Source organism: Portunus trituberculatus, chromosome 44 (genome assembly GCF_017591435.1).
Source record: "Portunus trituberculatus isolate SZX2019 chromosome 44, ASM1759143v1, whole genome shotgun sequence".
Taxonomy (NCBI): Eukaryota; Metazoa; Arthropoda; class Malacostraca; order Decapoda; family Portunidae; genus Portunus; species Portunus trituberculatus.
In genome coordinates, this window is record NC_059298.1 from 14949592 (window position 1) to 15021680 (window position 72089).

General features: G+C 37.8%; 4 protein-coding genes across 11 annotated transcripts in view; 1 reads left to right on the plus strand and 3 right to left on the minus strand.

Annotated features, from left to right (window-relative positions):
• Positions 1-6631: 6631 nt before the first annotated feature.
• Positions 6632-25112, plus strand: LOC123519036 (protein KRI1 homolog). Of its 4 annotated transcripts, none has more exons than XM_045280167.1 (13): positions 6632-6671; positions 7805-8013; positions 9682-9746; positions 9974-10184; positions 13871-14043; positions 14182-14336; positions 17884-18012; positions 19914-20151; positions 20550-20691; positions 21000-21094; positions 21922-22188; positions 23228-23391; positions 24194-25112. In XM_045280167.1, the coding sequence occupies exons 2-13, from the start codon at positions 7890-7892 to the stop codon at positions 24855-24857; spliced, it is 2427 nt and encodes an 808-aa protein (XP_045136102.1). In that variant the 5' UTR covers positions 6632-6671; positions 7805-7889; the 3' UTR covers positions 24858-25112. The 4 variants fall into 4 exon arrangements, with proteins under 4 accessions (XP_045136102.1, XP_045136103.1, XP_045136104.1 ...); XM_045280168.1 differs by having other exon boundaries at positions 6645-6720; XM_045280169.1 differs by lacking the exon at positions 6632-6671 and adding an exon at positions 6702-6720 and having other exon boundaries at positions 7825-8013.
• A 205-nt stretch (positions 25113-25317) lies between these two features.
• LOC123518727 (GTP-binding protein 128up-like) lies at positions 25318-32160 on the minus strand. Its single transcript, XM_045279728.1, has 8 exons — positions 32027-32160; positions 31032-31197; positions 30121-30251; positions 29645-29824; positions 29015-29110; positions 28507-28595; positions 25929-26072; positions 25318-25628 (listed from the first exon to the last, which is right to left on the minus strand). Exons 1-8 carry the CDS (start codon positions 32063-32065, stop codon positions 25526-25528), a joined length of 948 nt encoding a protein of 315 aa, XP_045135663.1. The 5' UTR covers positions 32066-32160; the 3' UTR covers positions 25318-25525.
• A 4992-nt stretch (positions 32161-37152) lies between these two features.
• On the minus strand, positions 37153-54414 carry LOC123519037 (LIM domain and actin-binding protein 1-like). Its single transcript, XM_045280171.1, has 5 exons — positions 54255-54414; positions 46622-46754; positions 44518-45191; positions 40388-40512; positions 37153-39877 (listed from the first exon to the last, which is right to left on the minus strand). The coding sequence occupies exons 2-5, from the start codon at positions 46650-46652 to the stop codon at positions 39736-39738; spliced, it is 972 nt and encodes a 323-aa protein (XP_045136106.1). The 5' UTR covers positions 46653-46754; positions 54255-54414; the 3' UTR covers positions 37153-39735.
• Positions 54415-66266: 11852 nt separating this feature from the next.
• Positions 66267-72089, minus strand: part of LOC123519038 (ADP-ribosylation factor GTPase-activating protein 1-like) — a 56487-nt gene continuing 50664 nt past the window's right edge. For 3 of the 5 annotated variants that reach the window (XM_045280175.1, XM_045280173.1, XM_045280172.1), the window contains 4 exons: positions 70540-70700; positions 69784-69876; positions 69415-69586; positions 66267-67037 (listed from right to left, as the gene is read on the minus strand). In XM_045280175.1, the coding sequence (XP_045136110.1) occupies positions 66921-67037; positions 69415-69586; positions 69784-69876; positions 70540-70700 (543 nt within the window). In that variant the 3' untranslated portion in view covers positions 66267-66920. The remainder of the gene's footprint in view (positions 67038-69414; positions 69587-69783; positions 69877-70539; positions 70701-72089) is intronic. The other 2 variants (XM_045280176.1, XM_045280174.1) reach the window with 1 other exon arrangement.

Genomic DNA, 72089 nt, shown 5'->3' on the forward strand with positions numbered 1-72089 from the left:
GGATCGAACCCGTTACGTAACTTTGTGTCATATTTTGACACGCAACGGTGAAGCACTATCCTGTCAACACTGCTACGCAACGGTGATCCGATACACGCCTTAATTAAAACACAAACAATATTCATACACAGTGTTAACACCCGCAACCCCAACCACCGCCCCTCCACCGCTCGTCTGGTCCCGCGGCACGCAGGGTGGCCAGCCAGACAGCCGAGGTGACTCTGGGCAGCGGACTAACCTTCCTTCAATACGTGTTTGTGTCCGTGGTGGAGGAATGAACTGATGGTGGTGGTGGTGGTGGAGGACAGGATTCAGGCAGGAGAGTGAGAGAGTGCGTGAGTGAGTGAGTAAGTGAGTGAGTGAATAAGTGAGAGAGAGGACAGGAAAGAATAGAAGAAAGAGGAAAAATAAGAATATCTTATCAGAACACAACATTTTCTCTCCCTCTCCCCCCACCCCAGGTCTCGTGTCTGGTGATGAAATGGACGTCTGGTCGGTGGTGATGGTGGTGGTGGTGGTGGTGGTCAGTTGCCAAATGAAAATATTCTACGTCACCAGCTCCACCTTGAAAAGTCGCTAAAAGGTCGCAAAATCATTGTTGTATATGCTACAAATGTGCCTAGACGAAGTAAGTGGCTTGACTAACACCCGCATCACACCAGAGCCTGTCCTTACTACGTCCTGCAAAAATCTCCAGGACGTGCTGAGGACGGGCATGGACCCGGCAAGGACCGGCTTGGACGCAATGAGGACCGCGAGGACGGCATGGACGTGGAGGAATTTTGATACTGCTCAAAATTTACGTAGAAAGAGCGTAGAAGACTGAGGATGTGTAATGGACCATCTGCTGACCTAGTGCATACCGGCTTGACGTATTACTGACGCAGCGATAACTTGGTTGACGCATTACTGACGCAGCAAGGATTTCGTTGATTGGGTGGCGGGAACAGGGAGGAGCTACACCTGCTCATGAGTTATTACCGCTCTCACTTTGGCTCCTGAGCATCATGAGTCAACAACTCCTGCACCAGATGGTCCTGCTCCATGGACAACTAACTGGCTGTGCTGGATGCTGATGTTGCTGCTGTTGTGCTGGCTAAGAAAAGATGGAGAAAAAGAAGAAGTAAAGACAGAACATGCTGGGTCATTACCACAGACTGATGGAAAGTTTGAAGTTAATTTGGGCAGCATGACGTTATGAGGATAATAAATATAATGATGTAAGAGCTGGAGAACCACTGATGAGAGAAGAGAGACGAGAATTGAAATGACAGGAAGCAGCACTTCCTGCTTCCTGCGTATTGCGCGCTGGTTGGGCACGTGGTAAGAACCCAGTGAGCATGGCAGGAACTTAGTGAGCGTGGCGGGAGCCTGATCACATGCGTGTTATGCCCGTAGTTAAACCCGATTGGACACAGTGATATCGTAGGGATATCAAGGGACATACGCAGTAAAGGCTTGGTAGATACGTAGCAGTGGAGGGATTTCGCAATTCCACCACGTCTCCACTACGTCCTCAAAAATTTTATGAACGTGTTGAGAACCTGCTGCGCGTAGTAAGGACCGCCTCTGGTGTGATGGGGCCTTAACACGGAGAGTTTATCCCTGTCAGTGACGCACAGCAAACTTGTCTCAGGGAGCCTCCCTCGTCTCCTCTCTACCTCCCCCTCCCCCGCTGTTCCCCACACTCTCATCACTCGCCTTTTAAATCTCATTGATGTTTAATTGATTGATTGATAAGTTTATTGTTGTAGCAGTGTATACACCATCGAACTGTTGTCCATTTACGTATGAACCTATCAAATTACCAGCTTATGTATCTGTCTATCTACACACCAGCATGTAAATATCTTCTCCAGCACCGCCAACACCCACACCTAACCACCTTCGCCATCATGGACGGGAGTGTGTCAGTTTGTGGCATCATATCATCTCAGACGCTGTGGTGCCATGCAACAAATTGTTGACTAATTTCGCTTCACTTGCAAACCATATATTGTTTTGCATCTCTTTCAACTGATAGGAAAACAGGTCGATACATTATGCATTTTATTATATGAAGAGATATTGTGTTACCATTAGAAATATATAGGAGTATCATTCACAAGATATCGTCATATCAATGGGTATGAAAAATAAATACAAGTAACAAAACTGCACCACGTTACAAGACATTGGCCAGACACTTAAATTAAGTATTGCATTGAAAGACTCACAAAACATCATCTTGGGAAACACGTAACAATACCTTTGTGCTTCACAACAGAAAACAAAAAAGACATTTTTGGGATCTTTCTTCGAGACACACAAGAAGGAACAGTTTGTTGTGATCACTACAGACACAGCCACGTCTACATCACACCTTGCAATACTGTGAGTGAGAAGCACTCCACTACTACTACTACTACTACTACTACCCTTAACAACTACTACTTGGTACTAATTTACTGTCATGGCTTGGCAGCAAGACACACCGCGACGCACAGCTGGTGATGTGTGACTAGCCAGCATGCTCGCTACACTCTTTCACTAAGAAGATGACGTCTCTTAACAAGGAACGTTATCTTCATTCACTAAGTGTTTCTCCATGCATGGTGAATTCCAGCATGGAGTGAACACGTTGGTCATTTGCTCCTTAAGGCATAAACGATCATGATAGGTGACAGGAATGATGAGTGATGAGCAGAGGACTCGTGTCCCGAGGTTTTTTTTTTTCATGTAGGAAGAGCGCCAGCCAAGGTCAAGAAACAAAGAAAAGATAAGAAAAAAAAGACCCACTTTAGTGCTGGCTCTCTAAAAAGTGGAAAAGTGTCAGCCAAAACTAGGGAGCAAATGCCTCGATATTTCTCTTCAAAGAAGACAAGTCGTAGGAATTCGGAAATACAGATGCAGGTAGGGAGTTCCTGATTTTACCAATGAAAAGGGTGAATGATTGAGAGTACTGGTTAACTCTTGCGTTGGAAAGTTGGACAGAATAGGGATGAGAAGAAGAAGAAAGCCTTGTACAACGAGACCGCAGGACGAGGGGAGGCATGAAGATAGCAAGATCTGTAGAACAGTTAGCATGAAAATAGCGATAAAAGAGAGAAGGAGAGGAGATTCAACATTTCGGCGGTGAAAAAGAGGCTGAAGACAGTTAGTCAGAGGAGGGAAGTTGATGAGACGAAAAGCTTTTAATTCCACCCTATCTAGTAAAACTGTGTAACTGAAACATCCCCAAACATGCGAAGAGTTCTCCATAGATGTGCAGATAAGGCCCTTATACAGAGTAAGTAATTGGAGGGGCAAGAAAAACTGGCGGAGATGCCTCAGAACGCGTAACTTTAAAGAAGCTGTTTTAGTAAGAGATGAGATGTAAAGTTTCCAGTTAAAATTATGAGTAAAGAACAGACCAAGGATATTCATTGTGGAAGAAGGAGACAGTTGAGTGTCACTGAAGAAGAGGGGGATACCTGTACCTGTCTGAAAGATTGTATCGAGTTGATAGATGGAGGAATTGAGTTTTTGAGGCATTGAAAACTACTAGATTTTCTTTGCCCCAATCGGAAATCTTAGAAAGATCGGAAGTCAGGCGTTCTTTGGCGTCCCTGCGTGATCAGTTGACTTCCTGACGGGTTGGTCGTCTCTGAAAGGACGTGGAAAGATGTAGGGTGGTATCATCAGCGTAGGAATAGATAGGACAACAAGTTTGGTTGATTAATGAATAATAGAAAGAGAGAGGGTGACAAGACAGAACCCTGAGGAACTCCATTATTAATAAATTTAGGAGAAGAACAGTGGCCGTCTACCACAACAGCAATAGAACAGTCAGAATGGTTCAAACTTAAGATAAAGTTGCAGAGAAAAGTATAGAAGCCGTAGGAGGGCAGTTTGGAAATCAAAGCTTTATGCCAGACTCTATCAAAAGCCTTTGATATGTCTAACGCTACAGCAAAACTTTCACTGAAATCTCTAAAAGAGGTTACTTTCCTCTCTTGGTCTACACTCTCCTCTTTTAAATTCTCTATGCATATGTACACGGTATATTCCTATCACAATGCTTCTATCACAACTTCTACATATCACGGTTTTCTGCTGGTGTAGATAAGGCATGGCAAAAAACCTTACCCACTTCACATCTACAACTGTCTACAAAATCTACAAATTTATCCACCCAATATACAAATGATCAATGAAATACACTACACCAGTAATGAAGATTTGTGGCCAACCTTCAGAACTTCATTGGTACGTCTCCAAGAATCACTCTCTTGTTCCTCTTCTTCTTCCTCCTCCTCCTCCTCTGCCTCCTCTTGTTCCTTTGGCTACACCGGCAGTAGCAGTCTGGTGTCTGTTGTACGTCTTGCACGCTCGATCCAAACACTTCCCTCACTTCTTTGGCGTTAGTAGTGCTGATTCCTGGAACAAGAGATGTAACAACATTGAAATGGCGTCAACATTAATAAGACCTGAAAAAAATAACAAGAAAGTACAAAACCTTTTAAAATGAGACACGAGGAGATAAAAGTGTAATGTACAAACCACAATACTCACATCATGGTCACTCAACACTTTATTCTGGGTTTGCTTCAGTGTAGTCATACAACTGTGGGAAGAATGTAATACCGTCCCGTTCAATAGTGCATGCAGCCGCTCGCTCCCTCCTCAATGCCTGTCAGCCAGCCGTCTCCCTGACACACACACACACACATACGCACAGGTTGTACTACGTCACAGCAGGCTGCGGCAAGGCGGGGCAGCTGCCTTCACACCTTGTGATGCCCAATAAATAAAGACGGGTGGAGACGTTACCCACAATAGAAAAACACACACACGAGAGAGAGAGAGAGAGAGAGAGAGAGATGGAGGCTGGAGGTGACGGACAGGATCTCTCTCTCTCTCTCTCTCTCTCTCTCTCTCTCTCTCTCTCTCTCTCATCAATGGAGAGATTGTAAAAAAAGTGAAGGAGCGAAAAGGAGGCAAGTCTATTTTATTGGTCGAAGTGGAATAAAACAGGGTCAAGTAATATGACATGACCATTAGGAAAGGGAGATGGAGGGAAGGGGGGGAGTGAAAGAGAGAGAGAGGAGAGAGAAGGAGAGAAAGGAATGAGAGGGAAGTGGATGGAGGTAAGAAGTTATAGGGAGAAGAGAGGAGAAATAAGGAGGTAGAGGCAGGGAGGGTGGAGACACGTGACGCTGAGCCCCGCAATGATAAGCTTCTGGCATTCTATATCCATTATACTATTATTTTTCTCTATTTTAGTTATATCAAGAAAGAAATTATATGCTAATGTCAACTATAAGTGCATGCACATAATTCACATTCTCATATCATTATAATATTGAACGTCAAGTGAAATATGGTCTCATGATATACGGCCTACCTTGTACTGAAGAAGTTAAAAACCTCAGTCTAACTACATCAAGAGATTAGTTTTCTTGCACAATTCTCTCCCTTACTATATTCTAACTTTTTTTTTTTTTTTTTTTTTTTTGTCTCCGCTCAGGTTACGTTAAGTTAGATTAGGGAAAAGTAATCATTTCGAACTCGGTTTACTCGGTTTCACAATGTAATCAATACCGAAATACTCGGTTTGCAGAAAGTACTCGGTTCGCCCATCACTAGAAGAGCGTGGCTGTTCCGAGCATCATGTATGGTATGGATGTGATTGCATGGAATGAGAGTGAACTAGAAAAGTTAGAAATAGGGCAGAATAGAGTTGCAAGAATGGCACTTAATGCACCTAGATATGCAGCAGTAGAGGCCCTTAGGGGAGACATGGGTTGGAGCACTTTTAGAGAAAAGTATGTAAAAGCGACCCTACGGTATAAGGCTAGGTTAGAGCGAATGAATGATGCTAGACTAGGGAGAAAAGTGTTTCTGTGGAATGTCAGGAGTAGCAAGTGGGGGAAAAAGTGTCAGGATGGTGGTGAAAAGTGGCCTAATAGCTAGTTGGGCTTTTCACCAGGTAGAAGGAAGGCACTTAGAGAATGACTGGAGTATGATTGTTAGAAATGGAGAGGGTAGAGATTGGGGTGCAAGGAAGTGGAGGAGTGAGATAGACAGAGTAGTGAAAGGTGTGGGACTGAGTGACTGGAGGAATAGGATTGAGCAAAAGGGTACCTTGGAATGGTATAGAGAGAAAGAGGCCCCAATGTATGAAAAGTGGTATGATGGAAGCCTGGGTGGGGATCTTCTCTTCCGAGCTAGGGCACAGTGCATGGATGTGAATGCAAGGAATTATAGATGGTCTGAGTCCGCAGCAAAGTGTGCCAGTTGTGTGACATGGGAGAGGATGAGACGGTAGAGCATGTGGTGCTGGAGTGTGTGAAGTATGCCAGAGACAGGTATGACATGATGCAAGTGGTGCTGAGGGGGCTGGGGCATGACAGAGTGGAGATGACAGGAAGGGAATGGATGGTGGTGGTGCTGGGACTCTGTGGGGAGACGAATGGAAGGATGATTAAGGCTGTGAAAGAGTTCCTGGAGAGAATGTGGCGTGCTAGATGCAGGCACTAGTGGTGTGAAAGATGGTGGTTGTCCTCTTTGTTGTTTGCGTTTTTCTTATTTTCCCTACAGGCGCTGCCGATACAAAGGCCAGACTCAGAAGAAATTCTGCGTCACCTGTAACATCAAGATCACGATCAAGCAGCGGCGGCAGCGCAGCAGTGTGTTGTGTGTTTGGCAATGTGAGTGGTTGAGTGCACGCTTCATAAGATTCATAAAATGTGGTTCCAAGTTAGTCATTCTTTAATTAAGCCATCATTGGTATTTCATTTAGCTTTATGGTGACAACAGCTGGCTTAGGGCAGCTGGACGAGTCGCTGATAGTGTGAGGGTAGGGTAAATACTAAGTACAGAGCGAGGTCAAGTCGGGTAAACACGGCCCTGCAGCTGGTGGTGAACGGTAACCTGTCGCCAGACAAAAATGTACAAACAAAGGATGCAGAAAAACATGCATTGCTATGTTGAGGGAGTCCTGTCATTGGTGTGTGGACATCAAATCTAAGATTTTCTTTTATTAAGATTCATAGTTTATAAATACATACTTTGTATGATGCAATTTTTTTTAAACACCATTACCATAATTCTTTGACACAATTAGATTTTAAAGTTAATTAATGTGGAGAACTGGAAAAATAACATATTTACCAACTAATAAACCGTCTTATTATGTGGCTCTCAATTTATTTGCTTGTCTGTTGTAATTGCTTATTTTCAGAGCTGGACACGACTTGAATTTTCAGGTGAAACTTTGACTGTGATTTTGCTGTTGGAACTGGTGTGACTGTTACTTTGTAACTTTTTTGGCCCCTCCAGTGTGACTGTGACTTTTTCCCCAGTGCAACTCTACTAAATACAAAGTTAACTTTAGTGTGATAACAGAAACATGCCTTTTATAACAGAGAAACACATTTATTACTGTAGAAAAAATTTTGGGATGGGGGGGGTAGTCTTAAATTAATATCTACAGATCCTCCTCCTCCACAATGCCTTCTTATCCCATCTTCTCCAGTCACACTAATTTCTTTAGAAAAAAAAATTGTGTTTGTTCCTGTTCATAGTCACAGAATATTGGCTGTGCAACTTTGTTTAGTCCTTTTTTTTTCGAAACTTTTGTCATTTTCAACTTTGCAACTTTGAAATTTGTCCCCACGGCAAAGTCACAATTAATTACCATAACACCCAGCTCTGCTTATTTTGATATTGACAAATCTTAAAGAACTTTATAACTCTCTCTCTCTCTCTCTCTCTCTCTCTCTCTCTCTCTCTCTCTCTCTCTCTCTCTCTCTCTCTCTCTCTCTCTCTCTTATATTTGCAGATAACAACTTCACTTAACAGGAAAACAACATTTTCCTTGAGAATAATAGTTTCAGATGTTCACTTAAGATAATTTAATATACAAGATGTCAAAACAGAAGAAAGTCCTATTTGATGACTCGGAAAATGAAGAAGATGGTGAGCTACACATCAACAAAGCATATGCCAACAAATACCAAGAATGGAGACTTTCTGAGGAACTCCAAAAATGTATGTATTATTCTTTCTATTGCCTACCGAGATTAATGATTGGGCATTTGTGTTAATGGATAGTGTCTCTCTTTCTGTGTTAACTTATCTGAGAGTTACACTTGCATCAGCAGCCCTGGTCTAGGTTGTATACTAGCTGTCACACAACTACAATTTATTCATGATATCAAAGTATTTGCTGTAAGAATAATATGTTTATGTATATTAAATATTGTTTGAAAACTTTTGAAGTGAACAGATGAGATGAATGTTGGCCAAGCAATTGATGTGGCATTCAGTGTGCCAAGAGCTCACTCACCCTCATCTTTATTTTTGACTTACATTTCAAAGCAAAAATTTGTCCAAGTGACAATTTGCATTGTCAAGGTCATATATATATATATATATATATATATATATATATATATATATATATATATATATATATATATATATATATATATATATATATATGTGTGTGTGTGTGTGTGTGTATATATATATATATATATATATATATATATATATATATATATATATATATATATATATATATATATATATATATAAATATATATATATATATATATATATATATATATATATATATATATATGTATATATATATTTACCTATTTACCTATTTGTGTATTACAGGGCCCTAGCTAGCTCTGTCCAGTATGTCAATCTTGTTCACCAATTTATACATAGTTATCATGTCTCTTCTTGTTTTTCTCTCTTCTAATGTGGTCAGCCCCAGCTTCCTCAGTCATATGTGACCAGACACAAGCTACTCCTAAAGGTACATAATATCTTCTTCATCATTCCTTCATCTATATATATATATATATTTTGAAGCATGTTGTATGTTTTCAAAAATCTTGTCTTTCTCCTCATTAGTCTCTTTAATTTTCTCATCACCCAGCCTGTAATCCCAGTTTGGTCTGTATCTACTTCTTCCCATTTTCATAACATGGGTCTTGTCTAGGCTATATTAAATTCCATCTGCCACTCCTTACTCCACTCATATATTTTATCAAGATCTTCCTGTAACTTGTTACAATCTTCCACATTCCTTACTCTCCTCATAATTTTAGTATCGTCCGTAAACATGTTCATATAACTGTCAATTCCTACTGGCATATCATTAACATAAATCAAAAACATGATGGGACCAAGCACTGACCCTTGAGGAACTCCACTGGTTACCTTCTTCCACCCGGACTTCCTTCCTCTCACCACTGTGTGTGTGTGTGTGTGTGTGTGTGTGTGTGTGTGTGTGTGTGTGTGTGTATATATATATATATATATATATATATATATATATATATATATATATATATATATATATATATATATATATATATATATATATATATATATATATATATATATATATATATATATATATATATATATATAGATAGATATATATATATTCATTTATTTATTCCTGTCATTTCATGATTTCTAGGGAAGCATACCTCTTGACTGTGCTTTATTAGACCTTAAGTAATTTTTTTTTTATCTTTACTAGATGTACCACTGCATGGTAGCTTTCTTAGACACAACCTTTATCAGCTTGATCTACTAAACACTTGTCCATATGTATTACCATTGATTAGCACCATACATGAAGAAAAAGATTGTTGAATTATCGCCCTTTTTATTTATTTATTTTTTTTCCAGATAAAGATCGTTTTGGGGATGAAGACTCAACATCTGAGAGCTCCTCAGATGAAGATTTTGCTGAGGTAACATTGGAGAACATGGTTGTTTTGATATGGAGATGCCACGGGCATAGAGAAAGTACTACAGTAGACTTAAGATTTTTTTTTTTTTTTTTTTTTTTTTTTTACAGTTTTGTTCTACATCATAGACATGCTTAGGAAAAATTAACTACATGAGATTTATGTGTATTTAAGATACTTTGTATGTCATTTTAGCCAGCCACTCAGATTTAAACAGTCAATTATTTCAGGCAGACAACCCTGAATTTGACCGAGAGTTCCTGCGAACAATGGGAGCACTGCATAAGAAAACTGACCACAAGCTTGAGGGTGTAAAGTTCTTCACAGGCAATTACAGCAAGAAGAAAGAGAAAGAAAAGGAAGAGCAAGCCATGACTGTCAAGGACTATGAACGTTTATTGATAACAGATCATGGCGGAGAGCTGGATGAAGAAGAGGAAGGTGGGTTTCCTGTGGAATTCAGTGTTATGTGAACTGTGTATATTATTGTTTGTGTCCAGTTTATCCAGCAAGTTTGGATGCTGAGCAGACATGCCGATGACACTGTGTATATCCCTTGGGTAAGCTGACCACTGGAGTGGCCCTAGGCTGGGCTGGTTATCTGGTATGATAAGCTGGCATTTGTGTCATTTGGCTCCCTTCATCCCATAGCAACACTTCCCAACTCAGTAACAACACAGCATCCCTTTTTTTTTTTTTTTTTTTTTTTTTTTTTTTTTTTTTTTTTTTTTTTGGTGAGTGCAACACAGTAAAATATACTTCAATTTGATGTACCTTATTATTCATATTATAGTACGTTAGTGAAGTAGCGTACCACTGAAGATTTACAGTAAAAAACATGAAAAAACAAAGGCATTTTAAAATATACGTGTTACTGAATGCATCACCATATAAACCAATCTTCAGTCAATTGATATGGTGCTATTCCGATCATCTTATAAGCCAAGTTTTCTGATTAACCGGCATTCTTCTTCCCCAATTAGTTCTGTTTATTGAAAGTTTACCGTACTGGGAACTTGCATTGAAAATGAGACTTTTTTGGTTCAGTACATAACTAGTGAGACTTGGATATTTAGCTTTACAGCACTTAGGCCATCACTTAAGTTTAAAGACATTTGGTAGAAACAACTACAGTGGTACTTCGACATACGAATTTAATTCATTCCGTGACGATCATTATATATCACAAAAATCGTATATCAAATAAATTTTTCCCATAGAAATTAATGGAAATAGAATTAATTCATTCTAGTGATACGAATTTACCCACCCAAAAAATTAACATGCTTTAAATACCAACCAAATATAAATTTGATATAAGATAAATACAATGTTTATTGTATGCATGATATAAATGTACTATATTGTCCAAAATAACAACTTAACCCGCAAATCTCAGGACACGTCGATAGACGTTCATCACGCAAGACTCGGGGCATGTTGATAGAGTTTTTGTGCTATGTTTTGGCTGTTTTCTTCACGTCGTCTTTGCCTGTGAGCTGGCAACATTCATCAGGAGTAAACACATACTATACGTCACTGTGTCACCAACTCCCATGATAGATGGTGGTAGCGACAGTGATTTCACAGTGTCCGATTCCGCCACCTCTCCCATGCACCTTACTTCTATGCCTCAGGTTTCTTGCCATGTAGTGGGGAGACAACATTTGAATGAGAGTGGTATCAGAACAGGTGACAGGAGAGAGAGAGAGAGAGAGAGAGAGAGAGATACAGGAGGGCCTGTTTTCTATCGCTCTAGCCAAGGCCGCTAAACCCGATCGGACACAAGGCTACGAACACTGATGATACTACCTCATTCAACCTGTGATATTTTGGTAACCATAGTATCTAGAGACTTCTGTGTTTTTACATTGCAAAGAGGAAGAGTTGCTCGTGGGCAGAACACCATTTGTACTCATTCATTTATTGAATTTCCAAGAGTAATCAGTATGTGAATACAGGCTGTTTTGTGTGTCTTGCCAAACCTGCCAAGTTAGTGCGAGCGAAAACTCCCAACTTGCATTCGTACTTACCGACGCTGTGATAGAACTTTGTACAGTGGTACCTTGGAGTACGAACAATTTGGATTACGAACAAAAAAATTGTGGTTTTTTTTGCATTGGAGGACGAACAATAACAAACGCGGTCAACAGATTGCGCACAGCACTGTGTGATCAGCTGACTACATGCTGGGGCACCATGCTGCCTCAGTGCCTCAGGAGTGTTGTTTGCAGTTGTTTGGTTGTTGTTTTGTAGTGCCGCGGATTATGATATTAAGTTTTTTTAGTTATCAAGATCACTGCCTAGCGTAGCAGCACACATGGTCATGAGACATACAGACAGACATATGGAAGATTCTAGAAGATCCGAGGGGAAGAGAGAGTATCCAGCTCCTGAATTAAAAGCCTTAACCCTTATAACCCATCAGGCACGATAGTGGCTCTTACGTTAGAGCCCATCAGGCATGATCATGGCGCTTTTCAGAAGCCTTGCTCCCATGGTCCAGATATATCTTGTATCTGGACTGTGCGCGCTCCTTTATGCCGCACAGTTTGTTTATGCTTGAGGCTATCTCACATATATCGAGGCCTGTCATTGGCCCATTGTTTTCAAGATGGTGGACACTTTGCCAATCATGTATCAGCTTTTACAAGGATATGTTTGTGGAAGTGTGAGGGCACCAAGCGTGAGGATGATGAGACCACTTATGTCAGTATGCTGTATTTTATCATTTTTTATGTATTTCTTGGTGAGATATAAGATATACATGTATTTCCATTGATAAGTAAGCAGTTCAGAAACATATTATGATGCATGACAATATTGGAATTGTTATTTTATCTCGTTATTGGTTTAAATAAGAGTGCGTAGTGCTGGCTTGATGGAGTCGGCTGAGGAGGATGTGTTGACGCTTGTTTCTGACCGCAAAGAAGTTGAATTTTCATGTAACAATTTGCTTACTTTCCTGCTTTATTTTCCATAATGAATGCAGTATATCAAAGAAAAACTTATCGGCTTATATAAGAGTGTGTGGTGCTGGCTTGATGGAGTCACATGAGGAGGATGTGGTGACGCTTGTTTCTGAGCACGAGAAGTTGAATTTTCATTATATTACATTTTGCTTACCTCCCTGCTTTGTTTTCCTATCTTCTATAGTTATAGCGTAATAGTAGTAGTAGTAGTATATATAGTAATAGTATGCAAAAAGTAAGAAATTAGGTGGAAAATACAATTTTTTGGGGTCTTGGGAGGTGGTTTGGAATGAATTATAATTTCTTCCATAAGAATACATGTATTTTGATGCTTTAGACTTTAGAGTAAGAGCAAAATTTTGAACAGATAAAGTTTGTATTCCAAGGCACCACTGTATATGTAGTATGGAGGAGGAATTGGCGAGTTACCCATGCCTTACTATTGGCACGCCACATGACCTGAAGTTTGTCTTTTAACACCTTATGTGTTTTAAAGGCCCTGGGATTCTCAGAATGATACACCAACAATGGTTTGACTTTACAGTTACTACTAGCGTTAGCGCACAGGGCCAAGTCACAGATACGCACACCATGTTCATATTTTGCAATTATCTTGTGTTTCATATCCATTGCGAGACTCTTCCAAGTTTCTTCATTTCAGCCTTCTTATTTTTACTTTTGGAACCCATGATCACGAGGTCTTGAGTTCACAAAACTTAAGAAAAAATACACACTGCCGAGAATCACAGACACATAAATGCACAAAGGATGAACAACAATACACAATACGAACTGAATGTTCGGGTGGACACATGTAGCCGAGTGATTGCTGCGCCACCTACCGATGGCTATTCGTATCTTAGAAATATCTTCGTATTTTGACGCGTAGATTATATGAAATTTTTCATAGTATATCAAAAAAATTGTATGTTGGAGTGTTCGTATCTTGAAGTATTACTGTACTTGTAATACCTCAGATTGTATCATGAAAGATGATGGTACTTAATTTAGAAACACTTGTTATCTAAAACCATATCTGAAGATTTTTCAGTCCTTATTTGATAAAGTTCAATGCTTGTTGCTGTTTTTTGTTAGGAACATGAACTTTAGCACAGAAGGTTGCTTTCCACATCAATTGAATATATTTATTCACAGGTCCAAGATCAAAGAAAGATTTAGAAAAGCTTCCAAAGAACAAAAGAATGAGTGGCTTTGAGGATGGTTTGAGCAGTGGTGAAGATGATAGCGGTGATGAACTATTCACTTCGGGGCTTTTCAAAGTCAAGGAGTCTGACAAGTCAGCAAAGGAGGAAAAGACACAGCCTGAGGTATTTTATATGCTCTAAGAAATTGAAACTTGATTGTAGTGCCTTTCATATTCCAGTTACCTATATGTATTTCATGACTTATCTGAAAGATTATGATTCTCAATTATAATAGAATAATCATTATTAATTTTCTTACAGAAGCAAGAGGATACACTAGCCTTTATTAGAGGAGAATGTTCATCACTCAGAAATGAGGACGATAGAGGGCTGCTGGAGAGTCTGAAAGAAGCTTGGAATGATCCCAAAAAGTCTACAGATGAAAAGTGGCTGATTGACTTCTTTGTGAATGAAAGGTTTGTCAGTACTTTCTTTATTCTTATGTAGTAGTATTAGTATGGATGAATAACGAAATATATATTTAAAATATGCATGAAGCAATTCTTTCGTTTGCAGATGCATAGGATAGACATCTACTATCTACTGTCTTTGCATAATCCATTCCCATCTTCCCCTCCTTCATACTCAGACTCTGCAGGTTCTCATTTGATTGGGAACCTTCCCCCCCCCCCCATTTTTTTTTTTTTTTTCTAATGTAATTCTTATAAATGTATCTTTATGAAAATTTTCACATTTGGAGAAGGTAATAGACACCTACCAAACTATAATTTACTCCCAGCGAGGTCTAATAGCACTAGTTCAGGGGTGCTGTGAACTTTCTATTACAGCTTGTTGTGATCTCGCTGAATGTCTCCCTTTGTGTCACACAACTCACGGGGGTAGTCACAGCCTGCCTTCTAAAGATAACTCTCCTTCTTTTCACCAAACTACATGCACTTACCACACACACACCCTTCACTTAAAATTCAAAATAAAAAAATGGCAACTCGAAATCCAGCCTCGGAGTCCTCTTCTGAGGAGAGGACTAGAAATGTCCCCAGATTGGACTGCTGTCTCGTTGGTAACCCAAAATGTCTTGACACCTCCCTCAACTTTTTCTTCATTAACTTCTGCAATGTGGTCTTAGATCTAATATTCAATCTGTAGAACATCACCTCTCCTCTACTAAACCTCATCTTCTTTTCCTCACTGAAACACAGCTGTCTGAGGGAACTGACAGTAGCCGCTTTTCTGTTCCCTCCTACTTTCTCTATTCATTTTTGTTTCAAAGCTGGATGTTGCGTCTATGTGCGCAACAACTTAACTTGCTCTCGTGCCCACGCTCTTGAATCTTCCAAGTTTTCCACCATCTGGCTGAAACTCAACAGTCACTCTGTAACTAAATTTATCTGTGCTGTCTATCTCTCCCCCTAACTCCTCTGACTATAGTAAATTCTTTGATTATTTTATTTCCAAAGTAGAGCACATTCTGTCCCTCTACCCTTTCGTGGAGCTTTCAATCCTTGGAGATATCAATGTTCACCACCAGCATTAGCTTTCCTCTCTCTTTTCACTGACCATTCAGGTGAACTAGCCTTCAACTTTACTATCCTCCACGACCTAGAGCAACTGGTGCAACACCCTACTCATATCCCTATCTGTCTTGGAGACATGCCCAACATTCTTGATCTTTTCTTCACCTCTAATCCTTCAGCTTATGCTATTACCTTATCTTCACCGTTGGGCTCCTCCAATCACAATCGCATTTCTGTATCTTGTCCTATTTCTCCAATCCCTCCTCAGGATCCCCCAAAGCGAAGGTGCCTTTGGCGTTTTGCCTCTGCCAGATGGGAGGGACCTGAGGAGGTATTATGTTGATTTTCCTGGAATGATTACTGTTCCCATGTCAGAGACCCATCTCTATATGCTGAATGCATAACAGAGGTGATAGTATCTGGCATGGAGGCATACATTCCTCATTCTTTTTGTCAACCTAAACCTTCTATTTTTCTTGGGTCAACACAGCCTGTTCTCATGATATACATGATAGAGAGGTTGCCCACAAAAGGTATTTGAGCTTCCCATCTCCTGAATCTCATGCACTTTATATTTCTGCCCAGAATCATGCCAAGTCTGTTCTTCAACTTGCCAAACACTCCTGCATAAATTCAAAATATTAAAATCTTTGAAACTCTAACTCCCCTCATGTCTTCTGGCATCTGGCCAAAAATATCTCCAATAACTTTACTTCTTCATCTTTCCCTCCTTTATTTCATCCTGATGGTACCACTGCCATCTCATTCGTCTCTAATGCTGAACTCTTCTCTCTAACCTTTGCTAAAACTCCACCTTGGATGATTCTGGGCTTGTCCCTCCCTCTCCTCCTCCTTATGACTATTCATGTTTTCAATCAAAATTATTCGTAATAATTTTTTCCATGTCCTCTGGCCTAAAACATCAGAAGGCTTATGGACTTGATGGGGTTCCTCCTGTTGTTCTCAAAAAATGTGCTCCCGTGCTTGCACCTTGCCTGGCTAAACTCTTTCAAGTATGCCAATTGACTTCTACCTTTCCTTCTTGCTCGAAGTTTGCCTACAATCAGCCTATCCCTAAAAAGGGTGACCATTCTAATCTCTCAAACTACTGTTCTATAGCTTTAATGTCTTGCTTGTCTTAAACATCTGTTACTTCACAATCTTCTATCTGATCACCAGTACTGAGTCTTGGTCATCCTCTTTGAGAGATTTCAGTGAAACTTTTGCTGTTGCATTAGACACATCGAAAGGTTTTGATAAAGTCTGGCACAAAGCTTTGATCTCAAAACTGCCCTCATACAGTTTCTATACTTCTTTCTACAACTTTATCTCAAGTTTCCTTTTTGACCGTTCTATTGCAGCTGTGGTAGACGGCCACTGTTCTTCTAAATCTATTAACAGTAGTGTTCCTCATGGTTCTGTTCTATCACCCACTCTCTTTCTATTATTCATTAATGACCTTCTTAACCAAACTTCTTGCCCTGTCCACTCCTATGCTAATGATACCATCCTACATATTTCCATGCCCTTTCAGAGACGACCAACCCTTCAGGAAGTCAACAGATCATGCAGGGACACCACAGATTGCCTGACTTCTGATTGTTCTAAGGTTTCTGCTGGTGGCAGAGAAAACTTCGTAGTGTTCAATGCCTCAAAAGCTCAATTCCTCTCTCTATCAACTCTACACAACCTTCCAGACAACTATCCCCCTCTTCTTCAATGACACTCAACCGTCTCTCTCTTCCACATTGAATATTCTCAGTCTGTCTTTTACTAATAATCTTAACTGGAGACTTCACATCTCATCTCTTGCTAAAACAGCTTCTATGAAGTTAGGCGTTCTGCGGTGTCTCTGCCAGTTTTTCTCGTCCCTCCAGCTGCTAACTTTGTACTTGTAAGGCGTACTCTATGCATGGTTGGGGGGTTCCACTCATATGGCTTTGTTAGATAGGGTGGAATCAAAAGCTTTTTGTCTCATCAACTCCTTTCCTCTTACTGACTGTCTTCAGCCTTTTTTTTTCACAGAGAAAATGTTGCATCTCTTTCTATCTTTTATTGCTATTTTCGTGCTAATGTCTCTATTGATCTTGCTAACTGCATGTCTCCACTCCTCCTGCAGCCTCGCTGCATAATGCTTTCTTCTTTCTTTCATCCCTATTCTGTCCAACCCTCCAATACAAGAGTTAACCAATATTCTCAGTCATTCATACTGGTAAAATCTGGAACTCCCTACCAGCTTCTGTATTTCCATTTTCCTACGGCTTGATTTCTTTTAAGAGGGAAGTTTCAAAACATTTGTCCCTGACTTTTGGCTAATTCTTTCAAATCTTTTAGGGAACCTGCAGTTCCACTGGGCCTTTTTTTTTTTTTTTTCTAATATTTTGTTGTCCTTGGCAGATTTCCCTTTTGCATAAAAAAAATTAATAACTTTCCATCCACAATATATCTCACATTCTAAATATTGTAAATTGTGATATTTAATCACCAGGTACAATGAAGAAGAAGATGATTCAAAATTACGTCCTTACAACGGTGTGGTGATAGACGAAGAATCAATATCAGAGGATGAGAAAACACTGGAAGCCATGGAAACATTTGAAACAAAATACCGATTCAGGTTTGCTAACTTATATTTCAGTTTTAAGAAAGAGATATCTGTAAAGATACTTTTGAGACAGTTTCTTTTTCTTAAAGAATAGAAATTTTAGATAAAAAAAAGTAGGGATGAAATAATAGCTTTGGCATGCTGATAGAACCATTAAGGCAGCTTCTGTAGTGCATTGATAAATAGGTATAGTTTAGTCAGGTAGTGGAAAATCAATTTAACACTCTCAGCATCAAGATTGTGTGATTTTATTCCTCCATGGTGACTGCCCAAGGAAGCCTTTGGTCCTCAAAGAAGAGGCCTTGCTCCCTGGAGGAGTGAGTGAATGAGTCCTCAGAGGAGGAGGGAAGGCTTTAAGTAGTAGAATAGTAGATGTATATATATGTCCCTTGGGTTCAGAGGGTTAAAGGAACACAAAAAGTAACTATAAAAACTTTTATTCATATCAAATACAGTTAACTCTCGATTAACACGAGGCTAGCGTTCATGGAGGTGTCATGTTATTTAAAATCACATTACTCAAAACATAATTTTCCCGTAGAAAACAATGGTAATAAGGGGGTTACATTCCTGGCCACTGGGAAAGTCTGTCTATTTTTGGGGATTATGGTATGCAAACCTTAAAGAAAAATACTAATACATCACTGGGTCAGGGAAACTTGATTTCTTGGAATCACTTTTCTGTAAGGGATGCTTGGATGCCATAGTTTAGGACACAAGGGAAAAACACAGAAAAATTATGCACTCACAGTTAGTGTAGGGATGTAACAATTACTGGTAGTAATGCCAAATCTCTGTAAAAATGTCTGAGTTAGTATTACTGTTTCAAATTTAATTATCATTAAACCATGTTTCATTACCATACTTTGAGAAACTCAGAGTGATACTGCTTGCTCAAAAAAGCAGCAGCTGAGTTGTCCCTCAGACACAGGCATGCATGTGCAGTATGCACAATATAGTCTTTAATTGTAAACATGGTGAAAGGCACTAGTGCAGAGGAGAGCACTTCAGATATTTTTTTGCCATTAGTCCAAAGTCAGGGCGTATTTTGGATTGTTTTAAGGATACTGATGAGAAATTAGTTGAGGATAGTAACCTTGTCTGCAGAAAATGTCAAATAAAACTCTGCAAAGAATGGAAACACTTTCAGTTTGATGACCCATCTCCGTGATTATCACCTATGACTATACCATGATAATAATGATAACCATGATAATTTTGGTCACAATAATCATGATATGAAATTTTCATACCGTTACATCGCTAAGTGCAGGTTAGTTTCAGACTGAGGAGTGAGGACTGAGAAGGAACAGCTGAGTGTTTCTGAAATATCACTGTGCCAAGGAGTCAAGGGGATCCTCATGGCATGATCATGTATGAATACAAAGATATTATATCCATTATACCAGGCAATAGAGAGGTGGGAACACATTGTAGTGAAAGCAGTACACAAGCTAAAGGGGGTCACAAGAAGAAGAAGCAGCTGCTGCCGATTGGTTGCTGCTTCTTCTTGTGACCCCTTTTAGCTTGTGTGTTGCTTTCATCACAATATTTGTGTTTTCACCCTCTCTTGCCTGCTATAATGGATATCACATCTTTGTATTCATATAGTACAATCATGCCATGAGGATCACCTTGACTCCATGACACTGAGTGATAGTTCAGAGACCAGAAGCACCGTAGGTGTGTGTGATGTCATTGAGTTGAGTTAAGCCATGTTAAATTGAATAAATTGCGTTATTTAATCATACCTCCTTAAATATTAAGTTGCGTTATTCAAACTTGTGGTAGTCGAGTCGACTGTAGATATGTAGAGATGACAGCATTTAATTAACAAATTCCATTAATATTTATACTCAAAATAACATCTGAGTATGATGAATTGTGAATGTTCAGCATACATATATTCACAGATTTGAAGAACCTGATGAAGAGTTTATCAAGAAGTACCCTCGCATCATCCAAGACTCCATGCGAGCAAAAGATGAACGCAGAAAACAGAAGCGCATTGCCCTGAAAGAGCGTAAGCAGAAAGAAAAGGAAGTGAAACGGCAGGAGATTGAAAGATTAAAGGCTTTGAAGTATAAGGAGATTGAAGCCAAAATTGACAAGATTAAAGAAGCATCAGGGAACCAGGATATAGATTTAGGGGTAAGTTTATATTTGTATATTTAGTAATAAATCAATCTTTACAGAGACAGATTTCTTTTCTCTTCCATTCTAACCACAGGACCTAATTCACCTTCATACTTCTTGATTTGCTATCTCCAAGTATGCTATCTTTGATACCTCCTTCACTTTATTATACAGTAAATCCTTTCTAATTCAAACTAATTTGCAGAGACTTGAATGAAGTTAGCTGAAAAGCCTGAATTATCCATTGGTGTTGCATCATGTTTAAAATGCCATGGTGCAGGAATAAGGGAGTTAAGGAGGTGGGCTGGATGCCTGACTTGCTACAGGACCAATATTCTCAGTATTGGACAAGTAGAGGATACTTTTTTTTTTTTTTTTTTTTTTTTTTTCCTCACCAAAAATTATTTGCACAGGAAAAACTCTTTGAAGAAGACTTTGATGAGGAGCAACATGACCAAGTAATGTCCGAAATGTTTGGTGAAGACTATTATGCAGTTGATGATGGCAATGATGAGAAACCTGTGTTTGACAACGATGAAGATATTGATGTTATTCGTAAGTTTTTAGGAGTGATTATTAACTTTTATTGCAATATTTAGTTTTGCTTTATTGATTCCCTTGAAGTAATTGGCTTCAGACACTTACACAGTATTGTGTCTCAGGGTTTTGGTATTTCCTTATATTCTCTTCATCTAATTTTTACAATGATTACTCTCTCTCTCTCTCTCTCTCTCTCTCTCTCTCTCTCTCTCTCTCTCTCTCTCTCTCTCTCTCTCTCTCTCTCTCTCTCTCTCTCAGTGAATGCATTCAATATTTTGTAGTTATTTTGAATGAAGTTCTATATGATTACTGTAATATTTCAGAAGATTATGATCACTGGTTAGAGAAGCAGGATGCCAACATATATGATGGTGAAGAAACTGGGGACTGGGAAGAGGAGGACCATGGTGCTTATTCTGTAAGTTAAGTTATATTGTTTAGCATGTATCAGATACACATATTTCTCTTTAATATGGCTGCTCTAACATCATTGCACCCATCCTTACAAAATAATTAAATTTCCACTGACGCTAAGAACTTGTGGTAATTTTTCAAAGAATGTTACCAGGTCTGGTTTTAGGGACAAGTAGTGCAGGTAAATGCTGCATCTGAAGATGTACAGTTGATATTGTTGTTTGTGATGACTACTTACTTTATCTTCTTTTCAGGAATGTAGTGAAAAGTTATTCTAAATAGATTCAAAAAATTATTTCACTAGCTTATCGTTGTCTTATATGTAAATTTTATTAACATTGCCAATGTAATTGCAATGCTTTTATGAACTGCTTCTGGAAAAACTGCAGGTAAAAGTACATTTAAGAGCCCAAAAATAAAATCATGCTAATGCAATTCAGAGTGCTGCTGGTTTCTGCTTCTGTACAAGTTTTTTTTTTTTTGTGTAAGGTAATAGATAACTTTTAATCAGTCTGTGATAAAAAAAAAACAATATAGCTTATTTTATGTCAGTTATTGAGACATTTTATATTGCTGTCTATCATCATGAAACTTTTGTATACTTTTTTTTTTACCTTTAGACAAAATTTCACCTATTTTATATTCTTTTGATCATTAACACCAAGGTTACATGTTCATGAATACCTACCATGCACTGCACTCAAATCTTTATTTCCATTGTTAACAGTACTGCAGCAGATTCCTCTCTCCCCATACTTGATTGACCTCATGTCCCTGTTGCTGACTTATAAATCAGTCTTTCATTACTTACTTTATTATGACAACCAACAGATGGGTGATGGCCACAACAGGACTGAAGCTAGGTCTCTGCAACAAGAAATGATTGAGGCATCTTCAAAAAAGAAGGGTAGGAGGAAGTCAAAGTTTGCAAAAGCCATAAAGCAAAAGAAGCCTGTGTTTGATCCCAGGGAAAAGGATTTTGAGTCTTACTTTGATGAATATTACCAACTGGACTTTGAAGATATCATAAGTGGCATGCCTTGTAGATTCAAGTACCGGAAAGTGGAGCCTAACAACTTTGGACTTTCAACAGAAGAGGCAAGTTCTAATATCATTATTATTTATTATACTTCTTACTATTACATTTCTTTTATAGGAAGATCCATGTTCTAATGTCATTATTATTAAAGTTATTATATTTTTTACTAAATGTAAGACACTTCCAATCATGTAATGTTCTTTACTATAGGTCAGTGTTATTTCATTGTTTGTTGAATGTTATAGCAGAGCAAGGAATTAATCTGAAACCAGATTTCCTTCATATTAGCTTGAGATCTTGAAACATTATCAGAAAACTGGTCATTGCTCCCAAGCTGACTAACCTTTCTCTTATTTACAATTACTGCCTGCATAGAGGCTTTTTACCGAGTCCAAGGAAAAAGAAGCAATAAATTTTATTTCCTTGTAAAATAATGATACTCTTTAGATACAAGTCTTACTGCCTAATTAGTTTCAGATCACATAAAAACCAGCCAGCTGAACTGCATTCGGAATGGCTAGACTATCCTAACTACCTCTGCATAGTAGTTTGATACAGTATTTCATTAAGACTTTTTTTGTTACTAATTAATATTATCCTCACCGGCTGGAAGTCATTTCCCATACTTTTCCCACCAATTTGTTGTCATGTTTTGTAAAAAAAAAAAAAAAAACATTCAGAGCAGGTCAGGCCATTGTTTTGTGTTTTCACAGCCCCTTGTCCTTTAGCTTCCTTCTTTATGTCTTTTGTCATCTTGAGCTGTAAGCCCAATCAGGTCTCCTGTAATGCTTACCTTTGCATTTTTAACCTTACTTCTAGTGACACATTCACATATACCTCATTACCATTATTTGTGTCACTTTACTTTTCAGAATTCCATAATAGTATTCATAGTAATGGTAGTACTGATACAATGTTATGATAAATTCATTCTTGCCCATAAACTATGAATGATTGGAGAGGATTTTACTCTTTCCATTCAGTCTCTCTCCCTCTCTCACACACGCACAAAAAAAAAAATAATAATAATAAATAAATAAATAAAAAATATAATAATAATAATAATAATGAATCACTAAGCAAACAAATTACTTACAGATTTTGTCAGCCCAGGATAAGGAGCTGAATAAGTGGATTTCATTAAAAAAGATATTGCGGTATCAGAGAGACGAAAAGGAAGAATCAAAAGACAAAAAAGTATACCATCACCGTTCATCACAGCCTCACGTCAAGCAGAAGATCCTTCCCAGCCTGTTTGTTGAGTAAGTTGAGATGTTCTTGTAATTCTGTTAGAATAATAGACTTCATTTTCAGTAGGGTGTGATGGAATCCAGATACAAATTCAAAAGAGATGAGAAGCTGGTTCCTTTTCAAATATTTACAACTCTTACTTTCCATTGGCTTGGGTAACCCTTGTAGATGTCTATGAATTAACTCCAAAAATGTCACTTTTAGACATTAGCACTTTACGATGAAGTGGAACAGGTTGGTGGGTTGGTGGTGTAAGGAAACTCAGGAGTCGCAGGAATACTTTATTTCTCCAACATTGCCTACAAGGCTTCTTCATAGAGAATGAAACGGAGAAATTGAGTACTCCTGCAACTCCCGAGAGTTTCCTTGCACCACCAACCCACCACTTAGCACTTTAGTTCATCACATTTCTGACCAGCCTTCCATTCAAAATAACCCCAATATGTGTTCAGACTGGCTAGAAGAAAATAACTGAATCTGGTTGTCATTGAAACTCTGTTAAAAATAAGTATGTATGGCAGGCTTTAAAGAAAATCAATATACAATACAAGTCAAGTCAAGAAGTTATGACATGTTTGAGTGAAATATACTCAGTAATGAAATTGTTTGTGCCAATTCATTTGGGAGCTATAAGAGACAACAAATTTATGGATGAGAATAGGTAGGTGTTTCATACAGGAATTGCCACATGTAAGCCTGACAGCTTGCAGCTTTCCTTATTTCTTACCAGAAAATGTGATGTAAGTTGAAATGAAGTCCATGAAATTAATTGTTATCTTAAAAAAAAATAACTTAAAAATTTTGCAATTACAGAGATCCAGTACAACACCATGTCTCTGAAGAAGAGAAGAAACGATTAAAAAATCTCAAGAAAAAGTTGCGAAGACAACAGAAACTTTTGGGTACTATGGGAGAAAATCCAGACTCCACTCCAACAGTGAACCCTGTGAACTCTGATTACAGACACAATGAATGTGATGCTACCCCACAATGTGATGATGGAGGACACTCCAAGAAAGCAAAGAAAAGGAAGTACAAAAATTCTATCCTAGATGCTGAAGACAACTGCATATCTATTGATGAAGCTATAAAGCAACCAAAAAAGAAGAAAAAGAAGCACACAGGATATGAATCCCAAGAAGACAAATCAAGTATTGAAATAAATCCCTCAGGATATAAAGAGGAGCTTCAGCCCAGCAACACCATTAAAGAGAAAGACAAAAGTGTGATGGAGACCCAGAACAAATTTAATAATTCTGGAGCCTCAGACACAACAGCAGCAAGGTCTCAGAAAAAGAAAAAGAAAAGAAACACAAAATCTACTGTAGACATGATACAAGAATCAAAAAATAAGAAAAAATTGGCAACTAGGGATGATTCCTTTTTCCTGGGTATAAGTGACAATAGATTGGCAGCATATGGAGAAAACCCTAAGAAAATAAAAAACAAAGTCAAGTATAGGAAACAAGAATTCTGATAAAATGCATAATGCAGTTTCATTACAAAGTCGGACAATGTTTAAAGAACAGGACAAAGCAGATCCTCTCCACTGCCCTACAGTTTTGCTTACAATAGGTATGTGCAGTTAATATTACACAACTGCAATTCCATGTACAGAAAGCCATTCTGCCTTATTGGAGAATGTTTTTGTAAATGAAACTTGGACTGTTTTAAATATTGCTGTGAGCCATGTAAGTGTAATAAAGTTTTTATCTAAAAAGATACATATTTATTAGATGTTGCTTATTGAGCCTGAACATACGCTGCAGCAGGGATACAAGAAAAAAATAAATTAGCAGAAGTGTTAACTTCTGACTGGAGAAGTAAAGGACAGCAAACTTTTCAATAACATCCCCTTTACCAAATGAGACAGTGAGCCTCAGCCAAGCCTCTACAAGAAATATTATTAGAATATTATAAATAATAAAACCACAACATTTAAAATAATTTTATGTCAAGTTTTCAACTTTCATAAACTGTTATAAAGCCTAGGAAAGGTCACATTAAACATGTGAGTGTATGATGTTAGAGAAGATGGGTGCATCCAAAATGTGGAGGCTATCACAAAGCAACAATGGAGCAAAATATAAACAATTCACCCTGAAGCTTACCCAAATTATGTAGAGCTTAACCATTAAATTAATCCTAGACTTTTTTGCAAATCTGGACCACATCTTCATCATTGAGAACATGCTCTTTCCCCACTTTCTGTGGCTGGTGCTTGACGGAGCTTCCCCAAACCAGGGCGCTGAAAGACACAACAAATTATATAGCCACACCTATGGCTTCACGAACAAGGAATAACATTTTTTCATATAATAAATAAATGTTGCCACACTCATTCAAACATGAAATACAACATCCTAAATGGTCAAACAAATATTTCTAAATCTGGTTCTCCATTCCTTTTGCTGTGTGCTTCACCATCTGCTATGAAGATGAAGGATGTAAAGTCTTGGGATATAAAGACTTGACCATCCTTCACTAATATTTCAGCTTTTGCAACTCAAGATCTGAAGTCTATCACTACTTCCAGCAACAGACTTACTATTTGAATTCTCGAATAATGGATCGATGAATCTTGTTGCAAAAGTCTTCAATAGTTCTTCTCTCAGCATGCAAGACAACAGGGGCACTGTAGTCTGGAAGTTGTCCTTTTGGTTTGGTGTAGCTGGCAAATGAAGGGAGAAGAGAAACATGAAGGATACATTAATTTAAGGTACAATAACTAGAGGATTGCATAAAGTTGCTTATTGGAGGTCAACAACTTTACATAATCTCAACAAAAAGGAAAAGGAAAATGTCTATAAAGCAGCATGAGACACCAAGCTGTATGATTATAGTTATCAAGATCACTTAGTATACAAGTAATATCTTTTATGAGGCATTGAAGTTTTGTTTTTTACTTTTGTTTGACCAAATTTAGGATTAACTTAATTATGTTTAAACAATGAGTAGTAATCACAAAAGCTTGGATAAACTATTTTGATATTGTTTAATTTACTTGCATTTTGAGCTATGGATGTCCAGAATCAACTTAACCCCTTCAATACGGTGACACCTATGTAGGCGTCATGAAGCCCCAGTAGACGTCATATTTCTTTTCTGAGCTTTCTTCAGTTCAGTTGTCCCGTATAGTGTGTTGGATACCAACTACACACGCCGTATGCTGTCCTTAAATCCTAGTGCTCCTCCCACCATCCTTGTCTCCACCAATCACTAAAGATAAGCTACATGCATCCCTGCCTTGTGTCTAAAATTACCCAATGACATAGACTGTTCCCATCTCTCTCTCTCTCTCACACACATACAAAACAACAAATTTTCTAATCTCTCTCTCTCTCTCTCTCCTCCCTTCGTTTCCCTCTCCCTTCCCTCTCTTCCTCTCGAAAGATAAGCTACATGCATCCCGCTTGTGTCTAAAATATTAGCAAATGTCACACTCTTTCTCTCTCTCTCTCTCTCTCTCTCTCTCTCTCCGAAGAGAGAAGCGTCCACTTTCCTCTTCGAAGGCGATATAGTGACTAAAAATAGCAGCATAATACACAAAGGCGACAAGTATGACAAGCTTGCACGAGTTTCCAGCTCAGGCGCATGGCACTACCACCGTATATCATACAGTTAGTGTCGACCAGGGTAATTTGGACCAGGTTTTGACAAACTTTGATACTGTTCCCACATTTATTAAGATAAACTTACAAAAATTTTATGAAAACATAAGCAAGTTATTGCCTTTAAATCACTAACAAAAAAAAAAAATCATTCATAGCAGATTCTTCAGCTTTGAAGTAATAAGTGTGGTTCACAGTTATCAAAAAAATGGGGTAATGTGAACCCCCCACCGGAGTAAACTGAACCACCCATGGGGTAATTTGAACCACCCTTTGTAAATGCAAAAAAATATATATATATATATATATATATATATATATATATATATATATATATAAATGGATATAATTCCTCAAAAAAATAAAAAGTTTTATTTCATAAACATTGAGCCTTTCACATTCAAAATAACAAAATCAATGGCAAGAAACAGTGTAGAACAAAAAACTGTTACTCATAGACTACATAACCTAGGCTCATTTACTCTATGGCTACTTTAGCCAATGTTTTGGTGTAACACTTGAAGTTATTGTATTCAGTAAGAAGATTATTTATTCTGAATGTGAAAGGTACTTTTATAAGGTCCCTATGAAGTGATACATAAGCATATAATAAGCAGATTATATGCATATATATTACTAATGGGCACTCTAGCAGACGAAAGAGGATCAGCTGAGTAAAAACAGGGTATAGGCTCAGGGTGTCAAAAGACTGGTCACGTTAATTTTCCTTCCCACTCTGCAGGCTAGCGAGCAACAGGGAGCTGATTTTTTGTATAAAAATACTGCTCATTGGTTTCCACATTCATTTTTCTATAGATTATTGAGCTCGCTATCGCTCGCTAGCCTGTAGAATGAGTGTGAGCGGACAATTCCTAGCTTTTTGAAGTCCTTTATAGGCTTATAGTCTTCATTAAAAATTTCCCTAAATTACCCTAATTATCCTAATAATCATTATTGGGTATATAATGAGTCTAAGCAATCCCCTTTATAAGCCAAAGATGGCACAGGGCAAAATATTAATGCATATTCTCAAAATATAAACAATTGCGCACTAAAAACTACCGGTTCGATTTCCCCGGCCGCATTTTCCTTACCGGGTAAATTAAACCAAAAAGTGAGCGTTAATTGTGAGAAAACGAAGCTAAATAAAGTATTGCTGATGAAATCATGTTAAAGTAGAGGTAAAACACACTATAATCATCAATTTGGAAGAGGATAGTTAGCCGCGTCTGACCGCCACAACAAAGTTCACCTAAACTGCTGATTTGGTAAACAAACTTTGCTGCACTTTTTTTTGGGCTACGATTCAGTGCTTTCAGTCATATAATTGTAATTTCTTTCCTGTATCGATTTTTTTTTATCAAACCTGCACAAGAAATGTGAAAATAGTTACTTTCTATCGTGAAATGCTCAAAACTTCAAAAAGAAATTTACATATGAATTTATTGTAAATAAGAATGAGGCGGTCCGAATTGTACCGGTTCGTTGGACGGTCCGATTTTCCCTGGTCGACACTATCCAATCACATCAATGAGGTCGTCAGCGGTGGCATCATACTTGAGCACAATGTCAGCATTGTGGATGCGGTACTCAGCAAGGATGGTCTGCAGGAAACAAGACATAACGTCAAGTTGTCCTGGCATGGTATTACACACTACATGATCAAAAACAAACTATACTAAAGGTGACTAACTCAATATCTTTAACACTGCTTTTTTTCATAATTTACTTTTAATGTTAGCTATCTACCTAAATACCATGCTGGTATTTACATAGATAGCTAAACAAAGTACTACACACTTTTCCTAGTGCTGGTTCCTGGTGGAAAGTGAACCTCCCTACTACAACCAAGAATCTTAGGCACAATAGAAATGGCCCATATTTCCCAACCAAGACCCAATAACATACAACCTCTTAATATTATAGAAATAGAGAACATACATCAATACATTTTCTCTAGTGTTCTAATACATCTAAATATTACACAAGTATGGCATTTTCAAAGCACATTGTAAGTTCTCACCTTTACCAACTCCAGATCCAACTCATTCTGTTGCACCGCACACTGCAAATTTACACCACCCTTCTCTTTCTTTCGGAATGTAATCTGTGGTGGTTCCTGCACAAAAGCAAAGGTTAAAAGATCAGAAGTAAATATAATCCAACTCTTATTAAATCTCAGACCAGAACATGTGTGATATCAAAGAATGACATCAAATCTACTTTTTCTTAAGTAGATTTTATTAGTCTTATGGACAGATACTTGTTGTGATAGGGAGGAGGATGTCATGATAAAGCACTTAACACTACACTAATAAACAAGAGATATACTTAAAATTTAGGATCATCTATTTTCAACTCTATAATAGGATACACTTCTTCAAAGTCTAACTAAAGTAAAAGTTTCTTCTACTGTATCATCAACACACACACTTATTCATAATAAGGTAATTTGCCAAACATTATTTCAAGACATGAGAGCAAAATATAGGCTGCCAAGTTTAAAAATAACCTTCATATCATATGATATAAACTGCAGTTCATCATATAATGTATATTGCAGTTTGTGGGTTAAGAGTGACTGGTGATCAAGTTTTTATAAATCACACATGACAACACAAAACCATAATTTCAACAAAATACAAGTAAAAACCTTATTCAATCTGATGCCAAATCCTTCAAGTTCCTTTTCAATGAGCTTCTTGTGGGCAATGGGCTTGAGCACATCCAGAACAATAAAGATGAGAGAGCAGGTGCGTGCCACAGCAATGACCTGCTTCCCTCGACCCTTACCATCCTTAGCTCCTTCAATGATTCCAGGCAAGTCAAGTAACTGTTGGTGTGTGATAAGATCAGGACAATGGAACCTACAGCATTAATTTTTTTAATAATAATATCAAAGACAGAGACATCCAACACTTCTCAAAAAGCTTTGATAAAACATTAAAAAATTGTATTTTCATATTATACATAATCTTTAATTCAAATTCTTCATAGGGGAGCCCATGGCCCTATACAAGACATGGTCCTCCTAATAACCTGTAAATTTATATGTATGCATAGCAAACGTGGAAATCAGGAACGACTACATATATTACAATAAAAAAGACAGCAACCAGCATAACTCACCTGAATCTTGGCTCCCTTGTACTTGATGCAGCCTGGTACAGTGGTGAGCGTGGTGAACTCATATGCTGCAACCTCTGAGTACACCCCGGCCAAGTTACTAAGGAGGGTGGACTTGCCAACTGAAGGGAAGCCTGCAAGAAAGCATGAGGCAATAAGTAGGAGCACCACTGCTGCATACAAGTACTTCCTAACCAAGCCACATGGAAGGAGATAATGTCTAGCACAGGAGATAGACTTCAGCTTGCATCTCAGTTTTTCATTTTTACAAAGGAGTTGTTAGGCATTACAGATATAAAGTAAGGTCTATGACAACGGAAATAATTTGTTACAATGCAGTGTTCATTATTACAAATGTGCATATTTGAAATTGAAGAACATAAGAGAAAAATTAATTGGTTCCAGACAACCCAAGAAGTATTTAAAGAAAACAGAATATTGATATAAGAATTACATATCACTTCATAAGTGAGTTTTTAAGGATTTTTACTTTATTTCAAAGTACAAAAAAAAGTTTATTAGCTATGCTGCATTCTTAAGAGCTCTAAAATAGTTAATAAGGGTTCTAATTTAGATAAGGAACAAGTTTCAATAATCAAACAAAAACATATAAAAACAAAAAATTTTATATTTTCAACACAAGTCTGGATCTGTATAAAAAAATGAAAAATTTTGGTGATAAAAGATTTTCCTCTAGTTTATAGACAATTCAAGATTATGTATCACTTGAAAGGAACACTTTTTTTAATTACATAGTTCATAAAGTCTTATTATTTACACATTTTTTTCATATTTCATACTACATATCTCTCATTACTATACTAAAAATAAATCTAATATGAAATGCTCTTACATGTAAAGCATTGGGGATATATAAATCAAATAACATACACACACTCATGGCAACGACTCACCCACAAAACCAATGCGGGCATCTCCAGTCTTAGCTACATCGAAGCCTTCACCTGCTGTCGCTCCTCCACCTTTGGGAGTGATCAGTTCTCGCTTCAGTTTGGCCAACTTGGCCTTGAGAAGACCCAAATGGCCCATGGTGGCTTTGTTTTTCTGGGTCCGGGCCATCTGGAATCAACACATATATCAGTAGCTCAAAGCCAACAAACTTGAATCCATTCTGTATACAAACCCATTCCCTCTAAAATATCCTGTCAGTGGTTATTGGGGACCAGGAAGCCCACCAGGTATTAAGTCAAGAATTGTGTGAAGGATGTATAATAAGGACAGAAACAGATACTCAGTTGGGGTACGACTTAGTATAGGGTGCATCAACTCAGTCACTTAAACTTAAGATGCAGTAACACAGGGATGCATCACCTGTAACCCCTCAGCACTGTCTTAATATAGACATCCCTCTAGCTGACCTTATTTCTTGGTTCCTTTGCAGCTTTTTTACTCAGCTGAAGGGACATGGGAATGAAAATATGATAACCAAAACTAACCTAACCCTAACTTTAACTTAACCAAGCTATTAGTTAGGTTCTGAGAAGACACAACAGCAGTGTGTCACCTCCACTAGGTTACGTTAATTTTTATAATCATATTTCATTTTCACGTCCCATCAGTTGAGTGGAAGAGTTGTGTAGGGGGCACTGTCCTAATACAAGTATTAGGGCAATGCCGACCTCTCCCCTCCACCAACACACATACACACACCTGTGTACCAGCAGGTGTGGGCAACAGGTGAAAGGAAGCATTACTACATGGCAATACTGTATCCTAATACCACTTCCTTCTCTCATTAACAACAACTGTGTTTATGTAAGACTGGAAGGAAAAAATACACGTGCTTATTAAGTCTTTACGTGTGGGCGAGTGTCATGCCTGGTCTACTCCACATCCCCACACGGCACACACATAAGCACAAACAAACTCACTCAACTGGCGACCTCACCTCGGCCTCGATGTCTGCAATCTTCTGTAATATACTCATGGTTGCAGGTTATCTGGTGCCTGTAAAAGAAAGTAATGTGCGGAGCCTCATAGGCTACAGCCCCGCACGCCGTCTTATCCACGGTGTTGCTGATAGTGACATTGATGGTTGTCTTTCTATCGGTCCTATCATGGGACATTTTACTATATCACATTCAGTTTTCTTGTCTTTTCTCGTTGAGTTTTATGCTTATTCTCCTTTTTATCCTCTTTTTGTGACTGAATGGAATAGTTTGTTATATGATATCTAAGTCGTTATTTTTTTTTTTTTTGTTGTTTCATGTTCGGTTCATTTATTAGAGCAAAATAGTTTTATTTCTTTTATCCATCTTAAGTAATTACTTTATGTATCTTCAATTTAGTCCCTACAATGTTTCTTCCCCCTACTTTTTCAACAATAGTTCACCCATAGTTTTCTTTCCCTTTTTTTTTCAGCAGTCTCTGAAATAACAAAAAAAATTCCCATGTGATTCTGCTGTTGGACATGTGTCAGAGCTACCTAAAAGGAAAGAGACGTGGCTTGAAATTTTCTTGAACGAGTTCAAGAAAAAATCAAGACCCCCTACTAATGTTACCGTTAATCATATCTGCTACTCCTTTACTGCTATTTGTCAGTATCACCAATGGTTCACTGCTATTACTATCTAGCTGCTATTATTACTATCGTGTAACAATTACTATTGTTCTTGGTGTTAATCCTACTTTTGGAATTAGCATTATAGTTCTACTTCTGTTGAAGCTTAAACATTTGGTTGGCTTAGTGAGATCATAAATAAATCCTTTCCCTAACTCTAGTACTCTATTTTCCATACTTCAGCTCATTGTACTTCACTCTCTTTACTGTTTCTTATATAATAAAAACTTATTTAGTTCCAGTATCCCAATAAAAAGGTTATATGATACTCTACGTAATTTTTTTTTTTTTTTTTTTTACGTAGGGAGGAGGGCCAGCCGAGGGCAAAAAAAATAAGAAAGTTAGAAAAAAGCCCACTTGAGCGCTGGCTCTCCAAAAAGTACAAAGTGCCAAAACCGTCAGCCAGAATTAGGGGAGCAAATGCCTCGATACCTCCCTCTTAAAAGAAGACAAGTTGTAGGAATTTGGAAATACAGATGCAGGGAGTGAGTTCCAGAGTTTACCAATGAAAGGGATGAATGATTGAGCGTACTGGTTAACTCTTGCATTAGAGAGTTGGACAGAATAGGGATGAGAGGAAGAAGAAAGCCTCGTGCAGCGTGGCCGCAGGAGGAGGGGAGGCATGCAGTTAACAAGATCAGTAGAACAGTTACCATGAAAATAGCGATAAAATATAGAAAGGGATGCAACATTTCGGCGGTGAGAAAGAGACTGAAGACAGTTAGTCAGAGGAGAGGAGTTGATGAGACGAAGAGCTTTCGATTCCACCCTATCAAGCAAAGCTGTGTGACTGGAACCCCCAAACATGCGAACAGTACTCCATACAGGGACGGATAAGGCCCTTATACAGAGTAAGCAGTTGGAGGGGCGAGAAAAACTGGCGGAGACGCCTCAGAACACCTAACTTCATAGAAGCTGTTTTAGCAAGAGATGAGATGTGAAGTTTCCAGTTAAGATTATGAGCAAAGGACAGACCGAGGATATTCATTGTGGAAGAGGAAGACAGTTGAGTGTCATTGAAGAAGAGGGGATAGTTGTCTGGAAGGTTGTGTCGAGTTGATAGATGGAGGAATTGAGTTTTTGAGGCATTGAAAACTACTAGATTTTCTCTGCCCCAATCGGAAATTTTAGAAAGATCGGAAGTCAGGCGTTCCGTGGCATCCCCGCGTGATCTGTTAATTTCCTGAAGGGTTGGACGTCTCTGAAAGAACGTGGAAAGATGTAGGGTGGTATCATCAGCGTAGGAGTGGATAGGGCAAGAAGTTTGGTTAAGGTCATTAATGAATAATAGAAAGAGAGTGGGTGACAGGACAGAACCCTGAGGAACACCACTATTAATAGCTTTAAGAGAAGAACAGTAGCCGTCTACCACAGCAGCAATAGAGCGGTCGGAAAGGAAACATGAGATAAAGTTGCAGAGAGAAGGATAGAAGCCGTAAGAGGGCAGTTTTGAAATCAAAGCTTTATGCCAGACTATCAAAAGCTTTTGATGTCTAAGGCCGGCCCTAGACGTAACTGTTTATCTGAACGATAAAACTGATCAGATGTATCGTTACGATAAAACTGACGTGTAGGGGGAAATTTGCGCAGATTTTGATCGTTTCAGATGAACTGATCGAGCGACATGAACAGTTGAATCATTCAAACTTTTTATCTGAACGATCTAACGATTTTTTTCCTTTCAGATGAAAATCTCACGTGTAGGGGGAAAACTGTACAGATTATCAGTCTATTTGTGACTTAAATAAAGTGTGCACGCCTTTTCCAGCTTTTCACAAATTCTTCATTATGAATCGTTATTGCACATCTCATGACTGTGTCTTCTTTCTCTATGAAAGGTGTTACTAATGATAAAAGGTTCAAGTACATTTCCTCGTTCATCCTTAAATAATTTTTCCAATCCTTAGGCACCGCTCTCAACTCCGCCAACAAGTTTGTATGAGTATAAGTTTTTCTTTTCAGTAGCCATTCTCTACTCCACTTGCGACCTCGCTTAGATCCAGACGCACTTTTGGCCCTTTTTACACATAATGCCACAGCTAAACCTGCTAGAGCCAGAGATTCCTCCTCCTCGGATGACATTACGGAAACTGTGGAAGCGATGCAAATTGTAACGATATATCGGAATGGTGTAGGGGCAGCGACGTCAGATGGCTTGCAACGATTTTTATCTGATCAGTTTTATCGTTCAGATAAACAGTTACGTCTAGGGCCGGCCTAACGCAACAGCAAAAGTTTCACCGAAATCTCTAAAAGAGGATGACCAAGACTCAGTAAGGAAAGCCAGAAGATCACCAGTAGAGCGACCTTGACAGAAGCCATACTGGCGATCAGACAGAAGATTGTGAAGTGACAGATGTTTGAGAATCTTCCTATTCAGGATAGATTCAAAAACTTTAGACAAGCAAGAGATTAAAGCTATAGGACGGTAGTTTGAGGGGTTAAAACGGTCACCCTTTTTAGGAACAGGCTGAATGTAGGCGAACTTCCAGCAGGAAGGAAAGGTAGAAGTCGATAGACAAAGTTGGAAGAGTTTGGCCAGGCAAGGTGCAAGCACAGAAGCACAGTTTTGAGAACAATAGGAGGGACCCCATCAGGTCCATAAGCCTTCCGAGGGTTTAGGCCAGCAAGGGCATGGAAAACATCATTACGAAGAATTTTGATTGTAGACATGAAATAGTCAGAGGGAGGAGGAGAGGAGGACAAGCCCAGAATCGTCCAAGGTGGAGTTGTGAGCAAAGGTTTGAGAAAAGAGTTCAGCTTTAGAGACAGAAGAGATGGCAGTGGTGCCATCAGGATGAAATAAAGGAGGAAAGATGAAGAAGTGAAGTTATTTGAGATGTTTTTGGCTAGATGCCAGAAGTCACGAGGAGAGTTTGAGTTTGAAAGATTTTGACATTTCCTATTTATGAAAGAGTGTTTGGCAAGTTGAAGAACAGACTTGGCATGATTCCGGCAGAGATATAAAGTGCATGAGATTCAGGAGATGGAAGGCTCAAGTACCTTTTGTGGGCAACCTCTCTATCATGTATAGCACGAGAACAGGCTGAGTTAAACCAAGGTTTAGAAGGTTTAGGTTGAGAAAAGAATGAGGAATGTACGCCTCCATGCCAGATACTAACACCTCTGTTATGCGTTCAGCACAAAGAGATGGGTCTCTGACACGGAAGCAATAATCATTCCAGGAAAATCAGCATAATACCTCCTCAGGTCCCCCAACTGGCAGAGGCAAAACGCCAGAGGCACCTTCGCTTTGGGGATCCTGCGGAGGATTGGAAAAATAGGACAAGATACAGAAATGAGATTGTGATCGGAGGAGCCCAACGGAGATGAAAGGGTGACAGCATAAGCAGAAGGGTTAGAGGTGAGGAAGAGATCAAGAATGTTGGGCGTGTCTCCAAGACGGTCAGGAATACGAGTAGGGTGTTGCACCAGTTGCTCTAGGTCATGGAGGATAGCAAAGTTGAAGGCTAGTTCACCAGGGTGGTCAGTGAAGGAGAGGAAAGCCAAAGCTGGTGGTGAACATTGAAATCTCCAAGAATGGAAATCTCAGCGAAAGGGTAGAGGGACAGAATGTGCTCCACTTTAGAAGTTAAGTAGTCGAAGAAATTACTATAGTCAGAAGAGTTAGGGGAGAGATAAACAGCACAGATGAATTTAGTTTGAGAGTGACTGTTAAGTCGTAGCCAGATGGTGGAAAATTCGGAAGACTCAAGAGCGTGGGCACGAGAGCAAGTTAAGTCATTGCGTACATAGACGCAACATCCAGCTTTGGAATGAAAATGAGAATAGAGAAAGTAGGAGGGAAAAGAGAAGGGCTACTGTCAGTTGCCTCAGACAGCTGTGTTTCGGTGAGGAAAAGAAGATGAGGTTTAGTAGAGGAGAGGTGGTGTTCCACAGATTGAAAATTAGATCTAAGACCGCGAATGTTGCAGAAGTTAATGTAGAAAAAGTTGAGGGAGGTGTCAAGGGATTTGTGGTCTTCAACAGGAGAGGTGTCCGACCTGGGGACATTTTTGGTCCCCTCCCCAGAGGGGGACTCCAAGGCGTTGTTTATTTTGGGTCCCATTTTTCTTTTAAATTTTAATTTGAGTGAAGGGTGTATGTGTGGTAAGTGCATGTAGTTTTGTGTGAAGAAGGAGAGCTGTCTTTAGAGGGTAGGCTGTGACTACCCCTTTGAGTTGTGAGACACAAAGGGAAACATTCAATGAGATCACAACTAGCTTTAATGGAAGGTTCACAGCACCTCCTGAACTAGTGCTTTTAGATCTCACTGGGAGTAAGTTATTGTTTTGGTAGGTGTCTACTACCTTATGATAAGCCTATTACACTTTTTCATAACCACTGAGTCAGGAATGAGCTCACAAACTCTAGTCCACGATTGGAACAAAGCACTAACAACTTACTGTAACAATTTTTGTTACAGTGAGTTTTGGAAAAAAGAGAAGCAATTGTACCCTTTTGTATTTTCTTTATTATAATGCATACATCATACAAATAATGGCTGAAACTGGACAGCTCAGACTAGCAACCAAGAATAATTAATGGTGAGGAGGCCAAAGGGAGGGTTACCTACAGACTTGCATTCATAGGATCACAAACCTGCTCCCCTCAGCTATATCCTCAAGGCCACACATATCCCTCTCCCCCCAATCTACACCTGCAGGCTTACATCAATAGTCTGTCACTGTCTGGCATTGGTGTATTATTTATTTACTCAGAATCTCACAGAATTAAGACTGATGAACAAGGCAAGTTAGTTAGTAGTAAAGAAAATTACAAATAAAATCCTTCACTCCAGCACAAAGTGATGCAAGCTGGCTCACCATTGTTATTTTAAGGGCACATTTTGTTCTTATTTCTTTCAATATCATGCTGACTTCTTTCTATTGATTTTATGAGAAAAATATATCACCCTTCCTCTGATCTGCTGCTTCTTATGTACATTATGAAATGTGAAAAAGAAGGTAATCACATCTTAAGCTGAAAATTTATCATAAAAAATATTTGTTGATGATTAGTTGCCAATGATGGTACAGCACAGGACACCATCCAACAAACACCAGATTATATTAGTAATGAGTCTTGGATATTCATGTAGGGTTCATGAGTACATAAGTTGATAAGTGATCTTTAAGTAAGGCAAGAAAACCAGGAATAGCAGCTGGAGTATTCCTTCACCCTGAGATGATTCTGCTATGGAGCCAGACAAAGATAGTACACCCATCATACATATGAAAATATATATCACAGACAAGGGAAATATATCATCGCTATGTATGAAAATATTATTGGTCAGCTATAACAAAACCAAACCTCTACATGACTATTATGGCAGCTAGAAACAGGACATCTGGTGACATGTAGTTATCATACTACTTGGAGGTGTGTATTTCACCATCTTCCAATTCTTTTTTTAATAATTCACATTGGACTTTAAATTAATTAGCAAGTGGTAGATGGACGTTAAAAACTTCCTTTGATTAAATAAATGCTGACCACTATTCTCTAATCACATAAATTCAATAACCTACTGGTATGTCACAGATCATTAGCAATATATCTTAATTAGCTTGAATTGTAAAAGAGCAGTAGTTATAGTCAACTGAAGGCAAAGAGAATGGCAGGAAGACACCTATGTACAATCATGCATAAAAAAAAAAAAAAAAAAAAAAAATCTTAAAAAGTAATCAGATATTCTAAATATTACCACCAAAATAAGATCCAGCAATAATGAGATTTTGTCACCCTCAAGCACAATGAGTGTTCATCCATTCAACAATTCCTTTCAAACTAAAAAGATGTCAAGAGATCGCACATTTTTAAAAGAGCAGACTAGAATTTATGGAACAGGGGAAAAAAATCCTGTATGCATTATGAACTTATCAGACATTATACTGAACATTCTTAACATACAATTGCAAACAATTTGTGTTTTAATGGATTTGAACAATATATATAATCTAGATTCTGAGGGATAACACTGCAATGTGTCCAAAGCCATAAAGGCAGTGTAAGCAAAGCACAACCTGGCACAATCTTCAGCAGCTGTCCCAAGTTACACTCCCTTTAATCACAGTGAGTTTTCAAGTTATCAATACCATACTTGGATCTCTTTATGAATCACATTCTCCAAGATTTATACCATCAAAAAATACAGATCTGTACATATAAATACCTCACAGTTGAAGAAAAAAATGGCCCCCTGCACAAGTTGTTCTGAAGCAGCCTAAAGATGGACTTGGGACATACTAAGCTTCATTTCACACTGAAAACACAGACATTTTCTCCTGTGGGAAGACATAAGGCAGACCAAGTTGTAGCTAATTTCAAAGAGTATGAAGACTATAACACTGTCAAGAAAACTATGGTATGTATAATTTTCGATTTACAAATATACAAAGTACAAGATCTTTAATGCTATTATGAAACAGTTCTTTCTCACTGAATACATTTTGGACTTCAAAAAGCATGCTTATTTTCATCTTGATATGTCCCCAAAAACAGCATAGATACCTGCCCCAATACTGACAGGATTACTTTGTACTGTTATATCATGTAAGAAAACTATGCAGTTCTCCTCAAACAGCATTGATACTAAAGTGAACTTGCAATGTCTAGATTAAGAGTATTATACATGAAGAAAGGAGAACAAAAATAATAATTACAGTGACAGGTCTCACGCCAGTAAACCTGACCAGGGATAAGCACATTTACTGGTGATGGTGTTGATCTGAACAAACCTGTCTATGGAAAAACACTTACTTCACAACTACAAGAAATTAAGCTTTACCATAAAGCAAACACAAAAGTGGGAGGATATTTTTCATAGGACTTGAGGTGTGTTATTTACAAAGGCATAGTTTGGCAGTAACAATCCAGCAGAGCTGTGATTCTTAGAGATTGTTCTCTATCTTGAGTTAAGTACTGAATAGCAATAACAAGAAAATCTCAGGAATAGCAATAAGTAAAAGATGCAAGAAATGAAGTGATGTAGCTCTTCCACCCTGGTCCCAAAGGCTCCCAAAAGCTGGCCATCACTCAGCAGGCTTGGACTGCCACTTGCCCTTGATAGGGTTGTCTGGAGTGAACACATCATAGGTTCCCTTCTCTCTGAATGCTTGCTTGTAGTGAGTCATGCAGTACAGCTCCCCACCACCCACTGAGAATCTCCCAACACTGAAAAAAAATAAGGAAAACATTATGACATGTTTCTCGATCCTCATAAACAGTCATTGTTTACATGTTGGAGGAGAACCTAATCATAATTCATATGTATGTTGAGCAATTATGTGTATATTTTCTACTTAGCAAGTTCCACTTTCTACGACAATGAAATATGGCTGTCTACAATATCTAGATAACATTATTTCATTATTCATTACTACATCACAAAAGAGAAAAGTATTAAAACTTCAAAGCTAGCAGAAAACAGAAGTCAACCAACTAATTAACTTGCATGGTGGCCAGCAGCCAATGAGCTAGTTTACCTGCAACTTTCCCATGAGTACTGAAGGATGAAAATGAAAGTTACATGGTGAAAGGAAGCTGAATGAAATACAAAAAAAATAAAAATAAAATAAAATAAATGTCATAATGGTTACAGATTATCACTCATTTTGAGGCTGAATCCAGTCAGTAACTAAGCATCATGGAACCAGAATCCTGTGTGATCAACAGACTGCTCACCTGAGAGGAGAGTTGCACTTGCAGCATCTGAAGCAAGTCTTGTGCATCAGCCGGCCTGCCACCTCCAGCCTCTCCATGGCATACACTGTCTTTTGGCACTGGTTGCATTTCTCAGCAGTGCCACCCTGCAAAGCAACTGAGTGTTAGGCTACCCATTAATAACCTAATTATGTTTACTAATACATGCCTACATTGGTGTCATATCATTATCAAAATTTTCATCTTCCTTCTTTTTCTACATATGTATTTGTAATATTGTAATTTCGTACATTAAAATCTAAAGCATGATATTTTAGGGTATAATGGATATATATATACCATGGTGGTATTTATTGTATAACTTTGATCATCTTATTTGAATAATGATTGATACATTTCATCTCATATCTTCTAAAACAAAGATATAAGAATAAGAGGACTTGATCTCTTCTCTACAGCATGACAATTCACTACATGATCAGACATCAACATGTACCACAGTACTTCTTATAACCAAACCTATTAACCTATTCTAACTCACTTCTATTCAGTTTTACAGGGCCTGGGCTTTATGCTTGTGTGGCCCCGTCTCCATATCTACACTTATCCAATCTTACTTTAAAAATATGCACACTCGTTGCAGACACAACTTCTTCATTCAAACTGTTCCACGTCTCAATACATCTTTGCGGGAAGCTATACTTTTTAATCTCTTACATATCTTCCCTTCCTCAGCTTACTATGCGATCTTGTGCTTCGACTGGCATATTCTTCTCTCAGGATCAGATACTCATTGTCCACTTGGTCCATTCCATTTATCAATTTATATACTTGTATGAGATCCCCTCTCTCCCTTCTCTGCTCCAATGTTAGAAGATCCATAGCCTTAAGTCTCTCCTCATATGTCATCCCTTCAAGTTCTGGGACCATTCTTGTAGCCATTTTTTGTAGTCTCTCCAGCTTTTTTATGTGTTTCTTTTTGTGAGGGGTCCACACTACTCCTGCATATTCCAATCTGGGTCTTATTATAGTACTTATCAGTTTCTTCATCATTTCTTTGTCCATGTAGTGAAATGCTATTCCAATATTCCTTAGCAAATTGTATGTCTCTCTGAAAACTCTATCAATATGGCTTGCCAGTTGATTATTTTCTTCCATTGTCACTCCCAAATCCTGTGTGTGTGTGTGTGTGTGTGTGTATTTACCTAGTTGTATTTTACGGGAGGGGAACCTATGCTCGTGTTGTCCCGTCTCTGTATCTCACAGTGTCTAATTTTCTCTTAAAGTCGTGTATAGACTTTGCACACACCACCTCTCTGTCCAGTTCTTTCCATACATCTATCACTCTATAGGAGAAACTGTTTTTCTTGAAGTCTCTTCTATCGTTGTCTTTTCTGAGTTTTAGTCTTGTGTCCCTTCTGTCCCTCTTCAGCAGGTCGATCCTATCAGGAAACTCCATATTATTCATTATTCTGTAGATGGTCAACAGGTCGCCTCTTTCTCTTCTCTGCTCCAGTGTTGGTAATTCCAGTCTCTCCAGTCTCTTTTCATACATAAGAGCTAACAAGATTGGGGCCAGTTTGGTGGCCGCTCTTTGTATCCTTTCAATTTTCCTGATATTCTTCCTCGTATTAGGTGACCACAGTACTGCTGCATACTCCAGTCGTGGTCTGATCACCAATAACTTTTTCACCGTATCTTCTAATTCTAATATTTCACAGTAAGTTGTAGGTCTCACCAACAATTTTATTTATATGTTTATTGGGGGGACATTTCTTTTGTTATGAGAACTCCCAGGTCCTTTTCACTTTCCACCTTCTTAATCTTCTCTTCTCCAAGTTTATATTGTCTTGTTATCCTATTTTTGCTCTTCCCAAATTCCATTATGCTACATTTCTTAATGTGTGTGTGTGTGTGTGTGTGTGTGTGTGTGTGTGTGTGTGTGTGTGTGTGTGTGTGTGTGTGTTCACCTAGTTGTATGTTACAGGGTTCGAGTGGGGCTCATAGTGACCTGTCTCCATATCTACATTTATCTAACTTCTCCTTAAATTTGCACACACTTTCTGCTGTTACAATCTCTTCCCTTAATCCATTCCATATGTCTACTGTCCTATGTGGAAAACTGAACTTTTGATATTCCTATGACACTGACTTTTCATGATTTTCTTGGAATGTCCTCTTGTTTGTCTGTCTCCCTTCTCCATCAGTGTTACCAGGTCTTGTCTATCTATCTTCTCCATACGGTTTATTATACATCGTTATCAGATCTCCTCTTTCCGTCTATTCTTCAAAGTTGGTAGCTCCATCTCCTTCAGTCTTTCAGTAAGGAAGATCTTTTATTTCAGGGACCATCTTTGTAGCACCCCTTTGTATCCTTTCTAGTTTCTTGATATCTTTCTGTCTATATGGCAACCATACCACTGCTGCATATTCTAGTCTAGGTCTTATCATAGTGGTTAATATCTTTTTCATCATACTTTTATCCATGTAATTGAATGCTACTCTGATGTTTGTTAGTGTCTTGTATGTTGAAGCAAATAATCCATTAATAAGTGTGTGTGTGTGTGTGTGTGTGTGTGTGTGTGTGTGTGTGTGTGTGTGTGTGTGTGTGTGTGTGTGTGTGTGTGTGTGTGTGTGTGTGTGTGTGTGTGTGTGTGTGTGTGTGTGTGTGTGTGTGTGTGTGTGTGTGTGTGTGTGTGTGTGTAATTCACCTCGGTCATCTGCTGGTCATCCAGCCAGTCTTCCCCATTACGGAGCGAGCTCAGAGCTCATAGACCAATCTTCGGGTAGGACTGGGACCACAACACACTCCACACACCAGCAAAGCAAGGCCACAACCCGTCGAGTTACATCCCATACCTATTTACTGCTAGGTGAACAGGGGCCACACATTAAGAGGCTTGCCCATTTGCCTCGCCGTTCCCAGGACTCAAATCCAGCCCTCTCAATTGTGAGTCGAGCGTGCTAACCACTACACTACATGGTGTGTGTGTGTGTGTGTGTGTGTGTGTGTGTACAAGTAAATATCATCTTCTAAATGTCACCTTCCTAACCTGCTCACCATGAGAGAGAAAGTAATTATCATGTAAACATGATTATGAAAATGCAGTGAAATTAATGACAAAACTACTAATAAACAAAAATCTTTCTATCAAGTTACTAAATGGTAATAAAATAAATAACAAATTAATAAATTAATAAAAATCATAATACAGTGTTTATTAAAGCTATATCAAAATTAGAAAATATGTCATTCAGAAAACCTGCTGTTAATAAAAAAAAAGCAGCAACCCCAGCATCCTCACTATTACCATTGTCCTTACACCTGTTCTCCATACTCAGTGTGGTGGGCAAGTGACAGATAACCACAGGCAGTGGATAACACCTTCAAGGCAAACAGCCAGGAGAAAGTAGGATGAATGTGACCACAGTAAGCCACTCAGTGATAAAGGTTTATGCCAAGGCTAGTCAGCAAACATTCCTTTCTGCTTACAAAACAGTAATATAAAATAACTGCTGCACAACTTAGATGTAATTACTGTCCTGAAAACCATTACCTTAAAACAGTTAGTACATTCATAAAGAAATCCCATCAGTAAAACCAAATGAAATGGCTAGGAGCCTTTCTCTGTAATAACTTAAAACAATATCTCTTATTTGAACATGAGACTTATGAAGAGTATCAACACTTGTAAATCCTCTTGTCAATCAAATGCATATAAAAATAAAAAAAATTGTGCAACATCGTGATATTGTCTTATCATCTGGAAGTGATAGACGAGAACAAAATGTGGGATAAAATATACAAGAATAAGCTTAAAAGGAAAAAAAAAAACATCTATTAAATGAAAAGATGAGTTGTGTTGGAGTATCTCAAAAAATGCAGGTGGAGACAGAAAAGAGTAGACTATACAGGGTCTATGGATGGAAATGGATTCCCTTTGGTAGGCAATTACTTATAGTAATCATAAGAAAAATGGTGAAGTAGATTAATACTGTAGATAGATAGATAGATAGATGGATAAATGGAGAGACAGACAGACAAATGAACATTTAGGTAGGCAGATAGGCTACATACATACAAATATGTAAAATCTGAAAAGAGAAGGGAATTTGGATGAGTAAATCGTGAATTTCTTGTATGTACTTACAAAACGGCTCTTGGCAGTGTCAGCCATGCCTGGATGGCAGTGTATGTGTTCAATTGGAGGACTGCTCTGCTCCTTGCCAAATGAGTCCCACTTGGACCTCAGCTCACTGATGGTATGGTGACTATCGTCGTCGTGGTTATTGGTAAATTCTTTGTTCTGGAAGTCAACACTATCACCACCTTCTTGCTCCTTGTTCTTGTTGTTTTCTTCTTCTTCTTTTGTTAGTTCTTCACCTTCAAAATGATTGTTCTCTTCTTTTGTGCTTGTACCATTAATATGGTTCTCCTTGTTATTGGCTTCTTGATCTTCTTCCTGATGTTCACTAATACCATTCACTGGTTCATCAAGAGATTCTTCCTTTCCTGAATCTTTTACTTCTTCACTATCAGGGCAGCTTTCTTGCTCTCCCTTCTCTTCTTCAGCAACACATTCAGTTTCATGTACTTCAACTGACTCTTCAGTAACCTGCTCCTCCTTGATTTCAGGCTTGTCATCCACAGGGACTTCACAGCTTTCAGATAAATCTTCTCCAGTTCCCTCGTCTTCAGACTCTACCTTTGGATCATCAGCTTCTCCCTTGGGCTGCTCTTCAGACTGGTTTTGTGCCTCTCCAGCTTCAGTTTCCTTCTCCTGATGCTGTGCCTTATTGTGCTCCTCAGTACCGTTTAAGTCACCTGCAAGTTGAAGGTTGTGATTATTTGAAGAAAGAAAATTGGTTATAAAGAGCAACACAAGTACAGTACTAGAATATTAATTTTGTTATCTAATTACTCCAACAGTACAACAATATTAATTTTGTTATATAAAGTTACTCCATCATACCACTTTCTAGGGATCTATTGATAAGGACTCTCTCTCTCTCTTCCATCAAAAGTATGTATCAATGCATAGTTGTTCATATCCTCCTTTCAAGAGAATGTCTTAAAATATCATCCACCAGAGCTTATAGGGCTATATGTAGCACAAGTATGAATGCCATCTGAAGACAAGAAAGAATAACAAAGATTTGTGAAACAGAAAGCTCTTGGGTTAGACTGAAAACTTTGAGATACTTTTAAACTTTACTCTTTGAAAACAAGGCTATTTCTAGGTAATAACCTAGTTTGAAATCCATGTAAAGTACTATTTGCTTGCCAAGATTGGCATAACCACTCTATGTATAAACAATAAATGTGAAAGATGCATAGTGTTGCATGTTTGGTAAACTGGTCTGGTTGAGCACATGAAAATGTTATGAGGATGCTGGATTAAAATAGCTTAAATAATTATACATAACAAGGATTTAAGAGAGAAAGGAAAATGTTACTAAGATTATGCAAATATGTCTGCTCACATGAAATGTTTTGCCATGATGGACTGCATTTTGTTTAATGATTATAAATCTCAAAAAAGGACATAGGATCCAGATAAGAAGAGAATATGAGGTCAAAACTTTAGATACTCGGATACAGGGAATTTTGAAAGGAGGAAATGTGAGGTGAGGAAGAAACAAACGGAACTATCATGGCCAATTGGCCACTCCACCTAGTGATTTAATGTGGTTTACATTTTCCTTTAATTATATTAATCAATTTTCAATTATATGCTGCATTCATCCACGTTCCATGGAGTATAAATCATTATGCTCAAAATGACATTTATAAAGAGAATTCAGTGATGTTTATTGATTTAGTCATTTATTTTTCAAACAAAGGAAATGGGATAGTTGCACCTACCTTTTCGATTTCCAATCGGGAATACCACACTCACGTCTTAACACACATACCAACCTACCTTTTTCTCCGGTTGTTTCGATCTTCTTCAACCTATATCTTTTAATGTAGTATCGTTGATTGTTGCATATTGCATGTGACATGTGTCAAGAAAGACTGATACGAACTGCTAACCCCATCAGTTCCTTAAGACTTAACATGTCAGGGAACTTAAAACAGTGGTATCCACCCCGAGGGGATAAGAGGAGCGCCGATGTCATAGTTATATATTGTACACCATAATATTACAAAGAAGGAAAAAAAAATCAAATAAATAAGAAAAAGAAAAAAAAAAAACTGCGATTATCCTTCCCGTAGGGCAGACGCTCATGACAGGCAATAAGTCTACATACCACCCCGCGCGCCTGTGTCCTGCTCCTCCATGCTGGCGGGTCCGCGCTGTCTCGCTGGCACTGTATTGCAAACAACTTCAGGACAGCAACCTCTTAGTACATCACTTAAGGCAGAACACCGGAGGAAAAAATTCTGAAATAAACACATGATCCATTCTTCTGAGGTGAACCTGCATATGTGCGGGTCGTCTTTAAAGCGTTGGCAGCCCAGCAGATCCCAAGCGATGAAGCGAAGCGGCCTGTTCGTCATGTGCGCTGCTCATCCTGCCAGGCTTGGTGGCCAAATCATGCCGCCAAAGCCAACCTTTCCACTGAATCATCCACATAACCCAAAGCGATGTAGTACCTAAATAAGCGCGGAACGTGTTGTGTTTTTGTAGCAGTGGTGTTGCAATTATTCTACAAAATATTATGAATATTATATGAAAAATATTGCTACGCAGCACAAACCTACGATATACTGCAAGCGCATACATGTTTCCTTGATAAGCATAGTCAGGTGTATTCAAGCAAGCAACAAGCCCCATAACAAATGTGTAAACCAACCATCAACAGAGTTGCACCGCCAGCAACAGGTCAAGTGAGGTTCTGCAACATGTGGTCACAATCGTTATTTTCAAGACGAGAGTGACCGGCATACTCTGCGCGATCTCCGTCATGTACGCGCTGCCGGTGTGTGTGTGTGTGTGTGCTGAAGGTTTAGCAACAACACACACACACACACACAGAGGCACGAGCTGCGTCACTCACTAAGCTCATTATGTTAGGCTAGTTCACGATCCTCTTTCACCACCATCGTCCCCCACCCTCGCCACCAGCATCACCTCTGATCAGCATCACCATCACTACCATTATTCTGCTTTCTAAGACTACTGCTAACACTATTCATGTTAGTTAGTATTTGTGCACACATACAACTATTACAACTAGCTACTGCCATTAGGCATTTCCACTAAATTCGACCTTGGTTTTTGCATTAACTTAACACTGCAATGAATTACGAAACCTCTCGACCTCCACCCACGTCAATTTATTTCACGGGAGAACTCTTATTGTCTCTCACTAATTAAGACAGTTTCCTTGTACACAAAACGACTCACTGCAATGGGAATAAGAGGAAAAAGGTCAGTAACTTTTAAAACATACCTTGGCATTAAATCAATCACTTGCTTCCTTCCTTCTTTCGAAAGCAGCTGTGCTGGTTAATGTCACAGGTGTTTCTTGGCTGTGATGTAAGGAAACCCATGAACTTCACACCCCACCACTCCCTCATCCTTCCTCCCAACAGCCGCTCTCTTCAGCCACTCCCACCTTGCCCTTAAACACAGACTGGAAACTAGGGGAATCACATACCTCCCCCTTCCCCTCCCTCTTTCTTTCCTTGCAACATGTGATTGTGCCCTCTGAACCTACCAAAGGAGACATGCACAGAGGCTTCTGTGTGTGTGTGTGTGTGTGTGTGTGTGTGTGTGTGTGTGAAAAGCCATGCAGACCTTTGGAGTAGACCTTGCTTGAAAGTGAATGGTAATTATTGTCCATGCATTTTCTCTCTCTCTCTCTCTCTCTCTCTCTCTCTCTCTCTCTCACACACACACACACACACACACACACTGTATCGACAACTAAAAAGGTAAATGAAGCATTAAAAAAAAAATAGACAAATAAATGAGAGAGAGAGAGAGAGAGAGAGAGAGAGAGAGAGAGAGAGAGAGAGAGAGAGAGAGCAACAGATGAGGCGGAGCAACCTTGACCTTCAACGATATTACAACTGTCCGAGAGGTGAATAAAGCCAAGGGGTCTCAGGGGTGAAGCAAGGTGGGGGCGGACTGGAGCTGACTGGGGCGAGGCGGGAGACGAGTGCATACAGCGTGCCCTTGCTCTCTTTACCTCTCGGCGACTTCCAAAGGGCTCCGGGCGCAAGGAACCTTACTGATGACCTCAATGAGAGATAGAACGGGGAGGGGGGCCTAATGCATGATTATTGTGATATTCAAGCCTTCAAAATGCATGTAAATGTCACCCCTCCTTCGGACACAAGTAACTTGCCTTGTCCTCAATGCACCATCCTCCTCTGCTGTCATAAATAATTCCACCATAACCTCTCAATACAATAAACATTATTCATGACCTCAGTTAAATATAAAATGCACAACATTATCTTGACAAATAAATACATTTCTATATCCTAAATGTTAACCATGTTTTATATCCTGTTCCTGCCTGCAGTGCCTCCCTCCCTCCCTCCCTCCTTTACCCGGCGCGTCAAGTGACTCCCGGTGCGTGGAAACTCCCTCCTCACACGGAACCTTGTAGATGGCCTCACTTAGATGCAAAGGAAAAAATGTGTGATGATTATCGTGATATTTAAACAGGGTAAACACTTTTGAAACGTATATAAATGTTAGTCATCCTTTGTGCAGGAGTGAAAAAAAAAAAAAAAAAGGCGAGACACGTTGCTCTAATCCCCCGTGGCAGGAATTACAACACTCACGGTGAGCTGGTAATTGCCTCATGACCGATATACGTAAATATCCATCTTGCTTATTGGTGAGAGGAGAGGACCCAATATGACGTCGAGTAACTGATACACATCTCGTTTAAATATAGATAAACGGGCATCAATAATTTCTACTTTGAAGCTTTCGAAGTAATGCCGAGAGAGGGAGCCATGCAAGGCATTCTTTCAGCGATTATTTCATCTAATAACTGGGAAATTAAAGCAATCGTGTAAATGAAAGTGCAACCAGGATTGTGTCATGCTTGCTGGATATATCTATATTGAAAAATTTCACTTGCGCTGTTTTCACCCAACCTCACCTCACCTCATTCTGCTCCACCCAACCCTGCCTCGTCCAGTCCCGCCCCGCCGTGAGATTGCCCCACCCGCGCTGCCCCTTGATCGGCAAGCCGGCATATGAGTAACGAGAGAGAGAGAGAGAGAGAGAGAGAGAGAGAGAGAGAGAGAGAGAGAGAGAGAGAGAGAGAGAGAGAGAGAAGGGAGCACTGAGAATTCGAGGAGTAACGGAGAGGAAACACCCACAGGCACAAAACCACAGTAGCCTCAAAACAGACAATAGACAGGAAAAAAAGGTCACTAGCTCCAAGGAAACGAAGAAAATTAAAGAGAAAACAAACAGGTGTTCTAAAATGTCATTGTTTACGAAAGAGGACATCACAACAATGGAAAACGATATAAAATTGTGAAAAGTCAAAGGCATCCCTTGTGAGTCATCACATCATCGCCTACTGAGGAAACCATGTACCCACACAGCAGCTTATCTCAGCACACACACACACACACACACACTGGTGCCTCTCATACACAGGAAGTGGACAACGGTCTTTCCCTTTTAGAGACACTGTCACGTTCGAGCCCACGCCAGAAGCGAAAAGGAGGCGTGAAGAAACAGAACATAATACACTCAGTTATAACCGAGAGGGTGATACACAAGAGGATAATGATTGCAACATGGCGGTAAATAACATGAAAGAAAAACACTAAAGAGAATGGGGATAACAAAACACCTAAGAATCGTTAACAGGACTGAAAAGGTGACATGGCGGGACACTAAATAAATAAATAAATAAATAAATAAATAGATAGATAGATAGATAGATAGATATATATATATATATATATATATATATATATATATATATATATATATATATATAGAGAGAGAGAGAGAGAGAGAGAGAGAGAGAGAGAGAGAGTCGAGGAAAGAGATTTGAAGAGTGACACTGAATCTGATACCAACCGCTGAAGAGACAAGACAATAATATTGATAACAGATAACGCTTCCATTGACATACAGATAATAGATTAGGATAGATTTTTTGCAACTATAAACCGATGATATAATAAAATGAGAACTATGGAATACTATAAGTGAAAAGGAACGTTCAAAACATAAAACCTAACAATGAGAGACCTAACAAAAAACATCAATAATTCATGGTGTAACATTTCTCCTGACTATTTTAAAAGCTGAGCAAAAAACTCAACGACCTGACAATAATCTGCCAACACACACACACACACACACACACACACACACACACACACACACACACACACACACACACTAAAGAGAAAGAGACCAACAGATAAGAGCAAGCAAACACGATTAAGCAGAATAGAACCCGGAAATGAGACATGATGCTCAACAAAATAATAAAAATAAAACATACAGAAAACAAAAAAAGGAAGATATAACAAATATCAACCAAAAAAACAAACTGACCAACAAAGGACGTTAGGAAAGGAACAAATTTGGGAGACAGGAAGGGTAGGATAAGGTACCGTAAAACAGCTAGTACACTGTATAACCTCCGTAAAAATGGAACCAGAACACAGTAGCTCCCAGTCTTGCCAAGTTGGGAAACCTTCCTCATACTCTTGGCACCAGCAGCATGTCGCCCTCAAAAACACACCTCTAAACACACACACACACACACACACACACACACAGAGAAGCCGCGCCAACAAGAGTGGTTTGGTTCTCAAATACGCAGCCCTGCTAAGTATGGTTCATCCTCTCCAAGAAGGGAAGAAACAGATAGGGGAAAAGAAAAAGAAAAAAAAAAAACTTTGCCCCCCTACAGCAGCTATTTTTAAAGGCCACTTCTTATTTCTATAGAACAGTAGGAAGTGTTGAGCTTATCTTCATGTAACCCTATCGTGTGTGTGTGTGTGTGTGTGTGTGTGTGTGTGTGTGTGTGTGTGTGTGTGTAAGGACGTCTAGCTGTCAGTCTACATCTCTTAGGTATAAACAGTGCATAGTCTGTCTGTCTGTATGTATGTCTCTCTCTCTCTCTCTCTCTCTCTCTCTCTCTCTCTCTCTCTCTCTCTCTCTCTGTGTGTGTGTGTGTGTGTGTGTGTGTGTGTGTGTGTGTGTCATAATTTTCTTTCTTAATCGAGGATAAACATATAATTAACGTGTGCAATAACTTTCAGTCATATGAGAGAGAGAGAGAGAGAGAGAGAGAGAGAGAGAGAGAGAGAGAGAGAGAGAGAGAGAGAGAGAGAGAGAGTCCCCATCTTCAAACACACACACACACACACACACACACACACACACACACACACACACACACACACACACACACACTACTACTACTACTACTACTACTACTACTTTACTACTACTACTCTACATTCTAGAACTACTGTTCCTACTCCTTATACTGCTTGTCACTCCGTCAGCCACCGTCTCTAGCGTCTCTTCACTATAGCAGGTTGCAATGCAGCCTTATCCTTCCCGCCACAGAGGTTATGCAATGATTAAGGTAACACAATCCTCTAGTGAGCCATTCCTATATCTGGGAAGCCAACCTTAGTATATTAATGGAAAATATGAGCTCCATTTGTACTACTACTATTCATCGTACTCGGAGAATATTACTATTATTTTTATTGTCATTTTTATGGCTTTTCTAATCTGCTTTTCTTTGAAACGTGTTTTTTCTTCTTCCCATCTATTATTCGTTACCTCGTTTTCTTCTTGTTTATATGATATTCATGTCTATTTACATATCTATTGCTATAGGGCAAGACTCGGTCAGATCTTTATGGGTTTACGCCGTTTTTTTTTTTTTTATGTATATAAACCATATTAACACCGGCACTGATAACGCTGTCACTTTTTTTCTAATTCCACTGATATCACCTTTATCTCAATCACACCAAAACCTAATGAAACTACTATTCTTGTAAATACATTCTCTCTCTCTCTCTCTCTCTCTCTCTCTCTCTCTCTCTCTCTCTCTCTCTCATGACAGTGAATTGGAAGGGAAGACCATCGAGAGCGAGAGTGAGTATGGAGGGAAAGGATAGCAAGACAACAGGTTACTGCCATTTCACGAGAGAGGTATTTTTGGCAAGGTCGCTGGCGAGGCGGTTAGGTGGGTGGAGACGACAGGTGGTGGCTGGTGGCGATGGTGGTGGCTGTGGTGAGGGCGGTGACGGTCAAGACTATGAGGTGTAGATGTAGGATGAGATGAGCAACAGCCAGCCTGCCGGTACTGTGTGACGTTGACGAGTTGATCTGTACATACTAACACACGGACATACACACACACACACAGATGCTCGCTCTCACACTCCCTCCCCCTCTGTGTCTGACGAGGTTCTTGTTATTCCCGAGGGCGAGTAACAAGGACGAATGAGCAAAATAAGCGTGTGTGCGCTCACTGACCACGAAACATCCATCCCATGAAAACCTCTAGCGTTATGACAGAAGGATCCTCATCGATGCAAACCCTTTCAGTTATGCTTGAATATTCTACTAGTGGTGGGTGGAATGAACAAGTAGAGAAATTTATGTATTTATGGATTTCTGAAACGAATATTGAAGCAGACACATACAATGAAATGGAATCTTAATCATCCATATAATGTAGTGTAACTAATTATCCTAGGAAAAGTCTCTCTCTCTCTCTCTCTCTCTCTCTCTCTCTCTCTCTCTCTCTCTCTCTCTCTCTCTCATTCAAGGCCTCCCTAATAACACTACCGTTCTCTACTAGTTCTCTCTCCATGTAATCTGTGGACTCTTAAAGTTTTCTTTTATGTGTTAACTCGTTCTTTTGGAGTTAACTTTCCTCACGTCTTGCTTCTCCTCTTAAAGTGCTCCTCTGCTCCACGCCTCCTCTACTTTAAAACGTTCTCTCCTCTTCCTCACCGCCTTCACCTCATGTTCCATTCCGTTATAGAGTACCTGCCACTATCTCTTCTTGTCTCTGATACTTCGTTCCTTTTAAAATTGGTCTGTCTCTCTCTCTCTCTCTCTCTCTCTCTCTCTCTCTCTCTCTCTCTCTCTCTCTCTCTCCAACACCTGCCTATCAGCCTGCCTGCCTGCCTCCCTCCCTCACTCACTCCGCTCTCCTCCCTCCCTCCATCCCTCTCCTTGTCCTTCTGCTTCCCTTATTGCCCTCTGCTCTTTCGAAGGCGTCTTGCTTGCCTCATGTTTCTCACACCACAATAACGCAAAAAATGTTTGAGGCGGTTACCATACAAAAACCAAAGGTAACTGTTCACGACAATGATTTCTAAGCTACCAATGTCTACTATTGCTACTACTTTTGTTATTGCACCTGACACCAAACCTGTTTACCTTACTTGTAGCAGGCTAAACTTACCAAGAAAAGCGACAAGACCCCGAATGATAACGGGTTGCTGTAAATATTCCCGTCACCAGAGCGCGTGGTTATGTTATGCAACTTGGAAGCAATCACAAGGCGTTGAGCATGCATGTAATTGAGTTCCAAGGAAAGCGGAAACATTCCCCTATCTCTCAGGACAGCACATCACATTTACAACAGCTCGATGTTATCATAGACAGCAATAGCAAAGCCCCTTCTGCACCAAGCCTATCACCACATCGTGACCAAAATCAATACTGCCACAGAAAAGCTTGATGACACACGACACATCAAAACAGTTATTAATACAATCCTTGTTTCACTCAACTCATTAATAAATTATCACAACTATATATTAAAGACACTGAGATACCACACTACCCATTAGCTCTACTTTCAGCTTTTAAAAATTCCTCAAAAAAACAAAGAATAACGAATAAAACACTCCACCCAATCCTTTCTCAGACATGGGTGCGAGAGTTAAAGTCCTTACCTTGTCTGTGTCAGTGACAGGTGACAGGGGAGGTATCTTGGATACAGATAACGCGTCTGTGTATGTGTGCAGGAGTGTGAGGGAGGACCGGCACTATGCTGTCGACCCAACGTCCCAACCCTCAGTGATAACGTTCGCTGCTGGATGAGCAGTGATACTGCTCCTTCGAGTTCCCCGCTCTCGTCTGACGCTGTCCAAACTCCTACCTCAGCCTCCAAGATCTCTCTTACCTAATAGAAGATTAATAAACGCACAAGAAATAATCTTAAAAACTACAAAAAAAGCATGATAATACTATGGGAACACCACGGGACAGGTGAAATAATGAACAATATGCAATAGCGAGCGAGCAGCTGCATCAGTCCGTTGTCATGTAACCAATAGGCGACTAGAGCGGCTCACGTCCCTCCCTCATCCCCCAGTTTCCTCCAGCTCCCTTCTTCTCCCTCAAGGTCCCCACCCTGTATGTCCCTACCTCTTTCCCCTGTCCGGATTCTGGCCAATCTTTTTTGAAATATTATTAATGTGAGAATGTTTCCAGGCAGTGGCCTTACATCTAGACTTCAAAAGTCAGTCATATGATTCACTGGTGAGCCCAAGGACACGAAATGATATCTATATCCATGTAGCAAAGAACAAGGGATCGAATGAAAGCTCTCGGCGTGAGTCTTTGTGAAAACCTTGGGTAAAAGCCCAGACTCAGTAAGTCACATATTATCGGAAATGCTCTTAATTCTTGCATGAGTGACAATGTTTCTCCCGCTAACCCCCTTCCCTTCAACATTCGCCATTTGTTGTCGTTGTTGTTGTTGTGTGTGTGTGTGTGTGTGTGTGTGTGTGTGTGTGTGTGTGTGTGCTTTTAATAGCTAAAATGGATACTCACATGCATTATAGATCCCTTTAAATGTATATGTTATCCAACCCAAGTGTTATATGAGTCAGTTGTGAATGGTGATACTGTGTTTACTACAGCCTTGTTATTTCTCACTCATAAAAATAGAAGCTTCTACAAATGAATAAGTAAACATAAGTTCATAAAATTTTCAAGAATCTTCATAGACGCAGGCTCTCTAAACCTATATACGTATCAAAATAAAGGCTACCTACAACAATCGTAGATGTATATTTTTTTCTAATGTAGAGATGACGTCATACATACACAAAGACGCGAAAGAGTGCCTGACATCACGTTCTAATAATGTGCTGCCGCTGTGCACTTTCAGTACGCAACTTACACTTTTATGTAAAAACGTATATCCTGAGTGTCCACAGGAAGTATGAATGACAGAGTTGTGATATTCACGTAGCATGTGATATAGTTCAGTGGATGTGAAAAATAAGATAAAATAAAAGGAAAAGAATGGTTTGTGCGTGCAATGTGTCACTTTCCCAGTCTTTAGCAGAACATACACACGCACGTACAGCGTCGAGTGTGTATGTACAGCGTGATGCTGATGACGGTTCTAAGATTATCATGTTGCATGACTCACCCCTCCCATCAAGTTTGTCGGCGGAGGCAATGTTCATGCTCTCTCACCTAGCTGGGCGGAACACACACACACACACACACACACACACACACAACTAGGTAAATACACAAATTTGTACATCACATTATCACACTACACGCCCCTGTAGATCCCACAACAAAACTAAAACTACTAATCTCATCTGATGTAGATAACACACACACACACACACACACACACGTCCCCTAGCTCTGTCATTAGCAAGTTATCAACACACACACACACACATACACACAAAGGTGGCATAACCCAGCATCTCGTGCCCTAAATGTTCTCTCTATCTTTAAACTTCCTGCCTAGATGAGAGTCACGGTGGGCATTGCAGCGGCGGGCCATGGGTGCTCTATCAGGCATGTCTGTCAGCACCCTGATCACTTAGGAGGTCTGACGTCTCACAAACTGCCCACTACCTCCCATGCAAATGTCAGGAGCGCCACTTGCAGCCAGATAGCTAAGTGTCTCTCTCTCTCTCTCTCTCTCTCTCTCTCTCTCTCTCTCTCTCTCTCTCTCTCTCTCTCTGATCCATTGCACTCTAGAAAACACCCTAAGAAATTAAGGTCAGAAGCAAGATAACGCTTTACGTACTACATCCTGTGTCTCAGAAAGTGTGGTGTGGGATGGCGTGGTATGAGCGGCAACGGGGAGGTGCGATATACGCCACATACAGCTTACTATGGAGCATATACGCCACCCCAAGGCCGAGGACGCTTTTATGCACGAGACAGTTAAAATTATCCAGTGTTGTAGTCCATTACCTGGCGTACTGTACCTCGTTGCAGAGAGAGAGAGAGAGAGAGAGAGAGAGAGAGAGAGAGAGATGTCCTATATTCATCATCAGTATAAAACACCTGCTGTTCGCGTTCGTGAGGTTCAATGGGCTGTAACACACACACACACACACACACACACACACACACACACACACACACACACACACACAGAAGATGTACGTAATAGTAGGAAGTTCATAACAATCAACAGAGGCACCAACATCACGTGCCTGGACACCTTTTGTTTTAACCTTGACGGCGCGACACCTCCGTTAGTGATCTTTCTCAATCACATTAAATTATCACGCGGTGGAAAAACAAGAGCAACAAAACTTATAACGATTAAACAGAGACAGAAAAAATATCCCACTGACCTTAAGGAAAACAATGTAACACTAACAGACTCGTTTGCTAAGAATATGTGGTAGTAAATATTTTCGTCCCGAGAACACACCTGAAGCTAACACACGCCAAAACCAAAATATTGTACTATCAGCGCATAGTATACATCGGTGCCGAGAAAGCCTGCAGGTGGTCGCGGGCCAAGGGTGCGGGGGAGGGCGCGACTGAGGCTAGCTAGCTTTTGTTGGCATTGTCGCAGGTGGTCCCCTTAAGGCTTGATGGCTCTGCTTCTCCAATAAAATGTCCTTCAAGCTTCACGGCCAAGTTCAAAACTACTTGCTACATAATATAAACAGAAACATATTCCCTACACTCATGCCAAGTTAATGATACTCGAGAACAGGGTATGAATGAGGCACAGCTACGTGGATTGGTAGGAGCCTCACGGTGGTGGTTGTAGGCAGGTGGTGGTGATGGAGGTGGTAGTGGGACAGGTAGTGGAGGTGCTCTCAAACATCCCACTCTCATGCCACCCCTGCCAAGTATTTGTCCTTCCCACAACCTCTTCCCATGTGCCGCAGCAACTAGTATTATCTACTGAATTCACTCCTGTGTTCAGTAATGTTCACTAAAGTACTAATCCATCATCCTTTTGTTTCAACTGATGTTTGACGGAGGGCAGTGATACTCTATTCGGAATACTTAGCAGAAGCAGGGACTCGCGATATTTCAAACTCCCGATCGCTACTTTAGCTTCAAAACTCTATGTTCCCAGGCAACTTTTAGATTCAGTGTAAAATATTTATAGACAGTTTGGGACGGTGTTACATGGACACGGCTACCAAATACGGCCTTTAACAGAGTCAGTGTTTATTATGTTCATGATGATTCTTTAAATGTATTAGATATTGACGTTCTAATTTATTAATGGCGAGGTCGAACACAGGAACGATATCTTCGTGTCGCAAGAGGTATTCGTGTCTTGCAGCTACTTATTTTATGTCATTATGCTTAAATATTGACGAGTGACACGACGTGAACCATCAACATATGCTCATCAATGGAGGTCACTAATCCAGCTCCGGGATTTTTTTTTTTTTTTTTTTTTGCGTGGATATATACACACATATATATACTTCCCAGTTCAATCTAAACAACACTCGACAGAACGAAGGAACTTATTCCAGTCAGTTGTTAGGTTTATGGGCGCCTCTTATAGGTCTTCTTATAGGTCTCTTGTAATACCAAGACAAAGCACGACTTCCGGGAGCCGTGAGGCAGAGTTGACGTTCACGATCGCACCATGTTAGTAATAGCTGGTTCCACAAGCAAGACTACTGATGCTGCACTAACCGAGCTACTCCCTAACTGTAGAGTTGGTTGGGGTGGGGGTGAGATTCTCTCGTCAGCAAGCAGGGGTTCCATATGGTATACCAAGCAGGCGGCCAAGTCAACACGTTTCTCTAACGCATACGTACTGTACGTATACGTACGTACGCGGGTACAGAAGTCAATTCAGATTAATTTATCAGATGAGATATCTTATTTCATTATCCAAAGGATGTATCCATTACAAATATACAAAAGTTTCATTGCATTAGTTGGTCAGGTTCATTAATAAATGTAGAAATAGTAGGTCCTTGAAAATAATGGAACTTCCGTCTTGAGAGAGCAGCGATGCCGGACCTATCCTGCAGAGCCTCCAATCCTGTTTTATAATATCCGGTAGATATATTGTCACGTTTTAGTTTAAGTAAGTGAATTTTCGATTAGCTTCCATGCTAATAGCGTTAATTTAACAAGTATTTTGCACCCCAATTAGAATAAACACTAATCCATCTCGTTGGTCTTTCAAAACAAACACCATGCACTCATTGGCTGATCAAAATGTTTTAAACAGTTGAGCCGTGATTAGAATAACAACAATGGTTCCACTAATTGAGACGGGACAGGAAATGATTAGAGGAATAGTACTGCGTGTACCTCTGCAGGTTGACTATACAGCGCATGTGCAGTGTGTAATCTGTGGAGTAAGTTTGATTAATTTAACTTCCCCATTCTTCAACACCATTTCCTTCTACATTTCCATGTATTCCTCACATGCAACACCACCAACGACATGCACCGCAAGGAAAAACAAAAAATAAAGGCTGAGAAAGAGCATAGGATGGGAAGAAGTGAAACTATATATATATATATATATATATATATATATATATATATATATATATATATATATATATATATATATATATATATATATATATATATATATATATATATATATATATATATATATATATCTATCTATCTATCTATCTATATATATATATATATATATATATATATATATATATATATATATATATATATATATATATATATATATATATATATATATATATATATGTATTTGGAAATTTGTTGTATGAATTTCTCATAATACAAATAGTGATTGACAAAATTTTCCTGCAAAAAGTCAACTTTGTCAATCACTATTTATATATATATATATATATATATATATATATATATATATATATATATATATATATATATATATATATATATATATATATATATATAGAGAGAGAGAGAGAGAGAGAGAGAGAGAGAAATTCTCACACACACACACACACAGTCACACACACAATCGAGGAGAGAGTGAGAAGTGAGGACCTAGAAATTGGAACGGCGAGTTTCAGCAGAGACCTTGTACGTAGATCGTCTAACAACTTGCATTTTGTCGTCAAGGTGGAGGTACGGATAAAATCAATTTTTTTTTTTTTTTTAGCTCCTTAGTAAGTATAGAAATGGATCTCAAGATTGAAAATTATCGGGTAGAAGCTGGACAGCGCTTTCCACTCTTCAAGTTCACCTACAGGCGATATAGGCTTTAATATATATATATATATATATATATATATATATATATATATATATATATATATATATATATATATATATATATATATATGGGCAGTCCGATTCGGAAGTCCAACTGTACGTTTGATTGTACTCGCATTTTCGAACCAGATAATAGAATCAGATTATAACCTCTGCCAAGTTAATCGAATAATCGCAATCAGAATGGCGAAAATTAAAGCGATTAGTAATTAATCCTGGTCGACGTCGTCCTTGTTTTTTTATTTTGCAATACTTATTTCTTAATAAATAAATAAATAAATAAATAAATAAATAATATATATATATATATATATATATATATATATATATATATATATATATATATATATATATATATATATATATATATATATATATATATATATATATATATATATATATATATATATATATATATATATACTTTTAAATAAACATCTTTTTGTTTTATTCTATTCCATTCACTTTTCGTATTTTCTCTATAATATAATATGTAAAATATAATGATTAATTATCAAATCATATATGAAATATATAGCTATATTTCACAAGTATAAAGTAGATATAATACGTGTTTCATTTCGATTTTACGTGCGCATCTCAATTGTTAAGAATATTACTACGTGTATTTTGTGTACTACGTACTGTATGCCGTTACACACACACACACACACACACACACACACACACACACACATATATATATATATATATATATATATATATATATATATATATATATATATATATATATATATATATATATATATATATATATATATATATATATATATATATATATATATTTTGATATAATAAAAAAAATATTTCTTTGATCTGAAAACCTTTTTAGTTAAAAATGACTTATTTAGGGTAAAAAAGGGGGAAATTAATTCCCTTTAGAAGCATTCAAAATTGCTTTTAAAAACATTGAATCACTTCTAAAAATATCAATTTTTTTTTTTTTAATTCATTGAATCAGATAATCACTACTCACTTAGATTTTTGGCACCCGAATTGGATAATCGAATTGGACTTGATGAGCTAGCGAATTGGTAATCAATAATTGGACAAATTTTTTTTTAATCGTGCCCACCTGTGTGTGTACGTGCATATATATATATATATATATATATATATATATATATATATATATATATATATATATATATATATATATCTACAGTAAATCCTCACTATATCGGACACTTATAAGTCGGATATCGGCTATTTTGGATGTTACCAACTGGGCACCCACGCTCCTCCCCAAAACGCATATCCCGTACACAGGGTGACTCAGACTGCATTGTGCTACCCTACCAATCACAACTATGGTCATTCGCACGATCCTCACTTACCTTATTTGTGATTTGTGCCTTGTGATGCATAGTACAGACTTATACGTGTATAATAGGCTCTATATAGCAACCAATTTCTTTATATACCGGACGCTCGTCGCTGTGAGGCAGGCACCTTCAGGGGAGAATCTGTCAAACTGTTTTAAACAGAATCTTTATACTATAGCTATTATTTACGGGGAGAATCTGTCAAACTGTATTAAACAGAACCTTTACACTATAGCTATTATTTACAAGGCTTTCACTACCATCATGTTGATTACTAAAAATATTAGAATTTTCCATCCAATTGGTTATTCTCTATTGTTCTATGCAAATTATTTAAATATAACTTAAAATACTCAGTATCATCTAAATTTTTTTGCATACATTTTATGTACATATATGATATTACTGATGCCCCTTCAGTTTATTTTTCCCTGCCGTGTTCATGTTTTCTTTCAACTATCTGATACTTAGAATGAATTGCACCAGGTACTCTTATTCTGTATTTTGTCTTACCACTGTAACAGCTGCAGTGATACATCTATGTACTCTGTAGTAATAGCATTTTCCCACTTCCCCTTCAGCATCTTTCATATCATGTGTTTTTCTCACCAAATCTTGGTGTAGCTGGCAGATCAGAAATACTTCCCTAGTTTGCAGCAACAAGAATTATGGGATCGATTATAAATTACTTTGTGCATATTCAACTGGCATGACAGAGATAATTAGACAATCTGAGTAGAATGTCCCAGACCAGTAAATCACTCACACAGTTTGAAGAGGGACACAAACTATCATTTGACTGCTGTATTATTCCCTCAAGGTAAGTAATTTCAGGGTGATGCATATCACCACTTCTACATTTTCAATAGTTACTCCCTTTCCCTCATATACTTAATATATAAAATGTGTAAAATGCTTTCACAGTTTATTTGCTCACACAACAGCCACTTCTCAAGAAGCTTGTTTTTTTTTTTTGCTGATTAAATCTGAGATCTTTGAAGTTTATTCTACATCTTGAGATAGTTACTACCCAGATTATCATACTTTACGAAAAATCCTTTTCATCTTTCACATTTACATTCTTTCCTTTCATCATATACCCAAAGATCCAAAAAACTTTCCTTTACTATAAGGCTCTTTCTTTTGCTTGCCTTTCCTCAAGCTAACACATAGACTCTTGTAACTGTATGGGATTACTTAGAAATTCAAAATAGTCACCATATGGTTTTACTAATGACAATAAAGGACATGAGTAATCTAGCTCATAAGAAATAGCATGGTTATGTCATTACAAAATACTTTAAATAAATATGTATAGTACAATACATACATATGCTGGTAATTCAAGCAAAAAATATATCTTATAATCCTGCCTGAACAAGTTGAGCTACTTAGAAATAGCTACTTTGAAATGAAGTGAACATAGTGGATAAATGACTTGTCAGCAAACTGATGTTTGCAAGAAACATAATAATATGTATCTATCTATAAATTACAGCATTATCAGACAAGGCCAGAACATGATGAGCAATACTCACTCCATGCTTCTGAAAAGGCAAGTATAGGAGCTGGAGTGGAGCTTCACTGCACAAAAACACAAGACACATCACCTGTTAAATAGTAAGTTGCTTGCAAATCTTTGTGCTGTCATACATGAACATAACTACTGCTGCTATAGCAGCTCCTTAGCAGTCCATTGAACATAATTATTGGGTTTACTCTTGTACCTCAAAAGATAGACAAAGGGTTCAAGAATAAAATGGTCAATGCCAGAGCACCTCCCTTTTTCTCCCACTGATATTGTTGTATAATGATCATGAAGGCAGACACAGGTGTCATACTCACTATGACTTGCTGCCCTTCTTAGATGGGCAGACACATTTGATATTTCAGTGTGCTGTCTTGCTTAACAAGTGTTTATGAGAAAGAGAATTACCGTCTACTATTCTGTGAATACAACTGATTCTCTAAATATCAAAATGTTTTCATATTTCTCCCACATCAATGAGTGAGTTACTTATCTTTGAACACTTTAATTACAGCTCATCAACTCCAAGTATAAATACATTGTCATCCAATTTCTAAATGTCATTACTAATAACAGAACAGCAGTTCTAAAAAACCTAGCTCATACACAACTTTATCTTTAACTGCATTAGAATCCCTAGAAGCTTTACTCAGAGGTTCTGAGGTTATAATTGTTCTTTCTCCACCACCAACTTCATAACTGATCCTTTCCAAGTAACACCCTTTGGTGAAGGATAGTATTTTATATTATCAAAATGAAAGCATATTCCTTCACTGCAATAAAATACTTTTAGGTTATTACCTCAACTTGTAAAGAATGGAACGGATCAAGTTTCTGATACATACTTTGAAAACTAATTTATTTCCATGTAATGAATTATTACTGATATAGGGGGAGTCACTGAGTTTTAAGCCGGCATTCTATCAACAACTCTTGATGTTTTAGAACTGACTAGACTTCAGTGACAGTCAATCCCTAGTCCAGAAATGATGATCAATGCACCAGGTAATGCCTAAATAATCAAGGGATACACTTACCAGAGGACCTTAAAAATGCTGAGCAACATCAATAAATCATATTTCATCACAGATGATGTCTGCTTGGCACCAATAGTTACTCAGACAGTTAATTCTTAACTGTTGCCAACATGGATAATCATTGCCATACCTATAGTTTCCTATAGGGTGCCAGATTATAAGAGGATGGACTTAACAAGTTATCTACTTGAAGCATTAAATTTGATAAACCAGGCTAGAAAGAAGGGTGAGGAAAAAAGGAACATTTGATACTCTGGCAATCCTGCAATACAATTCAGAAACTTGTACACATATACACACTTACACGTGTGAGCATATATATGCTTGTACGAATATGCATGCATCCACATCTCTTCCCTGTACAACAATAAACACACACACACACACACACACACACACACACACACACACACACACACACACACACACACACACACACACACACTCCTAGTTCATTAACATGCTACTACTTCGTACACATTAAACATAAATCATAACCCAAATTATTGTAGGAAAAATTTATCTATCTATCTATCTATTTATATAATATATATATATATATATATATATATATATATATATATATATATATATATATATATATATATATATATATATATATATATATATATATATATATATATATATATATATATATATATATATATATATATATATATATATATATATATATATATATATATATATATATATATATATATATATATATATATATATATATATATATATATATATATATATATATATATATATATATATATATATATATATATATATATATATATATATATATATATATATATATATATATATATATATATATATATATATATATATATATATATATATATATATATATATATATATATATATATATATATATATATATATATATATATATATATATATATATATATATATATATATATATATATATATATATATATATATATATATATATATATATATATATATATATATATATATATATATATATATATATATATATATATATATATATATATATATATATATATATATATATATATATATATATATATATATATATATATATATATATATATATATATATATATATATATATATATATATATATATATATATATATATATATATATATATATATATATATATATATATATATATATATATATATATATATATATATATATATATATATATATATATATATATATATATATATATATATATATATATATATATATATATATATATATATATATATATATATATATATATATATATATATATATATATATATATATATATATATATATATATATATATATATATATATATATATATATATATATATATATATATATATATATATATATATATATATATATATATATATATATATATATATATATATATATATATATATATATATATATATATATATATACATATATATACATATATACATATATATATATATATATACATATATACATACATACATACATATATATGTGTATATATATATATATATATATATATATATATATATATATATATATATATATATATATATATATATATATATATATATATATATATATATATATATATATATATATATATATATATATATATATATATATATATATATATATATATATATATATATATATATATGCATAAATTACCTTTTATTTCTACCTAAACACTAGTTTACAAAGTGGAATGAATTAACTTTTATGATGGGAAACACACACACACACACATACACACACACACACACACACACACACACACACACACACACACACACACACACACACACACACACACACACACACACACACACACACACACACACACACACACACACATGATGGGACCAACAAACTTGATGAGGCTCACATGCTACAACATAACTATCATCATGACACCTATGCTTCCTATCTCTTGTGCATAAAAATGTGCCGAATCATGTCTCACTGTTTCTTCCTATCAGTTTAAATGAAAGAAATTGACGAAACAATCCCTGTGAATAAATGGCTTTAGAGCTTAATAGATGTCAGTCTTGACAAACTTGGCAGAGTAATAGGAGGATACAATGCAAATCTTCTGGTGTTGAGTATAAAAATAGTTATTGTATATACCATTGATGGAGCTAAGTGCTAAGAGCTGATGATTGTTATGATGTCTTGGTGCTTCCTACATTGCCTGTGATTCCATTACTATGCAGGTCATAGTTGTTTTGAAAAACCTTTGGCTCACATGAAGAATGCTTGTCAAAAGAGCACTGGGCGATGGAAATGCAAGCAAAATATATAGAAGTATATGGACAGAGCTATTAACATAAGTTTTATCTCCACATTTATGAGTTACTTCACACAACCTTTACTGATATCTAAATAAGGATGAAAATCAACATTGAAGTAGAAAAAATAAATGGGTAAATATCTTTCTTTAAATATCTGATTCAACATAGGTACTGTACTTAATTTTTTTTTTTTTTAAGAAATGAAATTCAACATCTTAAAATACTACTGGTCGTAACTTATATTTGCTGGCTCATTTATAATCATAAAGAGGATATACAACATATTTTTCAATAACTTTTTATATATATATATTAATATGTTTTTTTAAGCTACAACTTATTATATGAAATTGCACCATACCCATAAATTTTATGATTCGTTTAAAAAATCTACAAACAATGTCTTAATAACAAAAATATTACTATGTGCAATATACATTCTTCTTCTGGGACATCCACACACTGCTGCTCGCTCTGCTAGGCTGCCCTCATCACAGGAGCACACAAACACTACAACAGTCTTTTGATCATGATTAGTCATAAAACTGTGTCACTGTATTCAATGCAGATTTGCTACATCCAATTATCTGATAATGATCAAAATAACTCTGTACTGCTGAAAGATTTCACTGTATGAAATCAGCTATTATTAATGTTTCATCCTTTCATCTAAATACCATTAATACTAGATTCTTCCTCTCCATGAATATAAAAAAATAATATATATTCTAAATGAATTTGGAATTCATTCAAAAGACTGTGTCTAGTAAAAAGTTCAAGAAACTCATTCATCACTTTAGAATCTACTTTAAAATGTTCTTGCTTCATTCAACATCCTCAACTGCACTTGGCATGTGTTAACTGGAAGGTCACTGGGCATCAACTTTCTCCCAGTCATCATCCCAGTTGTCCCAGGTGTGACCCTTGCCACTGCCACTGCCACCACTCCCCACATCTACCAACAACTCTTGTTCAGCCTTCCCTTCCTGCAAACAAAGGGACAAAATGTTATATCACTGCAAACTTTCAATTAATTTTAAAAGGTCAACACATTCAGCTTTAAAGTTTTAGTAAACTGGGCATCCCATACAACAATGTTAATTTTCATTCTTTTAGCAACCAGCCATTTCTTTCTTTGGGAACATTCAAAGAAATGGCAAAAATACAATATCAGAGACATCAACAGCAACTTGACTTTTCAAACATGTCTCATCAATGTTTGCAAGAGATGGCTTATGTTATTTATAGTTTACTATAGACAACAGTTTGCATGTAGATTCTGTTTAATGCTTCCTAATATTGTAAATTATCTCATTAAGAGAAATACATGTTTCAATGTTCTTATTTTTTTATAAACCATGTTCTGTATATCAGAACATAGAATAATGAAATATTGACTTGCCAGTATCTACATCAGTAAAAGCTCTATATGACACACTTTCTACTTTTTCTAAAGATTCCCAATTACTGTACTTGAATATATGGTCCATGAAAGAGATTATGGAATATTTGTCATGTCTCTTGTGGGTATATAAATATATTTTGAGTATTATAGATGGTCAATTACATTTTATGATTGTTTTGATAATGTAGAGAGAAAGCAAGAAAGTGAGAAAAGGAGGATACCCAAAGAATTGAATGTTGTGAGATATGAAAGAAAAGGCAGTGGTCTGGAAGACTAGAGAGAGGAATGAAGGGAGGCTGATGGGAATGGAGTGTGTGAGAGTGGAATACAAGGATAGAAACCAGAGGCCCCTCTATTATGGACATCTGCATGAGAGAATAAGGAATGAGCATCAATATGAATGAATAAGATGACAATGGGGAGTTTTCAGAACTAGTGGTTGTCACCAGGTGGCAACACAGTACGTGTCCTCTTTGCTCTCATAGGGGTAATATAGAACATACCTGCAGTGTCATTCTATAAACAGAGATGTAATAATTCGTTATAATATATATTTTTACGTAACTCCTTCTAAGTAGTAACACAGACAAAAGCAAACCCTATTCATGAACAAATGTCTATAAGTTGATTTTCTCGTGAATTGGCATTGAGGTTTGCTTGATCATCTTCACATTTCCAAAAGAGTACACCCTTGATCGGAAATGTATTAATCCAGTCGACAGTAAACATGAAAACAGCATGTCAGTGTCACTTAAAAGTCACAACCACGCAGCTCAACTTACTATTTAATGGAAACAACAATTCTAATTAAGAATAGGCAACTCAAGTATCCTGGCGAGAGTGTTGCTGTCTAACCCAACCTGGCCTGGCCACCTGTTTAACTTAACAAACACATTGTTGGACAAATAATTAATTCCTGCTGTAATGTCCATGCCACTACGCCATGAGGAGGAAACATTCACATATTCCTCTCTCCTCACTCTACAGCTGTCCAGTGATATGCTTAGTCTTTGCTCGACTGTTTTGCCGCGTCTTGATCTTGATGAAAGCGATGCTAAAATTACCACGAAAATAACTATACCCATATATTACGATGTTACTGAGTAAGCTGGGTCATACTATACAGTACAGTCAAAGATTTTACCTTTTTCATTATCCAAATCAATAGATTTTAGACTTGTAGTATGCCACATTTAAGATACTGATAGCAGTATTAAGAGATAATTACAACAAAATATTTATGTTTTGACTATCTTCTCCCAAATTATCCAAACAGGATATTTAAAAGTAGATACAGAATGTCAACAATATCATCATAATCAATGTTCTATGCATCTGTATGTGCCTGGGATTTAATACAGCAATAATTTAGCTCATGTCAGCAAGGGACACATAGCAGTGGTGACATCTGGTGGATTAGTTCCGAAAACTCCCCATTATTGTAATCTGTGGTCTAATTCCACTAACACCTACTTATATTTCCCATGACAAATTGATCTGCAATGAAGAGAATTAGGTATATTATATTGATGCCAATTACAATAAATGGCAAAGGACAGTTAATTTCAGGTTAAATTAGCCAACTTGAGAAAATAAAGCTTCTTGATGATTTCTTTCACCTTTTAAAATACGTTCCCTTATTTTCAGGGTCTTTATCTTCCAATACCAATGAAGTCATACTCTGTTGGATGGGGATCAAGTAACTGCAAAGTAAGTATGCAGCAGCAAGTGTTTAGATGGTGCTGCAAAACAGTCCCTCCTGTAGGTGTGCTGTTATGTCTCTAGTATCACCTTTTCCCTGTTGCTCTGTCTATTTTTGTTACAGGCCATACACTTAATATAAACCAAGATAAGAAATTCTTGATATATAATCATGATGTTGAAGCAAAATTACTGCAGAAAGAAAGTGCCCAATTTAGAAGTTTGATAGTATAAAAATGAAGAACCATACATATCACCTTTTTAGTTGAGCTCCTGTTCTTCTTTGTAGCATTGCTGGCATTCTTCTTGGAAACTCGAGAATTAGGAGAGGTCTCTGTTGAGCTCAGTTTGGTCTGTCCTGGTGAGTTTGGTTGGCTGTTGTTACCCCAGTCGCTGGTCCATGTGTCATCACCCCAGCCATCATTTGCCCTTAAAAAATGCACTATTTATTCTTCTGTTCCATTATAGATATGGTACAGCAAGGTAAAGCAAAAAATGGACTACCACATTGTGAGACAGCAAATTCAATTATTATTTATCAAAATACTCAAAAGCTGTTACATTTTTAATATATAAGTAAAGGTAATATAATGCACATATGTTGAGACTATGAAGTAATGTCTTACTCCACACTGCAACTTTCACCCTCTGCTTTTTCATCACCACCATGGCCATCACCACCGCTGCTGTCTGGGTCAGAAGTGTTCACACTGGTTCCACTGGGTTAGGGGGTTGAGGAGAGCCATGCAGGTATTTGATGAGCATGCAAATAATATTCCCAGCACCAATGTGTTAGAGGATAAAGAAACATGAATAAAGCCATGACAAGCTTTTAGGTTGGATTGTTCAACAGTTATTAGTGACTTATCTTTTGTTATGTTCATAAAAATAAATAATGATGAACATGTCTTACCATGCATAATGCTTAGGGTAAATCTATACATAAATATACATATATGGACACAACTAATTGGTTAAGCAATGACACAATTTTGTCTAATCTACACTGATGGCCATTCCTTGGAGCTCCCTCAAGGGATGCTTATAACAGGATTTCTATCCATCCCTGTCCATACACTTCACTCTTGCATATTCTACCCAACATTAATATTGTCTATCCTTCCATATCATCTGCTCCACCTTTGCATACACTTCTTGTCATCTAGCACAAACAACAAGTAACACAAGTCATTAGTATTGGGATTTACTGTCGTGGATATTTTCATGAGTATCAAAAGTATTTCATCAGAAGGAAGTTGTTCACAAGCCACAGAAACACACTGGTTTAGCCTGCAATACACAGAACATGTTTTGGACAAAGATTATATGCCTAGAGGGCATGCTGATTAACTTCAACAATTGGAGAGCAGCTGTCAGCTCACCTGTTGTTGTCTAGTCGTTGGTAACCATCACCAGGGCCCAGCAAGAGAGATGAGCGCTCATGAGGTCCTCCAGAACTCCCTGTGAGGCTTCCCATCCCTGTACCACCACTGCCCCAGGCTCGGGAAGCTTCATTCCATCCTCGACGGGACACCTCACTCACCTACAAAAAATAAAAAGTCACATGTTTATCACAAGGAAACATTACACTTTCTTTTTGTCTTTGATGTTCACACAGGTTCTTAAGTGAAATATGAAATTATACTAGTAACGTGCAACTTCTTCCACTACTTGGTAGAACATTCTTGAGGCAGTACGTACCTTATTCAATAATGTTCACAACACAAAAAAATGCACACCAGAAGTACATACAAAAACATGTAAACTGACAAAATCCCTCAATCTTAGTTTGATGTAATATATACATATATGAATAATTTATGAAACAAATCACTATATAGTATATTAATATGGTGGGTTCTTCACACAGTATTATATAAAAGTAATATTGTTAAGAAAATCTTCCTGAGTGTGCATTAAATTCATGGCTACCTCCCTCAAGACTGTTGTGTCCATGCATCAAATGCCCCTTGCTGTCTCCAGGGTGGTGTGAACTGACAGCTTCATGACACTGAAACCACTATATTTATACTTCATGCCTGACACAAGAATATGCATGACAACACCACCATCAGCTAGGTCTGTGTGTGTGTGTGTGTGTGTGTGTGTGTGTGTGTGTGTTTTTTTTTACATTAAGGCCTATAGCGCCTGTAGGCACACTTGAAGAGTATGTAGGAAGCACTGTTCAGAAGTGCTGTTCAGCTTCCGCCCATTAGTGGGGCAGGCAGTTTTATTTATAGTGGTACCCATGTTAGGACCCATATCACCACACCACCCAACCTCATCTTAGATGTAAGGCAATTACACCACCTAGAACCTGGGTATCATGGTGACATGTAGGTAATTTTAAATCACTCGACAAATGACAGCTTCAAAGCGGTATTCAAATCTACGCATGGACGTCTGCCCGATCCCACGCTCACCACTTATCCACTACGTCACCGCCTGTGTGTAGAGACATGCAAATTGTGTATCCAAAGTATAGTGACACTTGACAGACATAATTAAACAATATATTATGTACTTTTTATCCCTCCTATTCAAGTGTTTATTTCTTTCTTTATTTTTTAAGGCAGACAGTTCAATAAAGCTTTTGAGCTGCCAAACCCCAAAACACAATGCAACCTAAGAGTAAAAGTTAAAATTTTCATCAGCGTATACAGTGCCTTATAAGTAACAAGTCAGCATGAAACAATACTTACTCCTAAATGTCACAAACTCTACACATGTATGGTTATAAATCATTCAATCTATCTGGTATTCCTGTCAGTATACAAAGGTTTCCACAAATTAAGCCCAAGGTGAAGCCTAACTAATTTCTCAAGGCCTGATTTACAAGTGTATTTGGTTACTATTACCAGAAAGTCAGGTTGTTTGCAGACAAAAGCAAACACTGAATAATTCGAGGTCACTGGGGAACGCAAGGGTCTCT

Bases quoted from the DNA above. Each gene is read 5' to 3' on its own strand.
- LOC123518727 (XM_045279728.1), bottom strand. From the start codon at position 32,065: ATGAGTATATTACAGAAGATTGCAGACATCGAGGCCGAG. The intron at 30,252-31,031 runs GTGAGTCGTTGC...GCTTTCTTGCAG, and splicing joins TGCCCGCATTGGTTTTGTGG to GCTTCCCTTCAGTTGGCAAG. The intron at 25,629-25,928 runs GTAAGTCTGTTG...TGTGTCTTTCAG, and splicing joins ATTATTCGAGAATTCAAATA to CGCCCTGGTTTGGGGAAGCT.
- LOC123519037 (XM_045280171.1), bottom strand. From the start codon at position 46,652: ATGGAGGAGCAGGACACAGGCGCGCGGGGTG. The intron at 45,192-46,621 runs GTATGTAGACTT...TTCAACTTGCAG, and splicing joins GGACACAGGCGCGCGGGGTG to GTGACTTAAACGGTACTGAG. The intron at 39,878-40,387 runs GTGAGCAGTCTG...ATTTTTTTTCAG, and splicing joins AAGTGCAACTCTCCTCTCAG to TGTTGGGAGATTCTCAGTGG.
- LOC123519036 (XM_045280167.1), top strand. From the start codon at position 7,890: ATGTCAAAACAGAAGAAAGTCCTATTTGATGACTCGGAAAATGAAGAA. The intron at 14,337-17,883 runs GTTTGTCAGTAC...TTTAATCACCAG, and splicing joins GACTTCTTTGTGAATGAAAG to GTACAATGAAGAAGAAGATG. The intron at 18,013-19,913 runs GTTTGCTAACTT...ATATATTCACAG, and splicing joins GAAACAAAATACCGATTCAG to ATTTGAAGAACCTGATGAAG.